Raw genomic sequence first — 58812 nt, forward strand, 5'->3', positions numbered from 1 at the left:
TCAGATCGTAAATATTGAACATGTTTAATATTTACGATTTGACGTATTTTGCTGAGTAAGTAAAGGAGGAAGTAAAATCACGCTAACATCCCTCACACCACAGGAACATCTGTCAAAACATCAGGACTTTGCTTGCTTTTGTCTGAAGGGGGGAATCAGGCCATAAATCGGCTTGATTGTCTTGTAGTGTGGACCCCTCCTCAGGTTGCATCACGATTAAAACTTCAAACTCCTGGGAGACATCCTTTTTCACCCAGAAGGAAACCTTTAAAAGGTTGCTTGAGTCACAATTCATTGTGAATTATATTGATACTTAAAATGATGAGAACAATAAGATTAACAAAACACAGATAACTCATCCGTGAGTATGCTCCAGAGTTGGGTTGGAAATAACTTAATATTATTTTACTGATGTGTTCGACCTTTATTCAACCAGAAGGTCGCTGGATTTAAATCTGTTTTTCAAGAGTAAAATGTTTTAAAAAACAACAGAGAGAAAAACGTCACTGAGGGAAGGAAGAAATAAAAATCTTCACTATTGATAAAAAAATAATCACATTTATTGGGATAATAAAAAGGCAGATCATTAATGGATTATAATCATAGTGGCAGCTCTAACCCTTTATATCATCTCATCCTCCTAATTAAGTGTGTGGAGCTGCAGTTCCTTTAATGTCCACTAGGGATGCTACAGAATTGAAATGTTTGGGGAAACACCAAACTTGTCTCCAAACTTATAAAGTCACTGCAGTTTTTAAATAATAAGTTCAGCTGTGGAGAGATAAGAGATCTAATTCTCCTGTTAATTAATGGAACACTTTCAAAATAAAAGCTCCAGTATGGAGATTTATAGTCTTCAGAACAGTCTTTGGACTTCCTGTCTGATGTCCTCATTTACACTGCACATGGTTTTAAACAGACTGAGGTCAGGGCCTGATGTGCCTTCATTTCACTTTGTCCATGTCCATGGCTGTGATTGGCTCCTCCTCCTGAACAGCGACGCCCCCTGCTGACTGACAGCAAGTGTGCTGATGATCCTTCCAGTCCTGCAGTGAAAAAACAAACTGCTCTGTGATTTCTGTTCACACATTGTTTACATTTGCTTTTTTTATGGGGTAAAGATTCTGACACAGGCAGATAATAAGGGCATGTTTTTGTCTCATACACGCACACACACTATATACACATAAACACGCTCCAAACAGCTACCTCTGCTAAGAGCTCAGAAATAAAGCTAATTCAAACACAAAGTACAGCTTGTTACTGATCTACAAACTTTATGTACTTTGAGTTTTTAATATCTTAGTTAAATAAAAGGAAAACAAACATGAGCGTACTCCTGAGGGTCGTTCAGGTGAGTCTTACCTTCCTCTGACAGAAGGCGGAGCAGTAGTTGACCTTGTGACAGCCGTTGCACTCGCTCATCGCCACCCGGCCGCAGTTTACACACATCTGCTGCAGAGCAGAAACCGGAGAGCGAACATGAACACACGGGGAGCAGGAAGTGTTTCTGTATATGTCTGAATGTTGTGGTTGTTTCTCCGAGCAGCAATCAGAGGACAAGATCAGATTTTTGCTTAGATTTACCGCCTTAACATTTTCTAAAAAGACCTTTTCAAAACAAGAGTCCTTTCAACATATGTCGCTTTCTGCATCTGGACAGTTTCAGGTACAGTGTCCATCATCTCAGTAGTTGAACTTGATACTCAAAAGTATCAATCCTCAGATACTTTTCAGTAGCTGTGTTTGAAATGCCATACTATACTAGCAGTACTGATTTGGCCAATATGTAGTGTGCAGTATGCAAACAAAAGCAGGGTGTGCAGTATGCCAGAAATCCCCATCATGTGCATGTGTATGTGTTTCTTACGTTGATGATGATCTCAGTGATTTCAGAGCCTCTCTTGGCCTCCGAGTCGTCCTGCTGCTGAAACGTGATCTGGTTCTGAAACGTCTGACTGAGACCGCACTGACGACACACACACACACACACACGCACACACACGCACACACACACACAATTAGTCAGTAGGTCATAGAGTTGTCATTCTTAATTCTAATTTTCATGTGTAATAATTTGATTTGAGGTTCATGTATTGGTCTAAATTTGCAACCAAGTAAAATGTGTGTGTCTGTTCTCACCTCCTTCCTGCCTCCCTGACCTTTGACCCCTGTCATGTCCCCTGCAGAGTTTTTGGCCTGTTCGATCAGAGCCTTCAGCTGCTGGACGTTGCTCAGCAGCGTGTTGGACAGCTCCTCCAGGTACAGCCAGGTGTTCTTCTGCCCCTCGCTGATGGCCGGCCCCGCCTCCTCTACAGGCCCCACCTCCAGCCCGCTCACCAACTCCCCCGATGGAGAAGCCTCCGCTGCAGCCGTCACCGTCATCTTGGCCTGGACGGGCTGAGGCGCCACAGCCAGCGCCGGTAACGCCGTCAGCACTGAAGAAGAGGAGAAGGGAGACAGAGACAGGGGGGTTTGTTTCAGGGGGATGTTTTTTCTTCAATAGAGAGAAAACAGAGGAGAAACAAGAGCAACACAAGTGCCAGAACAAAATCACATCACAAGAACTCTACAGAAAGAGGATCATATTCTGTAAATGCAAAGGCTTTCATCAGTGGGCCATAGGCTCAATCACCATTGTGTTACCTCATTCGGAAACAGATAGTGATTAACAGACATTTATTTACATGAAAATCTCTCACCATCTTGTTTTCTCGGTAGCGGACAAGGCCATATTTGGACATTGTGTTGATATGCAATGCTACGTTTCTGTCCTGTTGACAGGTTGCTGTGGTAGCGACTTGTGCATGCGGCAGGTAACCCTGCCCTAAAGCAGGATCTGCTTTATGATTTTTTAATGACTTTATGATTAGGCTCTGCTCTATTTGAAAAAGACTTAAAACTTAAGATTAAGACCATAAACTCATTACGAAAACGTTTACTGAGGTAATAAATCCTGTGAGAAGCGGGTTAATTTTCAAATCTGCTTCCATATTTTTGCAAGCAGTGGAGTCGCCACCTGCTGGCCATTAAAAGAATGCAGGTTTAAGTGATTTCAATGCATAACTTAAAGTAAAGTATTCATGAAGGGAAAAATTAGCTATAAAGACAAAATTATCTTTTGTTCCAGCCTGCAAACATTTGTAATTCTGCTTTAAATTTGGGCATTTCAAAAGGAAGCTTTGCTTTTGGTGCCAGCTTCTAGTGGCCGCTCAAGGAACTGCAGGTTTTGGCACTTATTGGCTTTATTTCTCAGCGGGTAAAACTATACATTAATAGCACACAGCTACAACAGGTACATGTTTTTTTTCAGCCTTCATGAGGAAACAGAGGTGCATATTTAATGAGTTCCGTGTTGACATAGAGTGTGATGCAACATGTTGGTCGATGCTCGCTTCATCTCTTGTTTCATCCGACTAACTGTCCACAACAAAAAAGTATTGAAAAAAAACAAACAGCAAATAGTGACTTCTGGGAGAGTAATTCTAGAGACAAATGTAAGAATGATTGTGACGCCGTCCTATCAGAGCCTTCTGGTTTTCCTTCTCCTAGTTGCTGGTGGGCGGGGTTTCGCTGCCCCTGGGAGTGCCAGTCCAGTCTCCCAGGTGCATTTAAGAGCTGCCCGTCCACCTGCACACGGTCCTGCGAGATGCCAGTGCGATCCGCGTGGCGAAATGATTTTGTTTAGTTGGCTTCGGCCGTATTTGTTTAGGTTTCACACCCTACAACAGGCACTATGCACTTCCCATTCATCCAACAGCTGACGCACTGACTAACAGACTTACACACCTCATGTCCTTTGTACTTTTCATTCCGTTAGTTTGTAATAAATATTTACTTTTGAATCGTTCAAGCCGTGTATTTCCTTCCTTTGTCATGTCTCGTGAGCCGGGTCATGACAGTGATATAAAAGATTAATGGAGACTGTTTGGAGTTTCTGAAACAGTATTTGAATTTGAAAGAAAATTGTCAGTGTAGATCTGACAGATACACGGTGATTTAAAAATGTGTCTTTGCTGACCTCCTGTGGTTTAACTCCGCACCTGGCAGCAGTGATGTACAGGTGTACTTCAGGACCCCATGACATCTGTAAGGAAGCTCTTGTGGTTAGGGAGTAAAGTCATAAAGTCAGGGTGTCTAGTCAGGACGCGGGAGGCCGGGATTCCTTTTAGCATTTAGTGATAACTAAAGTAAATGTACACGGTCGCACAGGCTCTGTTCTTGTTTTATCGTATTAGGTGGGAGTGTGTTCTAAAACAAAGAGGAAACAAAGACATCTACGTTAACTACGTTACCCACGTTATGCCATCTACAATAACATAACCTCACAATATTATGACCATAAATGGCTAACAGAAACTATAGCCTTTACAATAAATACACACCATAACACTCACTTGTGGTCATGAACGCACACAAACTGAAACATAGCTTCTGTTAAACGTCGTTAAAACGAACTGCACCTTTGAACCAGCGCAAGCCGTGTGCAAAACGGTCGTTGCCTTGCAACGGGTTCAACATCACTGTCCATTTGTCTTCCTGTTACCTGAGCTGGGTGTGGTAGCTCAGTGCGAATGTAGTAGATATAACCAACGCATGAATATTAATGCAGCTGGGCTAAATGTGGAGTGTGTGCAGCAGCAGCTTCTCTCCTGGGATGACTCCTCTCCTTTCAGATGTTGAGAGTAAAAGTGAATCAAACCGAGCAGGTGGTCCGAACTGATCCAGGTCGCCGTGTCTGTGCGTCCTCCATACATCCACTCTCTGACCTACATACACGCTGCTTTAATGTCTGCGCAGAGATCCACTGAGAACAGACGAGTTTAAAAATAACCGGACATCCATCTCAGGCTCTGATTCGCCCTGAGGGGAAAACAGCGTGTGTGCTCTCACAGGTAAGTGGAGGTCTGTTGATCTCTTTTGTTTTCAGATTATCATCACTTTTACTGCACTCTTACTTTGCGCTGATAAACAGGAACATTTCACTGTTATATCTTTCCTACCAAGAAGTGGCAGTGTGATGGTGAAGTCTGACGACACTTTCTGGAAAGACTTTTGTAAATGTATAGGATTCTCATTTGGCAGCGAGGGCATCATTTTTTTCTGTCTTTTCTGGTTGATTTTCTGCTTAAAAACTCCTCTTTTAATTCTCAGATACGTTTTTAGGCATAAGAAGAGAGAGTTCAGAAAGTCCTGGCCGCAAAGAAACACCCTTTGAGTGTATTAGTATCACACAAAACACACTTTTACAGCATCATATCGATTTTTAACGGATTGAAAATTAAAATTCTGCATTTAAATTTCTTAACCTGAACCTTTGGATTGTTTTGTGGCACAAATCATCTGAAACACCTCAATAAACACAGACACACTGAGGCCCAGGGTGCTTCATTAACCTCACGCTGAAGGACAAAGAGACAGTACTGGCAGCTGGATCACTGCGGTGTGTGTGTGTGTGTGTGTGTGTGTGTGCGTGTGTGTGTGTGTGTGTGTGTGTGTGTCTTTACCAGCAGTCAAATAAAAACATCTTCAGTCCCAGTTTTAATGACAGATGATTCATCATTTTGAGTGTTTGTCAGCTGATTGTCACTGAAAATATCCGCCTCAGAAAACATCCATCCATTCATCATCTACACTGATTCTCCTGCCCAGGGTTGCAGGGGGCAGGAGCCAATCCCAGCTGTCATTGGGCGAGAAGCGGGGTTACACCTGGGCTGATCGCCTGTCAATCAAAGGGCTGACACACAGAGACAGACAACCTTTCGCCTTCACACTCTTAGGCAACTTTAGAGTCGCAAATGAACCTAACGAGCATGTCTTTGGACTGTGGGAGGAAGCCGGAGTACCCGGAGGGAACCCACGCATGCACGAGGAGAACATCCACACAGAAAGGCCCGCTACGTCTGAACCGTCAAAGGAAGATGTGGGGAGGAGCGTCAGTTCTGTGATTGGTCCTTTAAAGAGGCGGTTAGGATCGGACAGAAAAATCAGGACAGTGCGTAAGTCAAACACACACACCGAGCAGGCCTCTCCTGAGAGCTCATTACAGGTGCACAACAGCCAATCAGGAAGCAGCTGTGGCGCTTCCCTGATGTGTGATAGGATGATAGATATGCTGCAGGTCTGTGGCCATGCAGGGGCAGTTGGAAAACCTCTCCACAGAGCATTAGGGAGGACGCAATCTCGGATCCCATCGGCTATAGTCTGACGACGATATAGCCTCTGGGGAAAACGGTGAACATGCTGGGCATGTAGCAGACTTACTGTGTGCTGCATTGATTACAGAAAAAGAACCCGTTTTTCTTGTGATTGACTTTAATTAACGGCTCTTACCTTCGCCGAAATGTCATCATCATGATGCAAATTAGTAAAAAGTTGTCAATTCTGTCCTCAAGAGGAGAAGAAAACGACTTAAAAATGCTCGTTTGTTGAAAGTCGGATCGATCTGATGCATTCTGATGCATTCGAGGCAGTCAGGAAATCTGAACACTGAACGGCTTTCGTGATAGCACGTCATGTTTCACCTAAAAATTATGTCCTAGAATGGAAAACTTTGCAGACATCTGTTTTACCTAATAAGCTTTCATCTGTTCATCTTACAATAGTATTGTCAAGCAGAACACTGAGGAAAAATAAATGCATAGTTTGAATCAACTTGTACAAAAAAATCCCTTTCAGAATCTGTAGTATTTTAAAAACCAACTTCCTACCCCTTCTGGGGCTTTAAAAACTATGAAAACTCTTGTAATTATAAGATCGGGAAATTAAAAGCTCAGAAAAACTATCCAATAGCTGTGCAGCCTGCTTCCTGTTCTCTCCTGTACACTGCTCCATGTCTATATGTCCACAATACACAGATGTTCCTCAGCTGAGGGGCAGTATGATTGACAGCAGTGATGTGTGGTACCTGCTGTGCTGGCGAACACCTCGCTCTGCGCCGAGCCCTCTGAGATGATGGCAGCAGCAGCGGCGGCGGCGGCAGTGGCATCGCCCGTAGGAGCCCGGTCAAAGGTCAGGGTGCCAGAGGTGGTGAATTGTCCTGACGGGGACACGGTGACTGTTGGAGGAGGACAGACGAGTAAGGCATGCTTGTTTGGACAGCTGAACACTGTCCGACTGATCGTCTACATGAATAAAAAATACTTAAATTCATTGACAGGGTTTAAATTACCTGGGGGAACAAACGTTTTGGGATGCTTAAGCTAGGAGACCCTTAAATGCAAGTTGTTTTTGCCTCTGACAGGAAGTGTCTTACACTTCACCCAAAGAATCCTTTCACACCTTTATATCTTATCGTTAAAAAACAAGATGTTTTCTTTCAACCAGCAGTTACATTACTCTCGAGAGCCACCAGACTCTGGGACAAAAACAGTAATTTTACCTTGCAGAATAGGGGAGTTGCTTGGGTACAGCTATCTTGCAATCTAGTTTTTTTTTGTCTGTTACAAAAAAACTGTATTGGATCCAAACTAACCATTTAAACACCAAATCATGCCAATGCTGCTGCTGTCAAATCACACATTAGACCGAGGTCACCTGACGTACATGTGGCCCCCGGCGTTAGGGTGATGTTTTTGGTGGCTGGAAGTTCCTTTTTGGGAGGTGTGACCGGCGGATCCGTGTCCTTCTTCCGTCTCTTATACGGGACGAAGAGGCGGACTGGACCAGTCTGAACCGAGACGAGGGGATACACAGAGACACGTGAACATCAACACTTTATCCAACAAAAAGTGAAGACAGAAGGTTGTGGTTTTCTTTAGTGCTTCAATATAATCAGGTTTTTTAATCAAAGATATTTAAATGTGACCAGATATTTGACATCAATCTCTAATGAAGCCACAGCATAAGAAACAATATGATATTTACCATACTGATGTTTTCCGATACCAGAGTGTCTCCCTCCTTCGGACACTTAAGAGAGAGAAGAGACAAACATAAACTGAGTTCAGCTTAACAGGTTAAATCTATGTTCATGACTGAACAGTACGCCATTATTTCTTTAATTTAATCATTTAAATAATATAATATAGGAGTTTATTTATCCAGAGGGTAATCGTTGAATTAATCCTTTTGTTTATCAACTGTCTGAAAGCGAAAGGTAGATGTTTGCTGTCACGTTAAAGTGTTTTTTCACTCTGACGATCCAAACAGGCTCAATTTTACTATGAGAGATAAAAAGCCTCATTTTTTTATTAGATATCAGGTTGTTCTTTTCTTCTTTCCCAGCAACACAGGACGTAAAAACAGTAATGTCAATAATGGCCGCTGGCTTCGTCCTGGGCTGCTGGGAAGGAAGAAAATGACATCATTTGGCCCCTCAGAGATTTCCAGTTATGTTCTGTGACTGAGTGCAACAAGAAACATAAAGCATTTAATCTAATTTAAAATGCACCAGTCTTCTTTAGATAAAGCCGAAAAGCCCAGTTACAATCATAGAAAGTCTATCCACCAAGTCTCATGAAAAGCACTACCTTAAACACAAATGTCTTCACCTGTGGGGACAGATTCAGCTTTTAACCATTTTACTCTAAACAACAAAATGTCCACATTAGTATTTTTGCTTATTGTGAGATCATTTCTAGGAACATTATTTTAATTACATCATATCCCAAGAATCTACACAAGCTAAGCTAAAAGGTTCTGAAAGTCAGAAACCATAAAAATAGTTGGATTACAATTTGTCAACAGAAGGAGTGCAAAAATCTGTTTGCTGGATAGAGTCAAAAAACATAATGATCCAAAGAATTCTGAACGTAGAGACAAGAGAAAACATTCCTTATCCCTCCATAGGGAATTTGAACTCTGTACATTTTTTAGTATTTTAGATTATGCAAATTTAATGAGCAGAATGCGGAGGTGTTTTGACAGTTTCATCTGCAACAGAAATACTGTGCCTACATTATTGCTTATTATGATTTAATTTCTTGGAGCATCTTCAAATGCTTCATATCCCTAATATCTTTAAAACCTAAAGGTTATGTAAGTTATGAAAGCTGTGCTCTGGATTTTATGATTTTTATTTGAGATTAATTTAAACAGGATCGTGCAAACAACAATTTCTTGCAGCGTGATCTCAGACCCCACTTCGCCCACACATTTTCACCGTGTTTTGTACCGTACATAATGTAATGACAGCATCAGTGAACACACAAAGTAATACCACAAAGCCTTAGCTTTTAGTTGCAAAAATAATGACAGCTCCAGCTGTTATACTTTTTATGTTTGATCATTTTGAACTGGATATTTGGACACAGCATTCTTTTGCAGCCACGGCTGGAGGTTTGTTGCAGGGTTAAAACGTTACGACTCGATGACCAGATGATCATTTGAAGAGAAAAAGTTTAGCCCATTTCTTATAAACTAAAATAACATTTGTTGAACCTAATGAGCTCTGACCGCAGACTTTTAATTGATTGATCTGTCCATTACAATGTGGCCTATAACTTTTATTCAGAGGAAGGTGTACGAATGCAACGTATCAAAGAGGATCACTTTCTCTACCCTTAACAGAGTGAAATACTTCTCGAGAAACACTTTGAATGTTTACTCAAAAATCCTCCAGAAATGATCGACACTAACAACAGACTGATGACTTATCTCATCATTTCTTAACTGACTCTCACACATGTTCTTCTTCCTGATCTAAGCTTCTCTGATCCTGCAGCTTCTCCAAGACTCACCCCTGTCAGGTCATCACAGCAGGCTGCACAGGTACAGGAAGCAGCGTGGGGGTTGAGGATACGCTCCTACACACACACAGCACAGAGAAAGAAGGTTAAAGTCCAGACAAAGTTAACTCCTCTCTGTTCTTAGGATACACTTGTTCACTTCTTTTTATATGCCCTTTATTGTAATGTTGCACTATCCACTTTGCTGCTGTAACGCTGTAATTTGTGGGATGAAATGGGACGAATAAAGGATTATCTTATCTTCAGAATCAGCTGATCTGAATGCACTTTATAAAAGCATGACTCCTACAGCATTAGCATCAGTACCTGTATGAGGCAGAGCAGAGGTCTGCCAGCGTATCTGATGCTCCTCTTCCAGTCTTTGCTGCTCGCTCTTCCTGCCACACCTTCAAACTCAGTGGGAGTGAACCACTGCTGGTTGTGTCGGATGCAGCGACCTTTGCCCCCTGAACACAACACAAAACAGCGAGTGTGAGCGATAACAGCACAAATCATAGACACTTTCTGAAACCAATTCCAGTTCTGATATCTGCCCGATACCAATTCCAATGCCAAGAAGTATCCCTATGATAGCAGTGCAATTAAACAAACCAAATCATATTGGTGGAAAAACACTGATTACTCACATTTTGCCAGCTTTGACTATTATTACACTCCCTGCATCAGCAAAGCCTACTCATGCAGGATTGGTTAATACTGCTTGGACTACAAATGTACTACTAAGGAAACAAGAACACTTCCTGTACTAAAATCCAGTCACGCACCTACAGAAGAATCTGTAAATAGAGATTATGAACCAGAAAATACGCCTGGGTTAGCGGTTATCTTGTGCTGATTACCTGATCCCAGTCGGTTCTTAAAGAGGACTCCGCTGGTGTTCCTGCAGCGGACCGGCAGCTCGTTGTTGTAGACCGAGGGGTCCCAGTTGTATTTGGAGCAGGAGTCTTTGTCCTGGGGCGGAGTCAGCGGGGTGGGCGGAGTCTGTGCACCTGAAGGATACACAGCAGGATGAAACAAACAAACACAGATCAGAGAGAGAGAAAGAAGAACCTCATTGGCCTTTAGGTTTAGATTTGTATTATTCAAACAACCTGGTTCAATATGGACAGATCAGAGACAAAGAGACCATCTCAGGGCTGTAACACAAACAATATACACACTAACATGTACCTGATGCGATGGTGGCAGCAGACTTGAGGCCAGCAGCCTCCACAATGCTGCCATCAGTGTGAACCACAATCAAAGTGGCTTTCTGGGTACTGAGACCTTCACCCAGCTGGAGGGTGGTTCTCCCACTCTGTGACACACACACACAAAGTATACACATTTATAAAGATGGTGTAGTACAGGAGGAGGCTAAGACAACCTTTAGTTAGCATAGTACCAAAGTTAAATAATGGTCTTCATCACAACTATCAAGATGTGAAACTAAAAATTGGAATAAAATGTAAAGAAGTAGTTGCGGTGCTTTCAAACACATCTGCTTCTAGAAAACAGAAGTTCAGTTTTAAGTGCAACCGCTCTTTAACATGATTATTCATGTTGCTGAAGTGAAAGCATAGAGTGTAAACATATTGAGACAGTGAGCATGTGCATTAGTGTGTGTGTTGATCTACCAGCATGTGTTCAGGGAGACTTCCCGACGTGGCAACTGTCGTGGTAAAAACGTTGTCCTCTGCAGCATGAACGTCTCCCACGCTCACAGCTGTCACCTCTGTTCAACAAGATAGTAACACATTTTATCATCACAATCTTCAGATCAGTACTTCTACTGCACTATTGCCACTACTAAAGTCCTCTACTGTAGAGATATACTCTATCACAGCAAAACTGAATTATGATGACAGCTTACACAGGCCAATAAAGGGAAAAATAAATATCACACGATTTAGAAAACATTTTCTATTAATCAGATAAGTGTCAAAGAAAACATAATTAGTTAAACAGTGCAGCTGATGTCCCTGATAGTAGACTGAGAGTGATGAATACCAAGCTCTCATATTCACTTGTACATTATGTAAGTCAAAGTAGAATAAATCTAATGCAGAATTTTACTTAGAATTCCAAAGATAAAAATGTATTATTTTCATAATTAAAACGTGTGAATTATTATTATCACTGCTGTTTGGCAACCAATCATTCAGCCTGTCCACTGGGGAGCCCAGTCTGACCAGTGGACAGAGCCCAAACCAAACTACTTCTAAACATGTGACATTTTAGCCCTGCATAACTTGAGCATATGCCTAACGATAACTTCTGAATCAATTTCAAAACCAGTACTTTCTTTGGTAATCGCTCTTAAATTCGGGATATATGATAGTAAGATACAATTTAAAATAAACTGCGTTAATCCACTAGTTAACACCAATGACTGTAGTGGTGGGCTAACTCCTGGCTAGCAGTAGAGCTCTAAAAGTTTACATTTTAAGGTTTGGTGGCTGCTGAATGATTTCCACCATGGACGAATTTGGGAGAAATTGCTAGTTTTGTAAACGTGATAAGCTAGCTGTAGAACACGCAAGGTAAATGCTATCGAGAGAATACGAATCGTTAAAATGCTGCATATTTGAATGGAGTTGGGCAACAAACGTGTTGTTGCTGTCTAACCCAAATCCGCAGAATCTACAAGTTACTTTTTATAAATCTGTTCCTTCTCATGTGAGGTGTCATTGGTGCACTTAGGTAGTGATATATTCACAAGACTTATGTCTTGTTGATTCCTGGAACACGGGGTAAATCTAATTTACAGTATCATTACAAACACTATCATCAGCACAGTTTGTGTTTTTAGCGCCACCCCGCTGAGCAGCGGCCTGCTGCTAGCTAAAGCCCGCCTTGCCTGCGAATGCTGCCTCGGCCTCGTCTGGGTTCGGCAGGGATTCGGCTCCCATCTCGATGTTTCCCGGTTCGGCCATCACGGCCATCGTGGTAACTTCGGCCTCCGATTCGGTATCCGAGCCATCCACCGGCTGAATGCCGATGGGCGGTTCAACCAGCCCGAGTGCCTTCGTGGCCGAGTCCGCTTCGTCCATTCTTCCGCCGAACGACAAGACCCGAATGTGAACGAGCGGCTGCGGGGCAGAGCGCGCTCCGAACGCCACCGCAACCGTTAGGAAGAATAAAGAACTGAAAACGTTAACGATAATCGTTCAATGGTTACGGGTAGGTCAACATATCAAGCGAGCAAATCCGAGAAGGCACAGCAGCTTGGCTGTTTGTTTTTCATGTAGCGTCTGATGCAACGGAGAGTGCCGAAAGAATACGAGTACATCCGGAGCGACACACAGCGGCTAAATACACGCACATACAGAAAGGAGCATGAAAGAAATCAGCATCTACATTTATTAACAATTATATACTCTTTCAAATTCATTTAAAAACATATTTTTCTGTTCTTTTATTTAACTTTATGTTGAGTTTTAATATTATAATTGTATGTGCTGATGTAAAAACTTGCGGCAAAGAAAGGTGGGAGTAAACAAGAGAACGTGCAAATAATCACTCCGTGTTTAAGCTGACTGTACCTGATGGCTGACCCAAGTTGCAAATTCAGACGCTATGAAATGACATTTGCAATTAATGTGAAATGTAATTTCTAGGCAGGGCCGGTTTTTAAAATTGAATTATAATTTATTATCTGTTTATCAAAACAAAATCTTATCATTTTCTCAGTCAAACTTTGATTATGAAAATAAAGATATACACCTTTTTGAAGATATACAATACCAGTCAAAAGTTTGGACACATTTTCTCATACAAGTGAATGGTAAAGTGTGTCCAAACTTTTGACTGGTATTGTAAGTTCACACTTAAAACCCTTCATTTCATTTGTAATGGTAATAGTATTAAATATCATTTGTGGACACTTAGCGGTCCATACAGATGGAATGTAAACATATACAGAAAGAAAATACTTTTTAACCCTCTTAAATATAAAAGACAAAATGTACAAACGTTAAACATAAACAGAACAGATGACAACATTTACTATTTAGAAAGAAACAGGCTGAAAAACCCACTGAGCTTAAACTGCTCATAACAATAAAATGAAACACAACTGATGTTTAAAGGTTTTAAAAAAAATAGAATTACATGTTTTTGTGGTTTGATTTTCCCGTAGCCTTGTCCCCTGTCAATCAACTGAAAGATCAATAGCATTTCTTATGATGCCTACAAGTTACTACCTGCAAACACAAACATCTGATAACGTACAGACTGTCTGCAATGTTTAAGTGAACAGATTGGATTTGTTTGACCAGATAGCCCCATCCTATCTGCACTGGTGTCAGTAACTAGCTACACCGGAGACACAGCTTTCTTATCACACTGGATTTGATGTTGTTGTTGTGCGTTGTGTCTTATCTGTATTTTGCTGTCTAGACTTTCTTATGTGAATCCAGCCCTGCAGGAAAAAGGATTTGGGCTCTGGCCTCTGAAATGAATCACATGTTGTGGGGCTCCATCCTTAGCTGCATTCAGGATCCACCTTCTTCACCCACATTACATCCTGGCTGTAGCAGGAATGGACAAACCCAATACCAAGTGGAAAAACTCAGATTCCAAGCAAGTTTTTTTTATAGACACCAGAATCTTTGGTAAAAACACCCACTACTGTGTCCCTGTTGAGCTGCCCGGCACCCCCTGCTGCTCAGTTCAGTGTTTTCTGTCTACATCCTGTTTGCGTTCTCACTTTGGTGCAGAATAATAAATTCTTCTCCTGTGCAGGAAAACTACACAGATGATGTCACAGTCTACAGTCCCAGCTCTGCATCAGGACCAGCTCCTGGCTCTCCTGGTTTCCCTGTCAGCGTTGAGTCCTGGTGACCAGGTAGTAGAGCAGGAAGAAGACCACGACCAGGCCCACAGAGACGTAGCAGAGGATGCGGCGGTTGTCCCTGCCGGATCTCACCATGGTGGAGAACCGCTTCACGCTCCCGCTCAGCAGGCCTGTCGCACTCAGGAAGTTTGAGTCCTGAGAGGAAACAAGAGAGGAGGAAGGAAAATGTAATTCAAGCACTTTTTGCACCGTTTCCAACAGGATGAGAATCTCTTTGTGGTGGTGGCTGTCCGAGAGTGTTTAGCCTAAAACAGCTAAGAGACCTTGTTGAACAAAGTGAACTTGATGCTACCTCAGCCACATATCGGTTGGAGAGAAAATGAATGAAACTAGCAGGGTTAACGTTACTTAAAAGACCCAGTCACACGCCCTTTAGCTCAACTGGTAGAGCATTGGCCTATTTTTTCTCTGAGGTTGTAAAAAGCAGTTTACAGGCAAGCAGTAAGAGTAAGAATCTGCTTGACTGGTCGTGACATGCAACATCATCTACGTCTACATCGTACAGACATCACTTGGACTAAAGCCAAAACCTATTTATTGTCTGATTTGGATATTTGGTTCTCACGTACAGCTCTTCCAGGTAAGTTCAGGGTTGTAGTGCTTGTGTGAAAGGGGCTTTCGGGGAAGTGCAGGACAGGTGGGAATTTTGAGTATCCTGGTTGATCAACAACCATCATTTTGGACTCAAAAACAAAGGTTTTACAACATAATTTTTACGTTGTTTGCCTCTTCAAGATAAGCTCAAAAATTGTGTTGTGGGGCCTTTACAAAAATTAAAACAATTATTATTTTGTAGCCATTCAACAACTACAGTACCCATGAGGCTTTAAATGTGAACTGATGCCTTGTAATCATGGGATATGTTGCTGTTGAATGTAAAAATCAAAGGTCCAAGATCCAAGAAAGTGATCATAGGCTAATTATATTCTTATATAGTGATTGACAGAATGAAAGCACTCACCATGCCATCTAGATACTCATTCTGATCATCGGCCTCTCTGTCGATGTCATACGCAAGCTGTGAGATTCAGAGACAAGACAGAACAACTTCAAAATTACACCTAAAAGTATACATTTTTTGACATCTAAATAATATTTGCATCATCTTATATTTGTCTCAATTGGCTACAGCATCTGACACCTTGTTTTGATTAATTTGAGAGTTGCATTTAAATCCACAAGTGTTTGATTAGACTCAATCAACATTAGAATTTATCAGACATAATGAAAAAGGTAGATGAGAGAGCAGCTGTTGGTTATAACTCACAGATTTCAGTCGCGAGACCTTGGTGGCCAAGTTTTCAGCTAGCCGTTTGTTTTCAACATCCAGCATGTCCTCCACAGAGTCATGTCCTGGAAACGCACAAACAAATGGCTACGGTCATTATTGTCATATCAAGTAACCAACAAGAAACAACACATGTTAAATAAAGAATTACTCTTGGGTTATCATCATATTGTATTCATTATTTAATTTAATGTAGGTTAGATTACTGGAATGCTCTATATGCAGGGTTGTCCTAACAATCAGTAGGACGCCTCCAGCTCATCCAAAATGCTGCAGCCAGAGGCCTCACATGTACAACAACATTTTAACAAATTGCCTCAGACCTTAAGGTTTCAGAATCTCTCCGCCCTGGCAGCAGCGGTTCAATTTTAGCGTATCTGCAGTTTGAGGTAATATAACACCGCTTCACATTAAGGTATGCTTATAATATCATAAAAAAAGAAAAAACTGTGGTCAAGATAACGTTCAAACAGGCTGCTAATCCAACGGCGATTACTAGATTACTATATAGAAATACTAAACTAATAGATTACTTGCAGTGTATTAGAAGTGTAGTGACGGAGAAGTAAGAAGAAGTGACAGTGTGTGAGTTGGGAGGGTCCGGTTTGAGATAGGCTTGTGCTGTTGGTGTGTGTGTGTGTGTGTGTGTGTGTGTTACTACCAATGACTGTATATATAGATGGACAACGCGTCTCCATCTGCTCCCATTGTACGAAATTGATGCAAAAATAGCCCCAGTGATAGGCGCTGCCATCTTGCGATGGCAATGTCATATGGAGCCAGAGACTGCGCAGTAGAGATCTGCGAGTGAAGCGGCCATAGCCACAATTCCGCTAACCCAAAAAAACAGCAAGGGTCCCGCACGCTGGCGTGTTTAACAGCAGAATAGCTTCTCTGCGTTGGTCTGAGGTTAATGTTCACAGGTATGGAAACTTCAATTACTGTAGTGATTGTTTTAGTTACGTTTCCACTCGCGGATCGTCCTCCGCTCTGCTCTGCTCATTGGCTACAGGAGCCGAATTTGTCAACAGAGCTGTCAATCATCATTTTGACAGCATCAAATAACTTAATAATTAATCTAAACTAATTAAACTTATAATTTGTTCCATGCATGCATCACTCGACTCGAGAGAGTTGTGTTCGTGTGCTGGCGGTCGAATTGGCGTGTAACATTAGATTATTGAGTTGTGTCATTGGGTTGGCTGTCAAATTAGCTAGTTTCACCAAATTAGCTAATTAGTATGTATGATACAGAGTTCTTTTAACAATCTATGTTAATAAAACAAGCAGATGTGCAACCTTTCTGTGCTTTTATGCTGGCTAATAACGGCCACATACTGTTATTTGTACTGCAGTGTAGTGTATTTTTCTAATATTGTGTTGTTAATAAAGTTTAAAAAAAAAAACCCGACTTGCTGCCGTCAAACGTTCACGAGTGAGGTACAAATCGGGCGGGAATAAGTATGCGCATGCGCAGAACGGATCGGGCAGCCGGGACGGATCGGGTACTGACCAATGACTGTAACTTACCGAAAAATATCAGGGATCCCGCATGCCGGCGTGTTTAACAGCAGAATAGCTTCTCTGTGTTGGTCTGAGGTTAACGTTCACAGGTATGGAAACTTCAATGACTGTAGTGATTGTTTTAGTTACGTTTCTACTCGCGGATCGTCCTCCGCTCTGCTCACCCGGAGCTGATTGGCTGCAGGAGCTTAATTTGATTTTTTCAATTTTCAATCATCATTTTGACAGCATCAAATAACCAATTAAAAATAAACTTGTCAGAAAAATGAACACTTGGACGTAAATCAGCATGATAATAACTAGCTATAATGACAGAAACCATGTTTGAGAAAAATTTATCGGGCGTGTATTTTGATTTTATAGTTTGACCCATGTCCCACCTGTTAGCATGTAGGAGGCTTCACTTTTAGGGAGCTGTCATGTCGTCCATCTTTTTATACAGTCTGTGTTACTGACAAGCTCCCGTCTCATACTCAAATATCCGGGCCGATCTAGTATACATCCGGGCATTTCTCGCATACACAAAATTGCATATTATGAGATGGGAACGCATGACATACTCAATTTTACGACATGGTTAGTATGATTAGTATGATAGTATGCGGTTTCGGACACACCGTATGGTTACTACACACTACACAATGTGCTAAAGTCACTGACCCGGACTACAGTGTCAACATTTTTTCTGGGCTCTCGATACAGAACATGTTTTTTAACTCTAAAATTTACAGTAAAATAATCAAGCACACTGCTGTCACTACCATACACAAGAGATCACTTCTCCCTCGTCGAAATGTTAGATATTGACGTACTGTTAACACTGGTTTTGTGGAAAGAACAAACCCTTCTGTTCACAATATTTATCTGCGGATTTTTTGACAGTTAATCGTTAAATAGTAGCCTATAACACAGCCAAACAGATCAGCTAGTTAGCCTGCTAGCTAAACTCCAGCTCTGTTCGTCTTTAAGTAAAGTAAGTGCAGATAAAGACACACCGTATGGTTACTACACACTACACAATGTGCTAAAGTCACTGACCCGGACTACAGTGTCAACATTTCTTCTGGGCTCTCGATACAGAACATGTTTTTTAACTCTAAAATTTACAGTAAAATAATCAAGCACACTGCTGTCACTACCATACACAAGAGATCACTTCTCCCTCATCGAAATATTAGATATTAACGTACTGTTAACACTGGTTTTGTGGAAAGAACAAACCCTTCAGTTCACAGTATTTATCTGCGGATTTTTTGACAGTCAATCGTTAAATAGTAGCCTACAACACAGCCAAACAGCTCAGCTAGTTAGCCTGTTAGCTAAACTCCAGCTCTGTTCGTCTTTAAGTAAAGTAAGTGCAGATAAAGACACCAAACGCAAAACTGTACTGTTCCGACGTTTAGCTTCTAAACTCCTTCACACGAATGTAACATATGATCTGTCCAACTGGATACGGTTAATAGCTGAGCATTTAGAAGTGAATACGTGTCAAATAAAAATACCTCTATTCCAGTCCGCCATGTTGACCAGTGATGTCACGATCAGCTGTGTGAACAGAGGTTGCGTTCAGGTTTGATAGAAGCACGTGACCCCAGATACCGCTTCTTCTTCTAAGTGTTAGTTTAGCAATGTGGCACTTTATAGTTAACAACAGAAGGTCTTTGGTTTACTATTTAAAAGGATAATATTGTTTATATCTAATATCTAGAAAAGTTAAGTAATAGAATTGTCAAATCCTATTTTTGTGTTTTTTTTAGTTGACATTGTATTGTATCATACTGATCAGAGGACCCTGAATTAAATTGAATTAAAATGGTATTGTGGCATATTATGATGTCAACAAATATTGTATTGTTGTCCTCCAAACTCGTATAATATAGTATTGTGATTATTTACACCACTAACAGTGACTTTTCTAGACTCAAGGTTGGTCAAGTGTGTGCTCTGTGTTGACAATGTTTGACCACTAAGTGGCATTACACATTCACACAATCACTTTACAGACTGTTGAGCTGATTCGGTTCAGCTTGTTCAGTGTTGAATGAGCAAGCCGCTGGCTCAATCACACTCAGACCAGAATTAAAACATGCAGATGGATTCAGAAACAGAAATTTGTATCAACAATGTGTCAGCATGAACCCAGAGCTCTGATGGAGACTGGTGATTATGTTGTGCTGGGCTTCCGCTGATCTGTCCAATGAGCAGAAGTACTGCTGTGTCAGTCATAGTTAGGGTGCAGGGTCAAAGGTCATGCTAGCTCAGTATGAAAATACTATCATGCAAGTGTGAATCACTGATATCACCCTGTATGCATTGTGTGTGTGTGTGTGTGTGTGTGTGTGTGTGTGTGTGTGTTTATTTAATCCTCCTGTGTCTCCATGTGCTGTAATCCACCTGTGTGTGCGTGTGTGTCACGTGTGTGGGACCTGACGTCAGCATGCCACACTGCTCAGTGGGGGGAAGGGAAGTGTGCATGAGTTATTCTCTTTACCCTCCTGACTGTGATTTTACATTTTCTTCTGAAGTGTGGTTAGACCTGATGAAAAAGCTGTGGCAGCAGCAGGTGTAGACCCGGTGTGCATAGACCTGGTCTGTGACTCTGTGTACACCTGTCCTGTGTAGACCTGGTTTGTGACCTGTTCTGTGTAGACCTGGTTTGTGTAGACCTGCTCTTTAAGTCTGTGAACACCTGGTGTGTATTAACCTGGTGTGTAGACTTGGTCTGTGGCTCTTTTTAAACCTGGTTTGTGCAGACTTGGTGTATAGACCTGGTTGTGTGGACCTAGTGTGTGACTGTGTGAAGACCTGGGTTGTCCCTCTCAGCAGGAGGAGCTGCAGCAGCAGAAGCAGCAGTCTCTCTGGCGCTGACTGAAGCCACAGATTGTCTAATTAGATTAAGCGAGGCTTTCCACAGATAATCATTTAGCCGGCTCCTGTTTTTTCCTCCGATGGAGCGCTGCTAGTGACTGTGAGCTTGCTGAAGGTCAAACTGAATTTCTGAACAACAGGCACATTTTGGGACTAAATTTTGGTCTTGGAGCAGGTTTGCAAACTGCCGGCTGAGTAGCTGTGGATGGGTTATGGGCTGTTTCTGGACCTGGGAGCGTGTAGCTGCTCAGAGTAATCAGACTGCCACTAATACCTGCTGCTGCTAACAGGAGGCGATGGGGGAAGTTTCTGTAAGTAAAGTCTTTCTTGTCCTCACTGCTACAGCAATGAAGTGACAATAATGTTTTATCAGAAATGTAAAGTGTTGTCCATAAAGCCTAAAAGTGTGTATTCAAATCCAGAATGTATTTCGACTGATCTCCTTCCTCGCTAACGATTAGATCATTTGTAACTAATCAACAAAGAATTTCTCCTACAAAAATCAAAACGATCTTCTTGCAGCTTCTCTGATGAGGATTTACAGCTGAGCGTGTTTACTGTTATAAACTGAATTTCATATTTATCCATTTTTGTTTGAATCACTCATGGGGCTCTAGCTTTTATACAGTGAGACAGGCTTTATTCATCAATATGACTGTCATGACTTCTGTTCAACTCTCCGCAGCTCTTTTCTTTTCTCCTTCAGCCTTAAACAGGTCTTGCTCAGATTAAGCCTCGGCTGACTGATTGACACAGATTACAGCTGAAGGCACAGAGGTCACAACCTGTGAAGAACAAATATAAATGTTTTCCGTTCACACACTAGCAGGCACAATGCCTCGAACACAGAGATATCTGTTTAGACCAGGTTTGTTCAAATACAGTCATCAGACAAAAGGTCCAGATTATTAGCGTAACAGTCTGCAGGATGGAGGTTTGATCAGGTCTCAGCTCTGTTGCTTCTTTGTTACCTTGTTGATGGAGGGCTTTTCAGTCATACAACAATGATGAGATGACACAACATAACAAGCAGGGCACCAGGCACCTAAATGTACGTCTGCTGTCCAGGATTACGAGACTTTTATGGCAAATCTTTGTGGTGTAGTTTGTTGTTTCCTTTCTAAAATGTTTCTCCCTGTTACTGCCTTCGGTGATACTCCAATACTGCTGATATAAGTATAACAATAGAACACAGTGTTAACTGCTCAGAACATCGCTTTATTCATTATTTCATAAGTCATTTTCCCATATTTGGCATTTAAAGATAATCTTTATGTATATTGTGTATATAGGTAAAATACAGAGTCCATTACTCTGTGTAATCCCAACCGCACCAAAAATAAGATACTGATTATCATTCAATACAACAAATAAAATATTGGTGGAGAAGTTATCGATCTTACTTTATTGACAACATATTATTTGCCAGAAAAGTCAAATTAAATATATATATATTTATACAAAATATCAGATTTTAAAAGCCTTCTCATTTATAATTTGTATCTAAATATAGACTGAAAACAATGCTGAGGACATGGCCTTCCTATCCTGTGTCCGATGTCACCTTTTATTTGCATTTATGCCCTTTGTGTGATAATGTTTCTGTATTTTCCTTTAGGGTTATCTTTTTGTTTTCCCACAAAACCTCAAATAACCTGCTTTTCTTTCCCCCTACAGTCACAGAGTCCCCGACAGGCCAGATCTGCACCTCAGGCTGACCACTGAGTTTTTATATATCGGGAAGGCCTCTATCGAGTCCCTGTGGAAGGAGACATGGCCAGCAACTCTTTTCGTGGGGCCAAACATGGCAGACGCGGCGAGGCCAACCATGAGGCAGAGTTCAGCTGCTCACTACAGGAGCTGCGGTCGCTCATGGAATTAAGAGGACCAGAGTCTGTGACAAGGATTCAGGAATGTTACGGAGATGTTAATGGACTGTGTGCCAGATTGAGGACGTCACCTGTCGATGGTAAATATGTTCAAAGTGTTCCAGTCTGTAAATACTGCATTTAAATTAGAAAATTGGAAAACATTTTGAGGCAACACCACCGATCAGCAGAGAGGAAACTTTTGTCTATGTTGTTAAACAGTCACTGAGTAACTTAAACCAAGGATGCACTGAACATTTGACCAGTCATTTGATTGTTATTGCCATTGATAGTAATCTTATTAAGCACCAGATATCTGCCAGGGATCATCAGCCCACATTAAATGCAGTGTTTCATCGTCAATGTCATTTTAAACATATTATCTGGTATCAATGAAATTAATTTCATCTCAGTGGGCTGAAGACTAAACTGACTCTGACTCACCACTTCTGCACATGTGGTCATGGCGGGGAGGGCAGCCCTTCTTTGAAACTGGAAGAGATGGGAAATACATGTGAAGTTAGCTAACATGTCTCTTGTTGATGACATGACTTTGCTTGGTTCTGAGATGTCTATACTCATCTTCAAAATCACATTTTCACCAAAATACCACCAAGTCCTTGTGTGCTCCCCATTTGAAACCTTCCAGGTATGCGTAGCAGTGGGCACCAAACTGCTACAGAGAGTATTGAGTATTTTCAGTCCACTGTCACCTGTCTAACAAAGGTCAAACTTATCGTTTAAAAATGAACCCCAATAGTTAGTAGATGCATCCTGCTTGATCAGCATGTTAAGGTTTGCTACATGATGACCCTGGTGACCTCTGCTGAACCCTGGAGGTGGTGCTGTGCTTTCATGCAGAGGATGACCAGAGGAGCTTTGTGTTACATTTAATGTTAAACAAAGACTCAGAGCTGCTCTTTTAATGTACACCCTGCTGTTTGTATGTTTTAGCACTAAATTTGATCATTTTCTTCATCATCAGTCTGTTTTTAGATTGGCGACTTTCTATCTACTACACCAACTTCTCATACTTAATTATTACATTTCAGTTTTAGTCCATCCACAGAGACAGGAACTTCCTCACACAGTGACCAGGCCCTTTATTTACTTCAACTGCAGAAGGTAACAAGCCTTCCTTTGAGTCCGGCTCGTATTATAGCAGTCGTGTTTTAGTTTAAGTACAGTTTGGCTCATACCATGAATATATTGTTGAATTGATCAAATTTAAGTGATGGACATGTAAATTATATTTAGTTGACCTGGTTATAATATGAAGAGACTTTACTCAGCCTTGTTTCCCCTGTATTTGGGAGCAGCCTTTATTTGCTTGTTCTTTATTGTGTTGTTTGTGGCCACACGCTGCCATTATTCAAGACTTGCTTTTATCTGATTACAGGCTTTTACTTGAAGGTAATACTGATGTCAACTTAAGTCAAAATTAGCCAAACTTTATATTATGGTGAAGTTCTGCTATGATGGGTCCTATGCTGACCTTCGGACAGTGAATTAAGTGCATGTCATGCTGACTTGTAAATAGTAGACTGTGTGAACTGCGCATTTGTGGACTTAGAGTTTCTAATACGTCTGCCCTTTGACATTTTCCACCTCATCATTAATTCATTCAGTCTGTCTGTCTTGCACACGCTCAGTAAACACCTTCAGCATTTTGACTCCTGCTGACAGAGAGGTAAAATGTCAGCAGCAGCTTGAAATCAGTGGAAAATCCATCACACTGCTTTTCTCCTCTGTGTGTCTTGGTAGTGACAGCGGGGGTTCAGAGTATTCCCACTCACCTGAAAGTATAGATAATTGTAAGCGCTTTGCTTGCGGAGTTTCATTTCAGATATGATGAGGATTTTCAGACATGATGAATAGTAGTGCTTGGTGAAAAACCTGTGCAAAGTGACCGTGTCAGCTGCAGCCATGCAGAAGCTGCAGTGTGTCCAGAGGGATCCCAGCATGTTCTGACGTGCTGTTCTGCTCCACAGAGAAAACCAGTCTGCGCCCTGCTCCCACACAACACCGCGCAAATATACTGCAGACAGACACAAACAAAAGGCATGATAAACCATCTCACGTTTTTAAAAAGTCGTGTTCAAATGATTGGAGCAAGCCAGGTGACCCTAACATAACTTATGCTGCATTTACAATGTTTTCACAGCCTCACTGTTGAGCTGACACAGCTACAGAGCCCAGGTGTTAGAACGTACAACAACAAATTTTGTCTGTGGGACCCAGTAACAGTTATAGTAACAAGTGAAACCGGTCAAACTTTGTCTAAATTGATCACAATCATAAATATATCAAGCAGAACATCTATAGCCAGATGTACCTGCGTCCAAGTTATTCCAGATCACCTTAAAAGCATCCTTGGAGAGAAGTTCCTTAAGTTCCAGGTCTTTCTGTGATTCACTCCATGTAAAAGGAGCAAACTTTTCCCTCATTCAGTTCTGACCTTTGGGACAGATAGTATGAGTAGATCCTGGGACTGAAGATTTTAAGTTCCTGTACTCTTCTGTCCGATGTAGGTTAGAAGGTACGAGAGAAGCATATACCTAAAACAGACTTGGAGAGAAGAGCACACCAGTGTTTTAGTCTTTGTGGGGACAAGGCAGACCATCCAACACGTGCATACTGCAAACAGTGACAAGTGATGTCTTTAAAATTCATGATACACAGTGTCCTGAGCATGTAAGCCCTGAGAAGAGGCGTACAAAACATCTCCATAGTCCAGCACAGACATAAAAGTGGCAGCAACCAATCTCTGTTTGGACTTGAAAGAAAGGCAGGATTCCAAAATAAAAACCCATTTAAGTCTTAATCTTTTTATCATCTGCTGAATATGAGGTGTAAAAGAGAGAGATTCATTGATTTAAAATGATGAAAGCTGGGTTAGCATTACGTGCTAGCAGGCAGCTAGTGAGGCATTTCCTTAGCTTGTACTTCCACCTTTCACTGGTTAATCAGAGCTAAGCGCAGTGGCACTGAAACCAACAGCAAGCAAGCATCCAACCGTCATGTCACATGCAGTTAGGACACGGTGACAACAGAACCTTGTGTGTGTAGTGGCTTGCACCTCCTCAAAGCTCCCTCAGTGTTTATTATCTGCCACGTATACGGCATAATTTACTCAAAGTAGTAGACATTATTCAGTTCTGAAAAAAAATCACAGTTTTATCCTTGTTGTTTTTAAATAAAGATATGTTTTAAAAGCATTCATATACTGAAAGACACTCAGACTATATATAACATACTGTCGTTCGCAGCTCACAGATGAAAACATTTTACTTCTTTGTTATCATTTTTAACATATATCCTTAAAATACAGCCTCTCTGATTCCAGACTTCTGGAAACTTTATAATCTCCTCTAGACATTAAGATAAACATTTGTAAGTTTTGACCAACGATGTCAGTTTGTGCATATGGAGACACTGGTGGGACATCAGACTTAAGTAACGTAAAGTAGAATGGGACTCAAATGTATCCTGCAATTGGGAGCCTAATAATTATGTGACTCACGTTAATGATTACACAAAATGTTAATCACGTCATGACCTATAATATAATTAAAATGTTGGAAAAGTTTAAACTTGTGAATAGTTTAGGATGATGCATCATCTTTAACGCAGGAATAAATATAAAGTCAGAGAACAGAGGAGGACGTGTTGTTGATGCTGTCTTTGTGTCTCCTCCTGCAGGTTTAGATGGAAGCTCGGAAGACATCGACCGAAGGAAACAGGAGTTTGGACAGAACCTCATCCCTCCTAAAAAGCCAAAAACCTTTGTGCAGTTAGTGTGGGAAGCCCTGCAGGATGTCACACTGATCATCCTGGAGGTGGCAGCCATTATTTCATTAGGCCTTTCTTTCTACAAACCACCAGATGCTGAGAGACAAAGTGAGTTTATCTTCATTCTAAATATGTAATATCTGTTTGATCAAAATATAAATTAAGACATTAACAGATTCGGAAAAATGTGTATAATTAGGTTTTTTAATTTAAAATCAAGCTCTTTGTTTTGTATTCTCACACCGTTTCCAACCCTGCAGGGCTGTGCTCAAGTCAGTCATGTCTATAAAAAAATTACACAGATTATCTCTGTTACAGATATTGAATAGTGTTTGATTAAGGGGTCCTCTGAGAAACTATTTATAAAAAGGTCTTTAAAAGGTGTAAATTAAATGAAGCACTCCGATCTGCTGTGGCACCCTCTGATTGGAGGGTCAAGTGGGGTCAGCTATAGCGCCAGCAGGAGCTAGTCAATGTCACAGAAAATCCTGGATTTATTTCTACCTCTAATAGCCTAAAAGCAACCAGAACAGCAACAGAACGAAAGATTGTGTTGTCCAGTTTCTGTACAAATATGTCTGCTACAATTGCTCAAGCTTCACAGCAGATGAAGAGCTGGAGCATCACCAAGTCTCTTAATCAACATACATCCCAGCTCTTAACTCAGCTCTCTTGTTTTTGCGACGCATCGACGCACATTTTACAAGTCGACATATTTCGTGTTCGATGACGTTGACAAGTCGCCCCAGCCCTATTTAAGTTACCTTTAGGTTTTACGACACAGGCCTCTCTTGTCTCTGTCCCCCTAAAAGACTTCGGCATGCAGTTTGTCCGGTATGTGAAAGCCAAAGGTCACTTCCTATCAGGCTGAAATGGTTGAGTGCCAAAAGAAGCAGGAGAATTGAACTAACATTGACGTCTGTTCAAAATCATCTCTGTTCAGATTGTGGTAGTGCGGCTGGCGGCGCTGAGGAGGACGGTGAGGCGGAAGCTGGATGGATTGAAGGCGCTGCCATCCTGCTGTCAGTGGTATGCGTGGTCCTGGTGACAGCCTTCAATGACTGGAGCAAAGAGAAGCAGTTCCGTGGCCTCCAGAACCGCATCGAGCAGGAGCAGAAGTTCACCGTGGTCAGAGGGGGGCAGGTGGTCCAGATCAAAGTGTCTGAGATTGTGGTCGGTGACATCGCCCAGGTCAAATATGGTGAGACAACAAAAAGCATGCACGTATATATCAGAAAGCTTACCACTGGTTTAAAGACGAAGTCTGTCAAGTACAGAAAGTTGAAATCAAAGCTGCTCAGATACATTATTTTGTTGGCTAGTTGTTTGAACATATGCTTCTTAATACATTTCTGAAAATAAGTGAATGTCTTTTGTTATCAGTGTAAAGTTCTGGTCCCAAAGGGGTGGAATGAACTCTGATCAGAGTCATCACCCAACTTCCACTGCAGGCTGAAAGACAACTTTTCACCTCACTGATGTTTCATTTAAAAAGGGCTTTTCATTGTTTGTGTGGTTGGGATCCTTCTTTGACTATGTATAAAAAAAAAGTTAACTATTATTATTCTCAGTCTGGAATACAAATCGCAGTGGATCCTTTCTTTCTGGATCATCCACAGAGTTTAGTTGTAGTTTTCCTATGGACACAGAATAATCATATCCGGAAGACATGTCAGCATAATCTTAACTGTCTTCTGGGGATCATTGAATATTAACATATGAAGATCAGTATACAATAGTCTACATGATAATCCTGTAGATATTGATATTGTGTCTGGTGTGCTGAACAGTTTATAGCTTTGTGACTCACTGAACAGTTTGAGGTCGGAGTTAACAGTATTTTTAACACATGCTGTATATCTTGCACTGATTGTGACCTAAAACAATGACAAAAGGTATTTATAAGGCATTCTTTATCATTTTAGTGTTTGTCATTAACTGAAAAACATCTACAAATGTTTAATCTTTGCATCAAATGAAATGCTGTTTGGTATTCCTCCCCCTCGAGACACAAGAGGAGGTGCAAGCTTGCTCCCAGTTATGGGTTTGAATGTTCTCACATTCAACTTGAAGGCGACAGTAAAGGCTTTAGGACGAGTCCCTCCGTAGGTCCCTGCTTTGAACGGAAACATAAAAAAGAAAAATCACTCTGCTCTTCGTTTCATAGGAAACACCCCCTGATTTTCTCCCTGATCACATCTCAACATCACTATTTCATAATAATCACAAAACACATCAATTAATAATAGCATTGATTGTGTTAGTTTCTCCTCCGGTTGTCATGTGACAGACAGATGATGTAATGATGATGTAACATAATGTCCTGATGAGGGTGAGCTTTTATCACAGACAACCTGTGTGTCTTTGTGTTCCAGGTGACCTCCTTCCTACTGACGGCGTCCTGATTCAAGGCAACGATCTAAAGATTGACGAGAGCTCTCTGACCGGAGAGTCGGATCATGTCAAGAAGACCCACGACAAAGACCCTATGTTGCTGTCAGGTGCTTCTCTCTACTCCATGTGCATCAAATGACAAGCCAAGTTCAATGTGACCTGAGCTGTTATTGTCAGCTCTTACCCACCAATCTGCTGCTGGTTCTCCTCTATTAGATCTGATTATCTTTCTGGTTTTCAAACCTGGAAGCTGAACATTAAATTTCTTCCTTCAAGGAAATTATGCAACAGTAATTCTCCAAAGAAATACTGAAGAAATGGCAGTATTATCAACTTTTTTTCCCCTAACTCAAAGTGAAAAAAGACCTTAACAAAAGGTAGTTTCATGACTGACCCATAACAGTGACAGTAGAGTTATGGTGATTTATAATTCTTGGGGGCATCCTATTGGACTAGAACCACCTGTTGTATGGTTCTCATGCCATGGTCTGCAGACAGGCACACATACCTGCAAAGGGCGCTTTGACCCGGTGGGCCTCTCAAAATATGTAACATCACAGTCTGCAGCCTCGTTTTAAACGACATCAAAAGCATAGTGTTGAAAAAGGATGCGGAAAACTACTTACCGTCATTATACATACATTTAAGAACCACCACTTTTGGCTTTTGCTGCTCTCTTCTTCTGCAGTGGTCTTATCATCATCATCATCATTTCAACACGTTTGTTTAAATACTTGGAAAACACATTGAGGGAGAGACATAGTTTACAACTGTGCCGAGGAACAGACAACAAACTTATATATGCTTATGGTACAAAAGTTCTAACAAGCAACAGAGAAGGGGTCCCTCCTGCAGAACTTACAAAATGTACCATATATAGTGTGTAACACTTAGACCGAAATAACAATGGTAGAATTCCTCTCTCTCACGCTCAGGTACCCACGTGATGGAGGGCTCTGGCAAGATGCTGGTCACTGCTGTAGGCGTGAACTCTCAGACTGGAATCATCTTCACGCTGCTTGGTTCTATTGAAGAAGGTGAAGGTGATGCTGAGGAGAAGGCTGAGAAAGAAAAGAGAAAAGAGAAGCTGAAAGAGGAGCGTAAGAAAAAGCAGAAGGACAAGAAAAGTAAGTTCAGCATACAAACAGGTTTACACTAAGGACAAAATAATGTTCTTTAACACTCCTCATCATTGTTCATAGCTTTATTAAGAACGGCATTACTTGAAATGCATGGATTCCTGGAACAGAGCAGAGAAATGCCACCTCAGCTTGTGATATTGGACAGAGCTCATATTTTAACAACCGATCTGTGAAAGTTCGAGGAACACTTCTAAAGCTCAGTGCACATCAAAAGCGTGTTCAAGAGTGCTGTTTTAGACTCTGTCTAGGACAGCAGATACACTTCTATTATAACATTTGGACTTAACTTTACTTTACATAGCACCTTTATCCTTACCTTTTATATTTTTCCTCTCATTCACATGACTTTTATTTATTTATTTTTATTGTGCAATAACAAACAATATACAACAACAACGCACGACAAGTGTGACAATAACACCAACTACATGACAAGACGCTGATACAATTAGACAAGAACATAAAGACAATATATTGCTGTGTACCAGGGTGGACCAGCCCGCACCCCACTCGCAGGGGGTTGCCTCCCACGAGGCAAGACCGACGGACACGAGCACAGGGCCCCACGGCCCAGGGCGAGGCATGGATCAGAAAAATGATTTTATTTCTGTGCTGTTGTTGATTTTCTGCTTGTTTTGTTTTTCTTTTTCTTGTTTTTTTTCATTCACATGAGTCTTACCTGCTAATTGCAGCAAAATAACATCCCCCAGCTTTCTTTACTCGTTTTGGATGTCAGTAGTAGTTCAATATAGGGAAATCAGATTTTTTGAATAAGACATGAAGGTAAATTTACCTGAATTTGTCAAATGTTACATTTTTGGACTGGACACAGCCATTTAACTTAAAATGTATGCCCAGATCAATATAGAAAAATCATATATCCGACTTGCTATTAAGATTCAAACTTCTCAGACAAACATTGCTCGATCTAACATGACAGGCAGAATGGCAACAAGCAGGCATAAGAGTGATGTAAATGTTTGTACAGCCCAGCTGAGTAAATATGAGGTTTGGAAGAATTGAAGAAGAAAAACGGAAACAAAATAAATGCATTTGAAGCTGTGTAATGTCAGACTCATGTTATCATGAAACAACTAACTAGCCAACAATTTATAAAGCAGAAAGCAGGAAACGGATAACGCGCGATCTCTCGTCATTTTATTTGATAGCGCTAGCATCGTTAGCATGTGCCAGTGAGATGCTACCATGGCAGCGAATTTTTGCCAGCTAATCAGGGAAATGGTGATAAGCTCCCATAAGCTTTGCGAAAAGGAGATGGACACCAATGAGCTGATGGTGTTTGTTGAGCTTTAGTACACGATACCATCACAGCAAGTAACTTAGAGGGCGGAGAAAACTTAGGAAGAAAGCTCTCTGAATTTGAGGGCTGTGGTGGACCACTGAACCAACTTGCTTGTATTGTAGATTTAATACAGTTGTATGCAAACAGTTTCTTGAAGTGGAGAAACTGCTCAGATTGTCATGATCAGGTATGTGAGGAAAAACTCATTGCACTATCAGAGGATAGCCGAGAGCAGCACTGCAATAATGTGGTAATCATGAGCTGGACTCAACATGTCGTCTGAATGGAGCCTCGTCATATGTTCTTGTCGGTGGTTTTGTACCCGATATGTATCTGACTCACTAATGGCTGTTGCATGTTTTTTCCTTTTACAGAAAAAAAAGATGACAAAGGCAACACAGGTGAGCAGCACACTTTTCATTACTGTGAGTTACATTACATAACACTGAATGGAAGTGAGGGTTGTAGTGAACAGTGGTGGCTTCAGATGTTTTTCTTGAGGCTGGCTCCTGGTTTATACACTTGTCACTGTGGACTCCTGGTTTCTTTGTGCTGCTTCTAAGGTGTACAACAACAGCTGGTAACATTTTGAGCTGCCCCCAAATAGTGATGACGAGTCTTAGGTGGCCTTGTGAGAAACGTTTGCCTGTGAGACGATTTATCATGCGAAGTGAGTCTGTCTTGTGTGAAAAGCGAAAAAGTACTAAGATTTTCAGGCGGCCACGGTGAAGCACATCCTCCCCATGGGTTGTTAAGTTAATGTTGTCGGTATGCACACTTTATGGTACATAGTTTTGTGAGTGAAGGATGGAAACCTGTGGAGCAGCGTCTTTTCTTACATGTGTTGTCATGGAAACTGCCTGCACTACATGCTGATTCGACCAAAATTTAGCCTTTACTAAATAATTACAAAGAAAAGCAAAATCGGTCGTATACTTAAAAAAACCCTGGTGTCATACAGACTGTGAGAAAGCATCAGACCAGTTTACCTTGCCTACTGTGTCCTGACTACCGTGACTACCACAATGCAAAGTGCTGGAATGTTCACAACAACTTAATTTGATTACACTTAACTGATCAGGCTAACCTTATCAGACTGACTTTAGCTCGTGTATGGGTGAAACGACACACAGGAGACATGAGGACATTTTTGATGTACGTTTTTTTGAAAATCTGTAGCTGTTGCCGGGGGGGAAATGTTTGCAATATGACCAAACAAATATGGACATGTACACAAACAAAAACAAAGTTTTAACTAACATTACTCTCTCTGCTAGCACCACAAATGTTGTCTGTTATAGTCACAGGATGTGAAACCAGTTGATTTTTTTAGGCTAATTGGTTATGGTATCAGATCAATGCACTGACTGGCATACTCTCTGATACCCAATAGAGCATTTTAGGCTACACTATCAAAAGGGTGATACCGATACTGTACAAGCAATTTAATTCTTGATCTGTATACTATGACAAGCAGTAGTACGTACTGCATACTGTGTAAACTGGTAGCCTTAGTCTGTTTTTTGGCTTGTGAATTGCACAGTACAAATAATACACAATCTTTAGTCTGCAGTTAAATAGTTCAAATAAAAATACTCCAGAATTCTGCATCCATTTTACCTGAAATGATTTGTGAATATGTTTGGACAAGTATCCCAGCATGCATTTCACATCAGTGAGTGGCGATGGGGAGGATATAGTGGTGAGGTAGATGCATTTAACTGATACACTGCATGGATATCATTGCATACTCAGATTTTGGTTAGATATGAATTAACACATTTTTCTACCTAATTACACACAGCGACTTCTGCAGTCCTTTGTCACTAAACTTTGAGTAGTGAACAACGTATGTGTTTATTGAAAAATTCTGCTTGAAAATGTAAATAATCTATCCTTTATAGAATCAATTGTTAAACCTCCTCTTATACTTTGGTGTTCAGACTCCTGACTTCAGCATTACAACTTCAACATCCCAGGAACATGCGATCAAAGTCAGCATTAAGCACAAAACTGCCACAGCTTAATTTATAAAACGTAATCAATATGCACTCACATCTCTTGTTATATTATGTGTTGAGATCACTGTTTCATAGAAGGAGACCTTTAATTGAAGAAGTAGATGTTTATTACGGTCTGTATTAACTATTTAACTATTTAATGGGGAACCTGGACATCATGATTTGGCACATGGTCATCGTTGTTGCTGTTTGGCCAGCCAGGACGTGCTAGGTCCTATGATGTGCAGGACACATAATCAGGGTTGGTTTAAAGGAGGTGGCTCAAAGCCTCAGGTGGCTCTGAGGTGGATCTGAGGTTCACAAGGCAGTCACACAGGTGTTCATTGTGTTTTCTGGTCCCTGGTGGGCCCTCCTAGCTCCTTGTGGTCCCACATGGTGGAGTGTGTGTCCCTGTGGTCTGAGCAGCAGCAGCAGGTGCTCCTGACTCTGTTGATGGTGATTAGGAGCAAGCAGATTATCGGCCTTAAGCTCGGCAGCTGCTTTCTTCTCCTGCCTGCTGCTACTGCCTGGCCTGTCCACTAATAACCTCATTACTGAGCTGGGATCAGCAAGCTCACACACACAGAGACACACACACACAGATACCCTCACTCTCTGACATTGAGCTATGTGTCATTTGACTCTGTAGTGCCGTTAATTGTTGTCATGGTGATCCGGAGGCAAAAGAGATAATGCAGTCTGGTTAGTTAGTCACTTGATTAGTTTTGAAGTACGTTAGTTTGGAGGTTGGCTCCGACTCATATAAACATTTATCAACACAAATTATTAGAACAAAGCTGAAAAACACAGGTAATGTTGTTGACAGTTCATATTAGGACCCTGCCAGCCACTGGTCATCCTGTCACACTCTGTCTGTTCGCTCCATTAACACTTTTAACACGGAAAGAATTATAATACTGGTGATTTGTCCACCAAAACCAATGTAGTTTTTTTTTTTTTACTTTATTAATTTTTTCACTCTGTTAGTACAAACATGCTACACACACAAAGGCCAGAATTACAGACATGCACAAAGCAGAACCAGTGGACATGCATTAATGGAGGGATGTCAGAGTGAGGGGGCTGCACATGGACATGTGCCCCGTGCAGTTGGGGATCCGGTGCCTTGCTCAAGGACACCTCGACAGTGCCCAGGAAAGGAACTGGAACTTTTTTACTTGCTGCTGTCTTATCATTTACTTTGCTGTCAGTGTCATTTACTTCAATTACAGTTATCAGAACAACGTCATTCTCACCATGTTGAAAATGTTGGTTCTGTTTAACACTCATACTGTTCTCACACACAGATTAATTCCTGTCAGTTCCACTTTTCAGATTTTTCCATTACTATTAAGTCTACGACAGTGAAACTCAGCTTTTCATGCTAATATTTTACTTTAAAACTTCCCATTGGCTCAAATTCAATAATCCCTCCGTCTTCTTTTATTTTTTTATTCGGAAACATCTGCAAAAAGATTGATTTCATTGATAACAGCTAAGCAGCAAACTAGAGCCAGTTGCTTTAGCCGTTTTTTATGATGGACCTATATTAATGATATTGGCTTCACTTGACATAGAGTATTGTAGCGACCAGAGGGGGTGCCGTCGCGTGAGGCACAAAGCATTATGGGACTGTTGATGTTCACATTGTTTTAAAGTGTTGTTTTAATGACAGTGTGTTGAGCATTGTGGTTATGTTGGTGTTATACAATATGTTTTCAGTGTTTGTGTGGCTAGGAAAGCATTACAGTTTATCTAGCAATGTAGCCACCATGACCAAGACTCATGTTGATTAATGACCTGTGTCCATATATAATATGGCTTAGCTTGATTAAAACAGTACCACATGTAGTTCAGCAGTGTACGGAGCACAAGTGTTGTTTAAAGTGAGAAGATGTCTATCTCCCAACTTTCTTGTCCTCGCTAGCTCGCCACAGTATAAACTGATGGTTTGTGCAAACACCTGAATGCTTTCTCCGTTCGTTTTTTGTGTCCTCCGTAGGAAAAAACGAGGATGGAGCCACTGTGGAGATGCAGCCGCTCAAAGAGGACGGAGAAGTAGACAAGAAGAAGAAAAACTTACCAAAGAAGGAGAAGTCAGTCCTGCAGGGGAAGCTGACCAAACTGGCTGTGCAGATTGGAAAAGCAGGTACGGACAAAGAGCTGGACACATGATGAATACAGTGGGAATATCACACTGGCACTACATCTGAGGGCTGAACACCCATATCCAAGGATCCGTTGTGCGTGTGTGCTGCCAGTATTTATTTAACCCCCTGGTATGCGTATGGTATTTACGTAAGTATGAGGTTTGGTATGGATTTATTTTGGTTGCTTTATGAAGTCATCTTCATAGAGCTGCAATAACTCCAAACAAGACTTCTGACAACATTATCTTGGGCTTTCAGAAGCACTGATCAACACAATTTTCTGACATTTTAAAGACCAAAATACGACCGTAAATTCTCAAATAGTGGGCGGGGCCTTTATTTACCTCCGCTGCAGAGGGTACCAGGCTTTTATATGAAGCAGACTTATGTTAGAGACAGGCCAGTATTTCTAATTCCCTCTGTACATGTGGTAATGTGCTGTTTTTTCCAGTACCTGATTCTTTTCGGATCAATGTTACAGCTATAAGCTAGATCTAAAATTCAACTTCAGATTAATTTCCTGACGAAAGCCGTTTAAATGTCCAGACTTCCTTAAATGCATCAGATCGATCCGACCTCCGTTTAATAAACGAGCAAGTGGTTTTTCTTCTCCTCTTGACCTGACAAAGCTTACATATTTACCTTTTACTAATCTGCACCATGATGTTGAAATTTCAGCAAAGACAAGACCCGTTAGTTAAAGTCAATCACAAGAAAAACTGGTTCTTTTTCTGTAAACAATGCAGCACGCAGAAAAGGAAGTCTTGACGTCATTCACTGCTGCTCCGGTTAGCTTGCACCCGCAGTGGCAAATACATTTACAATTGTTATTTATTTGGCTTTTTTCCCCGGCCTGTGTTTGGGGCTGGCGTTTATTTGTTTGTGTCGACCACACCCCTGGCTATTTATTGAGAACTGGATTTTATTTGACTACCAGCTGTTATTTGAGAATTTACAGGATTTGCTTAATTGGGAATATAATTCACAGGTTAATCGACAGTAATAATAGCAATAATTTCGTTGCACATTTAAAGGCTACAAATAGTAAGAGTGTGGTAAAATAGTATTGTTTCACTCTCCCCCAGGGGTTGTGCTGCTTGGTAGTGACAAATCTTGATATATCACTCTCAGTCCTACGCTGATGTAGGCTAAAGTTAAGGGAGTCTCAAACACTTCTAAGAAAAGGCCCAGAAAACAAATCATTCATCATCGTCATGATTATATCTAAACTGAGCTCTCTCTCTGTCTCTCTGTGTGTCTTCAGGTCTGTTTATGTCGGCTCTCACAGTCCTCATCCTCATCACTCGCTTCCTGATCGACACCTTCTGGGTGCAGGGGGTTCCCTGGACCAAAGAGTGTATGCCTGTCTACGTGCAGTTCTTGGTCAAGTTCTTCATCATCGGTGTGACAGTGCTCGTCGTAGCTGTACCTGAAGGTCTCCCTCTGGCCGTCACCATTTCCTTGGCCTATTCAGTCAAGGTCTGTCTGTATACAGCACTATACAGCCTGTCACTCTAAATATACACAACTGCATTATACAGTCCGACAGCCTAAACACATTCAGTCAGATCATTCAGTTTCCTTTAGCTATGTTCCATAGGATTTTTGTATTTACTAAAAACTGTAACTGTTTATGGCCATTATAATATGTTGAACATTTCTCTTATATTTGAACGGACAATCTCGAAGATTTCAGTTACGTTCTCTTGGCCGCCCCCTACTGGCGATATAGGGTGATTACGCACGGACACTTAAAGATTATTACTTTAAGATATAATTTTACCACTCATTTATTGTACATGTTGGTTGCATCAGTGACCCCCTAGAATAGTGCTGATGGGCCCGTTTAATAAATTCAGAATAAAGCTCTTAACGATGTTTTCATCCTTCTTCAGAAAATGATGAAGGATAACAACCTTGTCCGTCACCTGGATGCCTGTGAGACGATGGGCAATGCCACGGCGATCTGCTCTGACAAGACGGGCACCCTCACTATGAACCGCATGACGGTGGTGCAGGCATACATCGCAGGACGCTTCTACAAAAAGGTGCCAGAACAGGACCTGATTCCTGCCAATATCCTGGACCTGCTCATCCGAGGAATCGGGGTCAACTGCGCCTACACCACCAAGATTATGGTAAGCTATAAAAATAGCTTTCCATTCAGGAAGTGCTGTGAGGTAAGCATTTGGCCTAAAGCGAAGGATGGTTGGAAAGTTGCCACAGCAGCTCAGGCCTCATCTGATCACTGGCTCCTGGATCCACTGCATATATCCTCTGCAAAGATCCGAGCACAGAGGAGACAAACAGGTCACCTACAAGGCTCACAAAGTACCATCATTTCCTCTCTGCCAGCTCATTGCTGAGAATGCTGAAGCAATTATTTTCATTATCAAATAGTCTTGTTTGAAGAAGTGCAGTTTGAGAAAAAATATCATGTGAACCTTTATTAACTTTCTGTTTATATTTTACTGTTTATTGGCTAATTTAAAACAAACAGGGCTTCCTCTTTTCTCCTGTTTTTACTCTGTGTCTCGATTATTTTAAAAGTCCCAGTGACTGAGTGCATGTGACAGCAATTGGCAGCCTAATATTAGTATTTTTTTTAGCCACAGCTGAATGTTGTGTGTAGATGTTAAAACTCTGTTTTACAGCTGTGGCTGTTCCAAAAAAGTGACCGCAGAGTCACAAACCAAAGCTCACCCTTTGAGGTTTTGCCTAAATCATATAACAGGTGCACTGCAGCTTCAGCCAGTACAAGATAAGCATATATCTGCTATACGAACAGTAGACATACCTTTTACCTGTTACCTGTTACCTGTGGCCATTTCAGGCACAGGAAACTTGTGCTTGAGTGAAAGTGACCGTATATTATCTGTTGTAAAGGTTGTAGAGACACTGAACACTGTTACCTGTTTTGTGTTTTTGAAAGCTTTGTTGCACCCATGCTGTTGAATCAATGTTTTATATATATATATATATATATGTATATGTGTATATATATATATATGTATATGTATATATATATAAGGGCTGTCAATCGATTAAAATATTTAATAGCATGGTTGTCCATAGTTAACTCGTAATTAATCGCACCTTTTACCTGTTGTAAATGTACCTTAAAGAGAAGTTTTTAATCCTCTTATCAACATGAGAATGGACAAATATGCTTCATTTATGCAAATGTATGTTTATTATTACTGCAACATTACAAAACAAAAAAATACTGTCCAGAATATTCTACAGAATAACCTCAAAGATGCTGCCTGCTCAAAAAATATGCTGAAAGCAGAACATGGCAAGCATCGCACATATCAATGATTTCTGTGAGAAGCACATCACATGTAGGCTTACTCAGTCTGGATGACCCTCTTTCTAGATGCTTATTTCTTCATTCCACAGTTTAACTGTTCTCTCTTCTTCACCTTAATTCACGTTTTAATTCACAAACAACTTTCATCCGATCACTTTGCTTTGCTTCAGTCCCCCCAACACACCTGCACCTCTGCTCTCTGCATGGCTTCTGGCCCCGCCCCCTCTTTCTGTCTGTCTCTCTGTCTGCTGTGTTGACTGTCTTCATCAGCAGTCTGTTTAATTAAGTCACAAAAGTTAAATATTTTCTCTCCCAATTCAGTTCTGACAGCACGTGAGCCGCGTGTGCACGAGGGACGTTATTAATGACGCAGCGATCAAAACGATCGATCGTTACTGAATGACATCTGCACCTTTTCTAAGCTTTATAAAGAGCGACAATCAGTGCATTTACAATAGGGACATACGGAGATACACAGTAGGAGTGTTTACATTGCGTTACAGAACTGCATGTGATTGTGTGCAGACAGAGAGCGTCCTGATGTCCTGTGACTCCTGTCACTGTTTCGTTATTAACGCATTAACTTTGACAGCCTTACTGGGATTTTCCTGCACAATGTAAAGACGTCATTAAAAACTGAAACATATGTTGCAATTAATTATCCACTCTGCTTCCTGCAGCCTCCAGAGAAGGAGGGCGGGCTGCCTCGCCAGGTGGGAAACAAGACTGAATGTGCCTTACTGGGATTCTCCCTCGACCTGCACCGGGACTACCAGACCGTACGCAACGAAATCCCAGAGGAGAAGCTCTTCAAGGTCTACACCTTCAACTCTGTGAGGAAGTCAATGAGCACCGTGCTAAAAAACCATGATGGCAGCTACCGAATGTTCAGCAAGGGGGCCTCTGAGATCCTGCTCAGGAAGTAGGTTTACTGCTGCTGCTCACACCCCTCTGTGCTCAGTTAAAGGGACGATCACGTGACTCTTTCCTGTGGTTACAGGTGCTGTAAGATCCTGATGGCCAGCGGCGATGCCAATGCCTTCAAACCTCGGGACAGAGACGAACTGGTGAAGAAGGTGATTGAGCCTATGGCTTCAGAGGGACTTAGGACCATCTGCCTCGCCTACAGAGACTTCCCTACATCTGAAGGAGAGCCTGACTGGGACGACGACGGTCACATCCTCACCGGCCTCACCTGCATCGCCGTGGTCGGCATTGAGGACCCTGTACGACCTGAGGTACGTCAGCCCTGTCTTTAACAGGAACCAGTGAATCACAGGAGCAATACAGTAAGAGTCACTACTCACAGAACACCGGAGGAGCTGTCTGAAACAGAATGGTCTGTTGTTTTCTAAGACTCTCTACGGTTTAATCTTTATGTACTTCATGACTTTATATAAAAAGTGGATTCACCCATCTCTTCACACCTCAGGGTGCAGTTCATCTGTCAGAGCAAACTGCAGCCCACAGAGGGTTTGTGACATCATTGCTGCTTGTGAAGAATCTAACATCACGTTTAAGATGCTGTACTCTTAAAGGCTGTCAAACATGACCTATCAGTGTTCTATTATCTGTCCAAAGCACTCTATTAACCTTTCATGTTGACCACTGCTTACTTCTGTTTTCTTCTGTTGTTCTCATCAGGTGCCAGAGGCCATCAGGAAATGCCAGCGGGCCGGTATCACTGTCCGAATGGTGACGGGAGACAACATAAATACTGCCCGGGCCATTGCCACCAAATGTTGCATCCTGCATCCTGGAGAAGACTTCCTGTCTATGGAGGGCAAAGAGTTTAACCGACGGATCCGCAACCAACTGGGAGAGGTCAGACAGATAAAGGCTTGCCAATAAGGCAGCAGTGTCTGTCCTAATCTGAACCTGAAGTGGCTTGTCGATCCTGCACTAGATTGATTGTCCCCATGAAATGTTCAGATTGTGGCTGTAATGAGCACTGCATCCTCATTTTGTGTACCTTCTGTGTTTTGAATAGTTAAAGGTGCCTGAGACAGACACTACAGATTCTGAAGTTAGAAAAAATGCTATTTTTGTGGAGCACACTGTTTTTTTTTAACCCACAGCTGCTACAGGGAAACCTAGCAGCACTTTAGTCTGATAAACTGATTTAAGCAGCTAAACTCCATATTTGTGTCTTCTGGCTTTTTCTGCAGATCGAGCAGGAGCGCATCGATAGGATTTGGCCTAAACTGAGAGTCCTCGCCAGATCTTCCCCAACGGACAAACACACCCTTGTGAAAGGTTAGACACACTTTATGCAGCTCAAAGAGGGCAGGGGGAGACGGGCAGTAAGGTAGATGTAGGGGTATGAGTGATGGTGGGGTTTAGACGAGTAGAGCAAAGACATGTGTTTATACAGCACAATGTATTCTATGATATAACAATAGAAAAATGAACAGAAAACAAACTTTAAAGTGTGAAAAAAGCCCTGTAATAAAATGAAACAAATAAGCTCAGCAGTTAGGGTTTCTGTTGATCTTAAGGCCTTCGGCGTTAGTGCACACCTTTGATCCTTATTTGGTCTATAAGTGTGTCTCTGTGTCTGTTTTCAGGTATCATCGACAGCACTGTGCTGGAGCAGAGGCAGGTCGTCGCAGTAACTGGAGACGGTACAAACGACGGCCCTGCCCTCAAGAAGGCGGATGTTGGTTTTGCCATGGTAACTATCACAGTCGATGTGACTGGGAGGAGTTTTTAACTGGTTATGAAACACACTAACTTTAATACTGATCGGCTCCATATGACCTACATAAGTAAACCATACGCTCAGCAACAAGATATTACTTCTATACATGCAGCTGACATCGGGGTGGAATCTGACAAAGAGATTTACACACTCAATAACTCCGTTATTCACAAGTTTCACAGTGAGTGGAAGCAGGACGGGGATTCTGTCCACAGTGTAAACCTAGGTGAATGTAAGCTAACCTGCCTGCTTTGCTCCGCAGGGCATCGCTGGGACAGACGTGGCGAAGGAGGCATCTGACATCATCCTCACTGATGATAACTTCAGCAGCATCGTGAAGGCCGTGATGTGGGGCAGGAACGTCTACGACAGCATCTCCAAGTTCCTGCAGTTCCAGCTCACAGTCAATGTGGTCGCTGTCATCGTGGCCTTCACCGGAGCCTGCATCACCCAGGTGCTGCCTACAAAACAGCAGTAACATTTGACTGCTTAATAGTAAAGTCTTCTTAGCAAAAGTAACTTTGTCAGAGAAGGCAGTTCCTAGCTTAGAAACTTTGTTATCACATGGACAGTTCAGACGAATAGAAAATTATGTTTTTGCTTTTTAGATCAAATTAAATTCAGCTGGGAAAGGGTGACGTTTGATTTAATGCACCGAGTGGAGTTTGGCTACATTTAAACTGATCATAACAATCCTGCACAGTCGAGACTGATTAGTATTAAGTCATAAATATGTGATGTTAAACATCATTTGGTTGACCATTAATGTAATTAGGGTCCCTTTATCACTACAGGTACGACAGACTCGTACTTAAACCCTATTAAAGCAGGCCTCAGGAGAACATTGACTTGATCTTGTTAAAATGCCGAATGAGGTAACACAATGGTGATTGAGCCTACGGCCCACTGATGAAAGCCTTTGCATTTGCAGTATTACAGTCTGGGTGTCTGTGGCAACTTTTGCGGAAAAATCACAAGCAGCGCCCAGTTAGTGACGCGTTTTCCATCAGCCAGCAGTGGTTGGTCTCTCAGAGAGGGTAGGCGGAGCTAAGCGGCTGCTTTTCCGCTCTCTGCAAGTGTTGCGAGTAAACAGTAATCTACTATGGCTGAACAAACAAAGAAAAGATGGATGACTACAGATACAACTTCAACAAGAAGTGAAAATCCAAAGAAGAAGAAACAAACTCGACGCTCAGATGAAGCAAACAGTCTGAAAAGGAAAGCGGCCGTCAGCCAGGAAAATCAAGAGTTACAACAAAGGGAGCCAACCGTGGACGTCTGGTTAAAATGGGAAGTGTACTCCTACAATTACTGTTACCGTTCGCCAAAGGTGCCGCCAAAAGAGAACGTAACTGAAATTAGACCTTTAGAGTTTTGAAGCATTTGAAGACACTCTGTTGGCACTTTATTTTCATTTCTGATGAAACTATCAAACACATTTGCTCTCTGCTGATAAAAGAAAAAGTTAGGGCCCAATCAGACAGAGCGTGCACCGCACTGCCTTTTCTGTTAAAAAAAGAGCAGCTCGCTGCGCCTTTTTTTTCTACAATTGTTAAGGCAACCACCGAATCATTAGCTGTCATTAACCTAACCGTTATATTGTAAACTGACAGAAGGCCCCCCTCTACATTGATCCGATTGGACAATGAGAAAAAACACCAATGACATCGGGCGCTTTTTTACTTTGAGATGTTTTTTCAACTCGAGGCGCACAGAGCGGAAAAACGCGAGGCGCTCTGCAACGCAAAAGCGCAGCACGCAAAAAGCCTCTCATTGAAAACAATGACGAGCCGCCCCCAGCTGCGCTCTGTCTCATCGGGCCCTTATACGTCTTTCAACTTTCTCTGTCAAGAGCCTGCAGCTGCAGTGACTCTGAGCTGAAGACAAACAACATGACAGATAACATGTAATGTACATAAATACTCTGTTTAAACTCCAACATTTAAACCTGTATGAAGTAAATAAGAATGAAAACCAAACACTTAGGTGACTCATCAAATACTAATTATATAGTTATAATAAGATAATTTAGTCTAAAGTTACGTGTAGTTATGTCAACATACGAGCAAATCCAGAGTTTTCAATGAACATAGAAAGTTCTGAAACACCAGGTTGACGGGCTTGTGCTTTCTTTGCTGACAGACACTGCTGTGTGTGTGTGTGTGTTTGTGTGTGTGTGTGTTTGCAGGACTCTCCCCTGAAAGCTGTGCAGATGTTGTGGGTAAACCTCATCATGGACACCTTTGCGTCACTGGCCCTCGCCACTGAGCCACCGACGGAGGCGCTGCTGCTCAGGAACCCTTACGGCCGCAAGAAGCCTCTCATTTCCCGCACCATGATGAAGAACATCCTGGGACACGCCATCTACCAGCTGACCATAATCTTCACCCTGCTCTTTGCTGGTCAGTGAACACATCACAGCTTCTTACATTTGGTTTGAAAACAATCCCTTAACTCACTTTTCTCTCTCTCTGTTTTTTTTATATATAAATAATAATAAATAAATAATAAACTCAATTATTATAATCAAATTAACTTCATGATTATTTATGTTTAAATGTGACATTATATTGTTCTCTTCGCCTGCTCAATGGCCTTTCACTCTCCCACTTACAGGTGAGAAAATATTTGACATTGACAGTGGCAGGAACGCCCCGCTGCACGCCCCGCCCTCTGAGCACTACACCATCGTGTTCAACACGTTTGTCCTGATGCAGATCTTCAACGAGCTCAATGCCCGCAAGATTCACGGCGAGAGGAACGTCTTTGAGGGCGTCTTCAACAACCCCATCTTCTGCTCCATTATCTTTGGAACCTTCACCATACAGGTGATCTGTGAGGGACGACACACCAGGTCAGGTTCATCGTGTGAAGTGATTAAACACTACCTGTATAATGTTGTTTCTCTCTTCTGTAGTTTGTCATCGTGCAGTTTGGTGGTAAACCTTTCAGCTGTGTGAGTCTGAACCTCGAGCAGTGGCTGTGGTGCATCTTCCTGGGCTTCGGCAGCCTCCTGTGGGGACAGGTGAGACACCTTTTTTTGTATTTTTTTTTAAGAAGATAGAAGACGTGCAATCATAGAAGAAGAAGAAAGTGACCTGTTCTTTTCACACAGCTGATCATCATTAAACAATAGAATGTATCGCCAAACCTTCAGGTGGTCTCAGGAACACAGCTGCTGTTTTGATAGAGGTGTAATGTTTGTTTCTGTCTCCCTCTCAGCTGGTGTCCAGCATCCCCACTAGCTGGCTGAAGTTCCTGAAGACGGCGGGTCACGGAACGCAGCAGGAGGAGATCCCCGAGGAAGAGCTGGAGGAGATGAAGGACCTGGATGAGATCGATCACGCTGAGATGGAGATGAGGAGGGGACACGTGCTCTGGTGCCGCGGCCTCAATCGCATTCAAACACAGGTATGGTTTCTCCTCGGGAGGAAAAATCCAACTGGGTACTTCCTCATAACAGTGACCGTTGTGATTATGGCTATAATGACTTTCTATATCTGATAGCATCTTTATGGGAATTGAGTTGTTTTTGGGCCAGCCTCAAGTCGCCAACAAATTATCTTGTTTTTGGCAGATCTGGGTTTGTTTCTTTTAACCTTTGAACTAATGTTTTCTTTACCATTTGTAGGAATAGAATCCTGTGTGTATAAAAAAGATAAGCTATAAATTGGTAATACTGTAGCATTTAGCTACAGTGGCTAATTTCCATCTACTTTAGTTTGGACTCAGAGACTCATTGTTTTTGTAAAATTGAAGCTGAGGAAACATGTGCTGCATGCTCTCAGATTTTTTCTAACTTTGAATCAGCTTCAGTTTTTATGATGATTCATAGTCAGAATGGACACAGAAAACACGGATCTTCCTTTAACCTCCTCCTGCTGCTCAGCCACTCCATTAACCCTGAGCTGACTGTTGTCCTTCATCTTTCAGATTCGTGTGGTGAATGCCTTCAGAGACAGCATGTCTCCCTACGAAGGTCTGGAGACGCCCGAGTCTCGCAGCTCCATCCATAACTTCATGAGCCACCCAGAGTTCCGCATCGAGGACTCGGAGCCTCAGATCCCCATGATCGATGAGGGCGACGGCGAGGGCGAGGACGAGGCCCCTACCAAACGGAAGTCCATCTTTGTCCTGCCACTACTGACCGGACTGTCCAACCTCCCAACCAACCAGAACAACAACGCCATGGACCGCATCGTTCCACTGCATAAGGACGCCTCCAGGCCCGGTCTGATCTCAACCAACTCAGCGAATCTGCCGCCTTGTCCGGGGAGCCCCCTGCACAGCCTGGAGACCTCGCTGTGAAGCCCCGCTCCCAGACCTGAGCACTTCCTGTGACCATGGTCTGTTCGTACTGTTTGTAACGACGAGAGTTCTGGTTCTTCTGAGAACCGAAGCATGAAATTCAATGAAATTTTTAAAAAAGACTCGTCTAATTGGTTCTTGTCAGGAGTTCACCTGATGTTTTTTTAGAATCCAGGAAGCAGAAATGTTCCCAGGTGTGTTTGTGGTTGTTCACAGAGCAACGGCATGTTCACACGGACTGATGATTCCTTCTTTACTTTGATAGACATGGACTCTGCTGTTGTTGTTTAGGAGAAGAGTGTTTGTGAGGTGATCAATAATCAGTTTCAGATCTGTAAATATTCATGTTGATGTTCAGACGTAGTCAAAGCTCGTTTAAGTGTGCAGCGTGTCGGTTTGACAGCAAGCAAGCGGATGTGAGCTGACGGAGACCAGTTCAGGTTAGTTTTGTGTCGAGGTTTAACTGTTAGGATCTGTGGCTGAAATGTTTAGCGTCAGTCAGCTTTGTTCTTACACCGACCTTTGTAGACAGAAAGTCAATCTCAAATGTTGGATTTTATTCTAGTATTTTTGTAAAAAAAAATGTTTTAGGCTGTTGTTGTTTCAAAGATGTAAAACTAAAAGGTATTAAATGTTGAAAAAAAAAACTAATGGAGCTGGAAGTTTGTCACACAGGTACAACAAGTTTGTCCTTATTGTCAAGTGTGTGAAAAAACGTTTCAGGCGTCTTCACCTCTAGAAAGAAAACTCAAACTCAAACTGTCTTTAAGCTTCACTGTCCTGCTGTACTGAAGCTCCACCTCAATATTTAGTAAGAATTTTCTACGAGCTGCATTTTAAAACTCAGTCCATCATAAAAAACACTATTCAATTAAATGTTTTTATCTGAGAGCAAAGGAACTACTGTGATGGAGGCGTCAGGGGTTCCAATTCAAACAAACAATTGTTCAAGCAGTTTAAGAGCAACAAATCTCCATTAATTACAACAGAATTGAATTAAACAAATATAAATGTCACAAGGTTGTTTCATTGTAAATTTCTGAGTCAAGGTTTGGAGGAAAATCACTGACAGGCCATAAAATGAAAATAATGCTTTAATTTTCAAAGAAGTTGGAAGGTCAAAATGTGTGAGCGTAAAGTATAAAGTATCAGTATTTTAAACAAATAGTTGTTTTACTTTTACTATTGTGTTCAACTGCGACCAAAAGTCATAATATTGCAGAAATAACAAGGTGTGACTTTATTAGAATAAACTGTTTACCTTTAAGGTCGGGATTTAACATCATAGAAAAAATGTCATAACAAAAGTTTTAACAAAAGTTTTAACAAAAGGGGGGGGGGGGGGGGGGGAGTTAAAAAGTTTTTATTAAAATTAATAAATATTACAAGTAATAATTTAACAAGATAAAAAAGAACCTTGTAATGTCTTGAAAAAATAGCTGTAACTTTTCAAGATAAAGTGGCAACTTTCAAAGGAAAGGTCGTAATTTTATAAGATACAATATTGTAATTTTATAAGAACAAATATTGTGATCTTTATAGTAAAAAGCTTATTTTGAAAGTCAGAAAATGCTAAAACATGCACACACATAACCTGAACAATCCAGTCCACCAACCTGTGCATGTCTTTTGGTGGAAAATGCCTTTAACTGGCCTGGTCCAGATCTGAATCGGAAAGAAACACCTGTGAAATCCTTCCCCTACGGTGGCCCTGAGAGCTCAACGCACAGCAACTTAAGAAAACATGCAGATACACAAAACACAAGCAAATTAAGAAAACATCTTCATCAATTTGACAACACATGCGCAGCATTTAGAAAACGAGCAGCTAATAGAAAAATGCAGCAAATAGAAAAACGCTTCCTCTGTCGTTAACACACCTGCATTGTAGCTGTGATGTTGGTTTGTCCCGTAGTCATTGGTTTGTCCTCCTACAGCGGATGGACATGCAAAGAGAGCGCCCCCTGGTGGAGAAATTGTGGTAAGTTCCTGACTCGCACTGGAAGCTGACCAGCACCTCTTTACCAATGACTGTATATATATTTATATTATATATATATTATATTTATTTATACATTTATACAGTCTATGCTCTTTACCCTTTCACCCACACCATCCCTCGTTCCAGATGTGTTTATTGGAAGTAATTGTAAACTTGATGCTTTTAATCATTTATATATTAACGATTTCAAAAAGTAGTACATTTACTATTTTAACCATTTATGGATGAACTATTTCAAACATTAGACCATTACGTATTTCAACTTTCAATTAACTATTTCAGCCATTTATCCAAAAACTTTTTAAACTATTTATTCCACCATAGGACAGTGTTTTGTCATTCAGAAAATGACTAAAACTAAATAAATAAATATAGCATTTTAAAATAATATTTATTATGTTTTTAAAAGTTTAGGTGTGTGTCAACTGCTCAATCCTCTCCAGACACACCAGGAAGGTCTTTGACTGGGCAAAGTTCATATACTATGTGCCAACAAATTAAAGTGAAAGTTAAAAAAAAACCTGCAGCAAAGACAGAAAGTTATTTTTGAGTTATTGTATTTCAATTCATTTTTTAAAATCAGATTAGAGCTTTAACCATAGACTGTATAAAACGATATATCTATATCTGTATATATACAGTCATTGGCTGCTTAAACCCGGAAGCCAGTTTTAATTCCAAGGACTACAATCCCAACAAATCTGCGCAACCTTCCGTCATACACTCCCAACCAATGGCTGGATCCGTCGTAGTCAGGTGACGGCAGCGCAGAAGATTTGAATTGTTTGCTGGTTGTGTTTTCGTGACGCCGTTTGGATGCGGACAAGAAAATACGAATTTTTAGTTTTCAGAGGAACTTGAGGTTTGTTGGTTTTATTTAAATTAAACCTCGACTCCTATGACCTGCCGAATAAACAAAACATCACTAAATTTGAAGCCCAAATTAGTTAACGTTTGATTTAACGCTAGCTACGTTAGCTGGTGACCTATTAGGCTAGCAAGCTAACGTTTAAGTAAGCATTACGATTTACTGTGTGATATTATGTTTACATTTTTCTCCCGCTGTTTGCAAAAGTGTTTGTGTGAAATATTTAAATAACAATTTAATGTCGGAGCTTAATTTACATCTGCAGGACTGATCCGGATCTGTCTGATTCCCACAGAGAAGAGCTAACAGCAGGATGGACTGTCGAGCTAACAGCGGTAGGTTAACACTCACTGAGTCAGCATTTATAAACTGTTATCATATCATATTAGCTGTTTCATGACGTGATTGTGTCTCTGAACAGATCTGTTCTTTCTGTCTGATGAGAAATTTGACTTCGATGTTTCTCTGTCACCTGCCAGGTAAGAAGCACATGACCGTTTCTGTAAAGTCGATTTTACTGAGGAAGTACCAGAGAATATTAAAATTAATTATTTAACTGACGTATGAACATTCAAATATTAACACTGTTATAATTGAGTTCAGTTTTGGAGTGTTACCGTTTTCATCCTCTTGAGTCTCAACTCTAATTTGAATGCTCCTTATGACTGCGTGTCAGTAATGTTTCTCTCTTCTCTGCAGCTCCAAAGGTGATGAAGACGAAGATGAGGTGTTCGTGGGTCCGCTCAGCCATAAGGAGAAGTGCATCTCTGTTAAAGTGGCGTCTCGGCTTGAGGGCAGCAATGGTGTGCGGGTGAGCTGGAGTCCGTTGACCGGAGATCAGCTGGAGGCTGTGTGTCAGGAAGCTCACACACTAGCTGATCAGCTGCAGAGTGGCGAAGTGAGCTGGCCACACAGTGCGGACGAAAAGACTGCTGACGCCACAAAAAGTCGAGAGGAGTTCTTGCAGGATGCTGATGCCAAACTGGGAATGCTTGTTCAGACCACCAGCGCGCTCAGCCCCATTAAACGACAGACCTTCTTAGTGCAGGACAGTCCCATCAAGCAGCTGCCGCCTGCTGTTCAGCGCCGCCTGCTGAGAGGGAGCAGCGCCAACGCAGCTTCATCCACCGGCCCTGGAAATGCAGCTTCATCCACTCGTCATGCCTCTGCCAACACTACGTCAACTATCCGCCCTACCAATGCAGCTTCATCGAGCCGCACCGCCTCCGCCAGTACTTCATTCACCCGCCCCGCTGGCAGCGCCAGACTCAGCACCTCCAGCCCTGTGGTCGGGGTCAAGGCTCAGCCCAGGACGGGGCTGCGAGGGAAAGCTGCTCTGGGCATCGTGCTGCCGAGTAAACCAGCTGGACCAACAACTTCCTGTTCAACCAGCAAGAGCAGGCTGGACAAAACCAAACTGCAACCACCGAGTAAAGTAGGAGAGAAGATGCAAGTAAGTGGACCTGGACTGAGTATACACAACGTTTTTTCCTCCTTCCAATAATCTCTTGTGACCCACTACAGGGGTGACGCATTGGAGATGACTGTTAATAGATGAATGAATACTTGTTGATGTTTGCTGTTATTTTTCTCTTTAGGCTGTGGGGAGTTTGAAGCGTAGTCCGTCTTCTCGTCCCTCCAGCAGGGCAGGTTCATGTGAGGATCTACTTTCTGACTCGGCGAGCGTGGCGTCTGACATCAGCGACTCTTCCCTCAACTCCAGCCTGCTAGGAAAACGCATAATGGCTCCGCCCAGCAAAGTAACACACCTATTAAAAATTCTACTTGATTTATCAGAGAAATCTGGCTTCACTTGTATTACAGTCTAAAACATTATTTTAAACACTTTGTGGAAATAACGTGTCTTGTTTTCCCAGAGTTTTGTGAGGAACCGGTCATGTGTGAAAGTTCCTCCCCTCCAGAGCAGCAGGGTGACGGACAGAAGGAACACGTCTTCATCCTCCTCCTCTGTGTCCAGCTTCAACTCCAGCATATCTCTGTCCCCTGCTAAAGGTACGCTATCTGCTGTATTCTAAACGCTTACAACTAACTCCCACCCAATCATCTACAATTGGTCTGTATCCCTTGCTGAATATTTGCTGAATGCAAGCAGTTAAGGTATTTTGTCAGGTGACCTCATCTGCCAGCTTCTACAAACAACACATAAAGACAGGATAAAGCACCAAAGTGCACTGCCTGCAGCTTATAATTGCCATCTTACTGACCAGCAACTTCTAACTGATCATCCACCAGCTAACTGCTAAATACTTTGCATACAAAAACCAGCTAAATAGCTGTTTTACTATAAGTTTTACCAACTATTAGCTAACCTGCCTAACGCTAACCATTCAACTATCAGGGTTTCTCCTGCTTTCATCATCCAGTCAGAATGTGCAGCAGAACCGGTGTTGTGTCTCTTCACAGGCAAACTTAACTCTTCTTTGAACCGGAGTCTGAGTGGCTCCACTGGCCCCGCCCCCAGCAGCGTAAGCAAAACAACCAATCAAAGCAGACTGAATCGCACTAGTATCTACGGCACCGCAGTGCCAGCGCCATCCAACGCTGGCCGCCGCTCGCTCTCCACCCAGGCGAAGAAGCCCTCAGAGGTGGAACGAGGCAAAACCACAAAGTCTACGCCGCTGAAGAGAGCTGAGGCCACGCCCCTCCAGGTGACGCCCGCCAAGAGAGTTTTGGAGAAGACTGTCTCCCTTCCAACCAACGCCTCAGCCCGGCTGCAGAGTGGATTGAAAACCAAATCGAAACCTGAGGCCCTAGTCCTTCCAACGCCGAGCGGAGGTGTCGGAGGAGTCCCCCAAAAAGACGGTAAAAGATGAAGCTTGTGTCAGAGCCGTCGCTTACAAGTCTGTTTCCTCAAATCAGTGACACATAGGTTTGTTTCATCCTGCTGATTGTTTAGGAAACTTTCTGTTTATGTACAAAAACATGAATTCTGACCAAACCAAATTGATTAATTTTAAGTGAAACTAAAGCACAGTTTCACTCTTCGTTTAATTCCCCTTTTGTTGATTCTTCCGTCTCTCATTCCGTATGACTTTGTGTTTCGTTTCCAGACGTCTCAAAGATGTTGAAACCAAAGAGGGTGATGTCGACGAGCAGCCTGGACAGGTAGATGACCTCGCACTGCACCACTGTCACCATACTCATCTGTACTCTTTACTGAGTTGTTTATTTGACTTAAAGCGTTAATTTTGAGTTTCTTCTGTGACTGAAACGTGCCCATAAACAGACGCATATAGAGAGAGCATGTATCCGGTTAAATGGAGCTTTTTACAGCTTGTTCATGCAGTTAAAGTGCTCCAGTTAAAGTGTCCCAATATGTGCTACACAAAGAGCTTTAATTTTAGTAAAATAAAATGACTTACAGCTCTGAACCTAAAGCTATGAACTTTAGATAACATAAACTATTGAACTATATTTTGAGTACCTTGAACCCATCTCTCTTGCTTTACCCACCTTTTCGACAAAACACCTTCCTTGGTAAATGGTAATGGTAAATCCTTGTCTGTAGTCTTCCTCAGAAGCCCTCTGCTGTTCCTCTGACGCCCTCTGCTGGCAGCGGCAGGTCACTGCAGATGAAGGCCCGGCGTCCCTCCGCCCTTCCCACCCCTGTGAGGCGCAGGATGTCCGCCATTCCCCCGGCCACGCCCACCAACCAGGTCCGACCCATCAGACCTTCAACCACCTCTGACTCTAGCCCCGCCCCCTGTTCCACTGCGGTCAGGATAGAGAGAAGCTGCAGGTGAACAGTTAAGACTTATCTTAAACAAAATCTGAGTCTTGAGAAGTATCAAATGGAAAAGGTCAAGTAACTCTGCACCGTGACGACACATGCAGAGGTTTCACTTTGTCACTTATCACATTGTCACTTGTTGTAGCCCCGCCCCGTCAGACACACCGGAGGCAGAGCTTGTTGTTGCCCCCGAGATCAAACCCTTCTGCCTAGCGGAGGAAGAGGAGGAGTCCCCTGCTGCCGCGCCCTCCAGCCCTCCACAGGCCAACCAATCAGAGACCACCGAGCCTGCAGTAGAACCAATTCAAGGGGAACCGGAGCCAAGCACAGACCTGATCGAACTGGAGTCTACAGAGGAGAGCAACAGCAAGGCACAGGAGGTCAGAGGTCACACACATGAACACACACAAGGGCTGTTATCAGCCCCAACCAGACGCAACAAAATGTTGATTCAAACAAAAATTGTGCGACATTGATCGAACACCCTGCTCTGTATGTTGTGTTACAGAAATGCACTGCCTGTGTAATACGGCAGGTTTAACATTCAGGTACACTGTTTGTGTGAACATGTTCATACTGCATTCAAATCATTGCTGAAAAGTCCTGAATCTGTGGTTTCATTTACGTCTCTCTCGCCCTCTTTCTCTCTCTGTCTCTCTCGCCCTCTTTCTCTCTCTGTCTTCTTCTCAGTCCTCCTCTCTCTCTCTCTCTCTCTCTGTCTTCTTCTCAGTCCTCCTCTCTCTCTCTCTCTCTCTCTGTCTTCTTCTCAGTCCTCCTCTCTCTCTCTCTCTCTCTCTGTCTTCTTCTCAGTCCTCCTCTCTCTCTCTCTCTCTCTTTCTGTCTCTTTGTTTCTCTCTGTCTCTCGGCCTTTTTATATTGCAACACTGTAACGAAGCTCCACTGTTACGCCGTCTTTGCCATTTAATATTGGACCGAAGCAACGCTGGCGTGAAGCTGCCCCAGTGTGTGTTTTTATATATCACTCCGGCATTGTGGAAGCAAAACGTTCGTGAGGAGCAAACGAACAGCACGTGACTCACACAAACCCCTTTCCCACTGAAATCAGTGCGCTGACGTGGGTGTTGAGACAGGGTTAGTAAACAGTGAAGATGTTACGGTGGATAGGTCTTGATTGTATCTATTCCTCTATTAAACTCGGCACTGACAAATTTGGAACGATGACCGGAGACGGGCAGAATTTGTGTCTGAGATGACAAGGGGTTGTAGAGGTTACCGATGGAGCATAGCATCGCCCCGGAAAGGGGGCGGAGATTAGTATGTCGACACAGGTTTTGTGTTCCCATCCATGCTGGTGGAGATAATTACCCGGGTCTACTGCAGAGTCATTTGACCTGGGTCAGAATGCCGATAGTAACCTTTCCCACTAAGCAAAAAAGATGGGTGTTAGCTGGTTTTTGACCAGTGGGAAAGCGGCTATACACACACAGTGCTGTTCTGCCCTGCTGGCTCTGCCGTTTACACAGCTTTGCCTCTGTTTCGCCTCTGTTACTTCCTCCAATGCCAGCTCAGAGACCATTCCACCTCGGGAAGACGGAGAGGTCAGAGGAGTCCCATAAAAGACGAGGAGTAACAGAGGCGTAACAATCCCACCTTAAACCGGCAGTCTAAGTTTACTTCTCCCTCGTTCTATCCTAAATCTGGAAGTCAAATTTCTCGGGGAGCTTCCTCCTCCTCCTCCTCCTCCTCCTCCTCCTCCTCCTCAGTTCAGTCTGACCAGCTGCGTCTATCAGAAGAACCTCACACATCTTCATCGCTACTCTTTTTTTTTTTTCTCTGTCTTCAGGTTCTCCTGTTGGATCTTCCTGCTCCGATTCTTCACCCTCAAGAGAAACTGCTCATCGACCTGACCAACACCCCCAACCTGCTCCGGACCAGCAGCAAGACCTCCACCACCTCTCAGGTAACTCGCACTTTACCTGCTTACACCCACACACCCAGAGGACTTTTGGGTCGTTCATAATAGTAAGTAAAGAATATAATTACTTTTTCACCCTCTACATAGGGACCTGTTTACATAACCTGTGTTTGTCTCAGCAGCTGATCGACCTGAGCTCTCCGCTCATCAAGTGGAGTCCAGAAGACAAGAGGGAGAACAACGCCCCACTCATCAATCTGTCCTTCTGATCGGGATCACCCTGGGAGCTGGATGACTCGCAGGTCTTCTGCCGTTAATTCAGTCAATTTAAGACAGAGTTTTAACCCGTTAAGTTTAAGTCTTATGTGTTTTTAAATGATGAAAATATTGAAAGATGCCTGAAGTCTTTCTGCACCTGATTGTACTTTTATTTGTGTCCGTCTTGCTGCTCTTATTGATGTCTGAATAAATGTTGTTTATGTCACTGCTGTGAAGGCGCCTGTGTTCAGTCCAAAGTATTTTTGTGCTCATTAAAGACCAGACTAAAAAGGCAAAATAAACTCAAACACACTCTGAAGAACAGAATAAAAATATTAACTATTTAAGCACATCAGTAAAATATTAAGTCATTCATTACTTCAACAACAATAAGGTCACCTCTTGTTTCATTGTTTGTGCTGCCAGTGTGTGTTAGAAATGATTTAAAAGTGATGCCCAAGTGGAAGTGCATTCTTTGTGGTGGCCAGGAGGAGAAGTTAGATTGTTTGCAATCTCGGATCCCATCGGCTTTAGTCTCATGACGACATAGCCTTTTTTCCTCGTGCATTGTTACAGAAAAAGAACCCGTTTTTCTTGTGATTGACTTTAATTAACGGGTCTTACCTTTGCCGAAATTTCAACATCATGATGCAGATTAGTAAAAAGTAAATATGAGGCTTTGTCAGGTCTGTCCTCAGGAGAAGAAAACTACTTTTAAAAAGCGCATTTGTTGAACGGAGGTCGGATGGATAATTTCAGATGCATTCGAGGAAGTCGGGAAATCTGAACGCTGAATGGCTTTCGTGACACAGCGTCAAGGGAATTTATCTCAAATTGAATTTTAGCTCTAGAGCAGATTGTTAGCTGTTAGCATGCAGATGTCTGTTTATAGAGATGAATAAGAAGCTAAACTGTCGTCAGATGACGCCGATGGGAGCCGGGATGTCATTACGGTGCTTTACCTCCCGCCTGCTTTTGCTCTCCTCACTGTTTTTCTTTCTCTATACGCCGCAGCATGCTGAAACGTGATTGGTCAGTATAACTCGGACTACAAGCGTAGTACAAACGGAAACTAGAACACTTGCCTTCCCGGAAATCCACGCCCCTGCGTAAATCTGAATAGAGATTAATTCTAAAGTGCTGCCCAAGTGAAAGTGCATTCTTTGTAGTGGCCAGGAGGGGGCGACTGCACTGGTTGCAAAAAGACGTTGGATTCTATGAAACTATTTGAGAAAAGCAGCAGGTTTATCAGATGATTTATCACCTCAGATCGAATGTTCCAAACAAGTTTATGGTCTTGATCATTAGTTTAAAGAGTTTTTCAAAAAACTGGCCATTAATCTGCATTAAAACCTGGATTGACAAGTCACCATCATGGCAGCCTGTCAACCAGGATAGAGACGTAACAACTCACATCCACTGTATCGTCCAAACATGGTCACTCTGAACAAAGTATCCAGAGCCATGTAGAGACAGAGTTGCGTCAGTGGAGGTCCAATATGCTCCATGATCCGCCATTGCAATGTCGCAACTCATGTGTAGGGCTGACCCCGGCGGATAGCCAAATATAACTACATAAGTATTAAGTTAAAAAATGTAAATGATGACCTTTTATGTCAAAATTTCACTTTGTATGTCAAGAATTTGTTTCATATGTACAATTTTAGGAAGTACAATGTTATATAAATTGAATATAATAAAAGCTTATTAACAGCTGGGGCCTTTATTCATTTTTAAGGAAACAGGTGACTGTAGTTTAGTAAGTTATTGAGTCAGTGGGACCCGTGTTTAATCCGTCATGCATCAGGTTTTAACACTCAGCAGGTGTCCTCTCGGCCTTCACTCCCACACGGTCACAAGTTTTTCCAGAACAATTTTTTTGCCTCCACAAGCAGATTTTATTGGGCTAAATTAAGGTGGGAATCAGCAGCATGTTTTCAAGGCAATGTGCATCTTATCACCCAGCAGAGCAGAGGTGTTTTTTTTTCCTCTAACAGGTAGTGAAGGTTATAAACAGCATCTGCAGCAGGATCAAGGTGTTCACACTGTTCACCTGCAGGCTGGTAACATGGCTTTCTTCAGGTTCACCCTCAGTCTGCTCGTCCTGTTCATGCTTTCTGAGCACTCCTGGGCCGAAGAGAAGGTGAGGAGTCTGTTGCAATCTTAACATTTAGCAGAAAAGTAGAGAGATAAAATGAGGCTTTGATTTGTAGTTTGTTACTTAAGCATTTGTTTTTTTCTCTGGATTTCCTCCTGTTTTTGGTGACATTTTTATTTCTTTTTGTTAAAATTTGAGTTATATTATAAAGAATGTTATGAGTCTGCAGCAAATTAACGTGTGTTAAAACCCATCACTAATCACCTTTTTTGACAAACATTTTAAATCTTCTCAAATTTTCCAGAGATGTTTAGACTCTGAAAAGACAAATGAATAGTAAATAAGATGTGCAAATGTATTGATTATCTTACATAAAAAAAGTTAACATGACAAACATGGAAATAAAAACTTATTTTAATATTTATTTTACAATGTTGCTCTGCCCGCTCTGCTTCCAGAAGCCCCTTTCTGCCAGTAAAGAAAATAAAATCCTTTTCACAGAAATTCATGACATAAGAAGTTAAATTATGATGTAGTGTGTTTAATTTTAATTTTCTAATTATCTTACAATTTCTGGACATTTTGAATATATATCGTTTGTGTTGTTGCAGCGTGTTTGCTGTTAATGTTTTTGTTATTTATTTTGGCTTTTTATATTAATATTCATTTACATTTACAGTGCATTTCCATTGTTGCATTTGTTTTGGAGTTTTGCATGTGTTTTTGAATTTGCATAATTTCTGAATCTGCAGACAGATTCTCCAAATTAAACCCTGCAGCTCTTTTACCCTCGTCATCCACGGTAGTGAACTATATTATGTCGGTAGAGTCGGTCATCTTTCAATCGGAAGGTCAGCGGTTCGATCCCTCAAACTACATGTCCAAGTATCCTTGGGCTAGAACCCCAAATTGCTTGGGTATGAATGTGATGACTGATTGACAGATTGGCCCTTACGAAAGCAGCCTTTGCCATCAGTGTGGAGTGTGTGTGTGTGAATGGGTGAATGTGACATGTAGTGTAAAAGCAGCTTTGAGTGGTCGCAAAGACTAGAAAAGTGCTTTATAAGTCCATTTATCATTTACTGTTACAAAGTAAGAAAGCAGCAGACTGCACATACCACTCATGAACATGATATCAGTCGACCTTATTAATGAGTGATGTCACTTCCTGATGTAGGATCTGTCTGTCTCTGAGCTCCTGTGGAGGGCCAACAAGGATGTCGGTAAGACACATTTATTTTTATTGAACAATTGTGCATTAATAAATACTGTCTGAATCGCTTTAATCCATTGACTTTGAGCACAGAGTACAGCTGCTTGACAAAGAATATTTGGTATAAGGTGTGGCTTATCAACATTGTCAGGAAATGTCACAATGCTGCACCACAAAGGCTGACTCACAGTCCAATCCAAAGTTAGTCAGCCTCTATAGGCCTATTAGTTCAAATACCATTGTTTCACAACAAATGCACCACAAGTTAATCTAATCTTTTTTGCCTCTCCCCTCTGACAGCATTTCCAGTTCTACATTGAAACACAAATTTAAAATGTGTAATCGCCTTTAATCTCCTCCTCGTGCAGTGCACACAAAGGATGAGCCCCTCGTCATCGATGACATCGCTTATGACAATGAGAATGACAGAAACGCTGATCCCTGCACCTCCTACGGCTGCATGTGGAGCAAATCCGCCGACGGAAACATTTACGTACCTTACGTCATCGCAGGACATTACTGTAAGAAACACTCTTAAACCCACTGTACAGATTGTAACTGTTAGCCAGTTAGTATGTTAACTATTTGCTCCAAGTCAACATCATGTTATCTGGAAATTTAGCTCTTTCCTTTTTATGTTAAACTACCTAGCACTACTTTTAGCTTTCAGCCACTTGCTAGCTAACAGCAATGTATTGATCCAGATGTGTGTTAGCATGTAGCCTACTGATCCTGCACGTGTCTCCTTAGCTTCTCGTGAGCGCTCCATCATCGAGCGCGGGCTGGTGTCCTTCCACGACGTCTCATGCATTCGCTTCGTGCAGCGCAGCAGCCAGAGGGACTACCTGAGCATCCAGTCCGACAATGGGTGACGTGACCTTTGAACTACCTGCAGCTTGTTTCCTCTGACCTGTGTTTGTGCATCACACACTGCAAGATAACGGATAGCGATTAATATCAGCAATCACCTTGATTTAAAGCTTTCTTTAACAGAACTTTAACATAACATCATGTTTACGTCAAAATGTCCTAATGTAACTTTTACGGCTAAACCATGAAAAGGGGAAACTGTAACTGGTATAAAATATCTTGGAGAAAACTGAGCCGTGAACTTTTCCTTCCTCGTGTTTTATTTTTCTGTTTGATCACAGCTGTTACTCGTACGTGGGCCGCCGTGGTTATTCGCAGACGCTGTCTCTGGACCGTCAGGGCTGCCTCTACCACAGCACCGTGCAGCACGAGCTGCTCCACGCACTCGGCTTCAACCACGAACAGTGTCGCTCCGACCGGGACCAGTACATCCGGATCCTTTGGCAGAACATCCAGTCCGGTCAGTACTTTGGTCTCCACACACCAACCAAAGAGGAGACACCCTAATGTTAAAAATGTTGACCGCCTTAAAATACATGAAATAAATAAATAAATAAGAGAGCAGCTTTAATGCCTGGTCACATCAGAGAATCACACAAAAAGCTGATCAGCAGCTCTCTGAATTATTTGGTCTACCTGCTGTACTTTCAAGCTAACCGCTATCTCTCCAGCTAGCCACTAAACGACCGTTTTCTGTCA

General features: G+C 42.0%; 5 protein-coding genes across 10 annotated transcripts in view; 3 read left to right on the forward strand and 2 right to left on the reverse strand.

The window, feature by feature from the left end:
• Positions 1 to 542: 542 nt before the first annotated feature.
• On the reverse strand, positions 543 to 12721 carry deaf1 (DEAF1 transcription factor). The gene is made up of 13 exons (XM_069686895.1): positions 12529 to 12721; positions 11306 to 11403; positions 10860 to 10986; positions 10529 to 10678; positions 9996 to 10135; positions 9681 to 9746; positions 7867 to 7911; positions 7546 to 7669; positions 6908 to 7057; positions 2143 to 2438; positions 1871 to 1969; positions 1366 to 1455; positions 543 to 1046 (listed from the first exon to the last, which is right to left on the reverse strand). The coding sequence occupies exons 1-13, from the start codon at positions 12719 to 12721 to the stop codon at positions 945 to 947; spliced, it is 1680 nt and encodes a 559-aa protein (XP_069542996.1). The 3' UTR covers positions 543 to 944.
• A 377-nt stretch (positions 12722 to 13098) lies between these two features.
• bet1l (Bet1 golgi vesicular membrane trafficking protein-like) lies at positions 13099 to 18859 on the reverse strand. 2 transcript variants are annotated; one of them, XM_069686768.1, is made up of 4 exons: positions 18841 to 18859; positions 15794 to 15879; positions 15488 to 15544; positions 13099 to 14661 (listed from the first exon to the last, which is right to left on the reverse strand). In XM_069686768.1, the coding sequence occupies exons 1-4, from the start codon at positions 18857 to 18859 to the stop codon at positions 14494 to 14496; spliced, it is 330 nt and encodes a 109-aa protein (XP_069542869.1). In that variant the 3' UTR covers positions 13099 to 14493. The 2 variants fall into 2 exon arrangements, with proteins under 2 accessions (XP_069542869.1, XP_069542870.1); XM_069686769.1 differs by lacking the exon at positions 18841 to 18859 and adding an exon at positions 17345 to 17419.
• A 3105-nt stretch (positions 18860 to 21964) lies between these two features.
• On the forward strand, positions 21965 to 45177 carry LOC138612423 (plasma membrane calcium-transporting ATPase 1-like). Of its 5 annotated transcripts, none has more exons than XM_069685662.1 (20): positions 21965 to 22175; positions 25777 to 25974; positions 26810 to 27067; positions 28242 to 28367; positions 29196 to 29387; positions 31080 to 31106; positions 34708 to 34854; positions 36120 to 36334; positions 36751 to 36993; positions 38849 to 39090; positions 39169 to 39406; positions 39813 to 39992; positions 40337 to 40424; positions 40736 to 40842; positions 41132 to 41323; positions 43058 to 43271; positions 43486 to 43697; positions 43787 to 43894; positions 44092 to 44280; positions 44803 to 45177. In XM_069685662.1, exons 1-20 carry the CDS (start codon positions 21980 to 21982, stop codon positions 45175 to 45177), a joined length of 3747 nt encoding a protein of 1248 aa, XP_069541763.1. In that variant the 5' UTR covers positions 21965 to 21979. The 5 variants fall into 5 exon arrangements, with proteins under 5 accessions (XP_069541763.1, XP_069541761.1, XP_069541762.1 ...); XM_069685660.1 differs by lacking the exon at positions 31080 to 31106 and adding an exon at positions 30359 to 30369 and having other exon boundaries at positions 21980 to 22175; positions 29196 to 29391; XM_069685661.1 differs by lacking the exon at positions 31080 to 31106 and adding an exon at positions 30359 to 30369 and having other exon boundaries at positions 21980 to 22175; positions 29196 to 29346.
• Positions 45178 to 47954: 2777 nt separating this feature from the next.
• gtse1 (G-2 and S-phase expressed 1) lies at positions 47955 to 54209 on the forward strand. The gene is made up of 12 exons (XM_069685663.1): positions 47955 to 48041; positions 48313 to 48382; positions 48469 to 48526; positions 48747 to 49500; positions 49646 to 49807; positions 49925 to 50060; positions 50472 to 50870; positions 51119 to 51173; positions 51577 to 51807; positions 51944 to 52178; positions 53603 to 53719; positions 53857 to 54209. The coding sequence occupies exons 2-12, from the start codon at positions 48361 to 48363 to the stop codon at positions 53941 to 53943; spliced, it is 2256 nt and encodes a 751-aa protein (XP_069541764.1). The 5' UTR covers positions 47955 to 48041; positions 48313 to 48360; the 3' UTR covers positions 53944 to 54209.
• A 1791-nt stretch (positions 54210 to 56000) lies between these two features.
• The window catches only part of LOC138612425 (hatching enzyme 1.2-like), a 4473-nt gene continuing 1661 nt past the window's right edge, over positions 56001 to 58812 (forward strand). Inside the window, exons 1-5 of the mRNA XM_069685664.1 lie at positions 56001 to 56075; positions 57208 to 57253; positions 57612 to 57764; positions 57994 to 58111; positions 58395 to 58573. Coding sequence (XP_069541765.1) covers positions 56001 to 56075; positions 57208 to 57253; positions 57612 to 57764; positions 57994 to 58111; positions 58395 to 58573 — 571 coding nt within the window. The remainder of the gene's footprint in view (positions 56076 to 57207; positions 57254 to 57611; positions 57765 to 57993; positions 58112 to 58394; positions 58574 to 58812) is intronic.

Source organism: Semicossyphus pulcher, unplaced genomic scaffold, assembly GCF_022749685.1.
Source record: "Semicossyphus pulcher isolate SPU_LCO1_2020_fin unplaced genomic scaffold, fSemPul1.0.p SCAF_8, whole genome shotgun sequence".
NCBI classification, from domain to species: Eukaryota; Metazoa; Chordata; class Actinopteri; order Labriformes; family Labridae; genus Semicossyphus; species Semicossyphus pulcher.

Coding starts and splice junctions, on each gene's coding strand:
- gtse1 (XM_069685663.1), top strand. CDS start 48,361: ATGGACTGTCGAGCTAACAGCG. Junction 49,808..49,924: donor TAATGGCTCCGCCCAGCAAA/GTAACACACCTA, acceptor TTGTTTTCCCAG/AGTTTTGTGAGGAACCGGTC. Junction 53,720..53,856: donor AGACCTCCACCACCTCTCAG/GTAACTCGCACT, acceptor TTGTCTCAGCAG/CTGATCGACCTGAGCTCTCC.
- bet1l (XM_069686768.1), bottom strand. Junction 15,545..15,793: donor AGGTCTCGCGACTGAAATCT/GTGAGTTATAAC, acceptor TGAATCTCACAG/CTTGCGTATGACATCGACAG. Junction 14,662..15,487: donor ATGAGTATCTAGATGGCATG/GTGAGTGCTTTC, acceptor GTTTCCTCTCAG/GACTCAAACTTCCTGAGTGC.
- LOC138612423 (XM_069685662.1), top strand. CDS start 21,980: ATGGCCAGCAACTCTTTTCGTGGGGCCAAACATGGCAGACGCGGCGAG. Junction 39,407..39,812: donor AGGACCCTGTACGACCTGAG/GTACGTCAGCCC, acceptor TGTTCTCATCAG/GTGCCAGAGGCCATCAGGAA. Junction 40,425..40,735: donor CAAACACACCCTTGTGAAAG/GTTAGACACACT, acceptor GTCTGTTTTCAG/GTATCATCGACAGCACTGTG.
- deaf1 (XM_069686895.1), bottom strand. CDS start 12,721: ATGGACGAAGCGGACTCGGCCACGAAGGCACTCGGGCTGGTTGAACCG. Junction 7,058..7,545: donor CCTAACGCCGGGGGCCACAT/GTACGTCAGGTG, acceptor CTCCTCCAACAG/TCACCGTGTCCCCGTCAGGA. Junction 2,439..6,907: donor GGTGTTCGCCAGCACAGCAG/GTACCACACATC, acceptor CCTCTTCTTCAG/TGCTGACGGCGTTACCGGCG.